Source organism: Bactrocera dorsalis, unplaced genomic scaffold (assembly GCF_023373825.1).
Source record: "Bactrocera dorsalis isolate Fly_Bdor unplaced genomic scaffold, ASM2337382v1 BdCtg045, whole genome shotgun sequence".
Lineage (NCBI taxonomy): Eukaryota > Metazoa > Arthropoda > Insecta > Diptera > Tephritidae > Bactrocera > Bactrocera dorsalis.
The window spans coordinates 25,748-97,836 of NW_026038096.1; the positions used below are offsets into that span (position 1 = coordinate 25,748).

Sequence of the window (72,089 nt, forward strand, 5' to 3'; positions counted from 1 at the left end):
TTATTTAACCGACCGTTTCTTCCAAGTGCGTCTAATATTATTCCATAATTGTCGATTCTATAAATTTTAAGTCCCTTCGGTACAGCTTACAGCTGATAAGTTTCATGAGACGCATTTGAATAATGCAATATCATGCTGGCGGTGATATCGGTACCATTGGCCCCCATAACCCCACTGTTAGCTCTGCTTTCTCCAGACTGGATAAGACGAAATATCTCCTGCCATCAAACCAACAGACGTCGCACTCGATTATGATAGTCATAACTTCAAAGTCGTAGATAAGTGTCTATCTTGGAACCAGCATTAATACCAACAACAAGGTCAGCCTCAAAATCCAACGCAGCATAACTCTTGCCCACAGATGCATAGGCAGTGATAAAATAATAATAATTCCATATGAATTTCTTTTCTAACGATTCCTAACTTTAACAACAAACAACAATATAAAAATTCTCCAGTCCAATGAGTTTTTATTTTTATTTTATTAGCACTATATTTTATAAATGATTTCGTAAATTTACGGTTAAGTTTAATTCTTGCAAATTGCAGTGAACTGAAAAATTCACGCACAAGCAGTCATCGTTACGAAATTAGACGACGATGACTGACCAACTCGGTCACGTGAATTCTCCATTTCCATAGACTAGAAACACTCGATTTTTTTTTTAAATTTACCATGCTAGAGTTTTAATAAAATACATTCTTCAATAAAGTTAGTATTTCATTTAAATATACGCAAATATTAAAAAGTTCACCGATTTTGAGTTTTTTGTTATTATTTTTATTTTAAATAATTTTGAATCGCCTAATACACTTATTACAGTTCTTTTTTATATATTTTTGTTTTTTAATTTTTTTAAACTTATTAATTTGTGCACAAATTTCGGTTTGTATAATTCGTATTATTTTTATTATATAAAACTTATATTTTGCAATTGTTGGAACCTTGCTATGTGCATTCCTGACGGTTTTGTTAATGTTAGATAATTTACTTGTATATGATTATAATGTTATAATATTAAATATACGAATATTCACTTATTTATTTTTGCTTGGATGTACTGAAAAACATTTTCGATATATTTGAATCATTTTACAATTTTTTTAAGTCTACCGTTATTTAAGTTGTTCTTTATTGTTTGTGTGTGTTGTTGTTTTGTTGTTTCGGATACATCGTTGGGCTAACTCGTATTTGAAACATTTTTTTAGACATTTATAGAACTTAGTACTCCGACGCACCCAATACACTGTACATCAAGCGATTGAAGGATGAACTCTGACGGATGGAGTCATCGTGTGAGTTTACCACCTGGAAATGAAGACATTTGAGGAAATAATTAAATAAAAATTTTGAAAAAATATACGTAAACAATATATCTAATATATGAATTTTTTATATAGATAATTTTGAAACTGTATGGTTAAAAATGATTTAAGGAATAAATGTTTCGTTGGTATGAAAATAAGTCTTTAAAATGATTCAAGGAGTTCCTGAATTCTCTACTGCAGATTGCATAACTCTGTAGGAAGGAAACTAGAACAATTCTTTTCAGATAACTAAAAATAAAAATATTTTCCATATTTCAAGTAAACTGACTTACAACTCAGTTGACAAAACCGTCATTGGAACTTTAATGGGTTCCAAAAAATTGTAAGTATATTATAAGTTCCTCATTTATCTACTACAAATTGAATATTTTATAGGAAAGAAGGATCACTGAAATTCAGCATATTTTTTAAACTTCAATTAATATCCCTTGCAGACAATAGGATCTCAAGAGTTTATAAGTGAATAAAGAAATCATCGTTTGAACTTTAATAGCAAAATGAGAGACTTTCGCTCGGTTTTTCATTTTTTCTATCAAAAGAAAGTGTTGGTTCCAAAAATTACCGCAAGGATGAGGTATAAAAGAGAATATAAGGTACTATAAGATTACTTACATTGTACGCCGTGGGGGGAACGAGCGTTGAGCTGGGTTTCTGAAATACCGTTAAAAATACTGATAGTTAATAAAAAGTTGCAGATTTTGAAATACTTATACTTAAGTTGAAGTGATCTCGTGATAAAACATTAATATGCTTTTTAAGACAATCGATACAAGAGGTGTGTTCGTTATAGCATATGCAGTGAGATAAAAGAAATTGAGAGCGCAATTAGACAGGTACTGATGCCAGCTGCTGAGAGTAGTTGACAATTGGCTATTGGTAATGTTGGGAGAGCCATTTGACAGCTACTACCAATTGACTACACTGATCATCCTATAACAAACAGACCCGATAAAGCTAACGAATTGTTATTTATAAATGTTATTTGTTAAGCTAGAATAATTTGTAATTTATTGTAAAACGAAATAATTTGATGATTTTATGTACACAGATGAAGACTAATACGCTTAAATGGATAATTTGTTTGACAGCTGCATTGGTTACTTTCAGATTAAAGTTTGTTTAAATTTAGATTAAAGTTAGAACTACTATAGTTTCGAAAAAAGAGTTTTCAAAAATTTCTTCACCCAAAAATTTCGAGTAAAAACTCGGCAAAGATAATAATTTTCACAAAATATTTTATGACTACACATACGATGACAAAATAAAAAAAACGAAAGTGGGATAGTTGGTGATTGACAAATGATGCGATGCAGCGATTTGAGCCTGCGAGCGAGAGAGCTGTCAAAAATGCTGTACACAACGACGCATGCGTTAAACGCTAATGTAATGAAGAGTACTTAAAATAACATATTAAACATTTACATAAGAAAATAATTAATGATAATTAATGCGATGAAAACAAGATTTTTATTTTTCAATTTGCTGACCACTCGCCAAGTCAGTAATGCAACACGCATATAGAGCCATTTAGATATTATTCATAGCGTGCGTGAGTCTCACATGTAAACGAAGCTTTTCTCATTAAATTTTTGAGTACTTTCTTTTTGAGATTTTTTTGTGAGTTTTTTAAGTTTTCTTTTTTTTTGAGTATTTTTTTGATATTTTTTAGTTTTCTTTTCTTCTTTTTTTGTAAACTTTTTTTTAGACGACCACGTGCATGCGTATGTGCGTATGATAACTGTGCATATCAATGATCGATGATTGATCAGTGATCGATATTCGATGAACGATGATCGATGAACGCAAGCAGCAAGTCATTACGACCTTACCTTTCCTGGAACCAATCGGTTTGGTTGGAAGACCTTTGGCTGTACCGGCACTGTCACTTCCTGTGGTGGGGCATAACCATTGCCATAACCCTCCTCCTGTATGGCTCTATAAGTTTCGCTCTTCGATGGATCAAAATGAAGAGTCTTCTTATAACTGTACAACGTTGTGGTGCATAAATATATAGTTTGTTGATATTTTTTAACATTTTTGTTAATTTTTTTTAATTATTTCAATTTTTTTAATTATTTAAATTTTTTTTGTGTTTCCATTTTGACGTTTTCCATTATGCCATTACATTGTGGTAATTATGTAATCGATATGCAATTTGTTTTTGATTCAATTGCGCATATTGCAAGTATACCATGCCACAGTATCGATGGCGTCCGTGGTTGATAGGTGTCACATGCGGACGAACAATGGCACAGTTCAACGATTTTTTTGAAAGTTTTTTTTTTCAACGTTTTTTTCGGTGTATCGTAGCGGTTTTTAATTGTCACAGTTTATGGCGGATTTCGAAATAGTTAGTTTGTTTGTTGTTGTTGATGTCGTTTTTTACAGTTTTTAGTTTCAAATATGTTTTGTATAACAATAATAACAATATCGTTTTTTTTTTTTGGTTTTTGTTGTGGATTTAAGTTCAGCCCCAATCAAATCGTTTCGAATTCATTTCGCATTTAGTTTTTGAATATTCAATATACATCGATTTTATATAATATATATATACATATATTTATGTATATGTATGTATTTTTTTAGTTTTTGACATTGCAGTTGCGTTGAGAATTTGTGTATGTGTTTGTGTGAGAGAGAGAAAGAAAAAAACAGGATGTGCACAATACGTTAGAATTAATAGTCATTAAAATTTTGCAAACAAATTAATATTTTGTGTCTATTATAATTTGTTTAAAAAATGAATTTAGTATGTATGTATGTAAGAATGTTGCTAATTTGTATGCGTGGGCGTGCGCAGTGTGCAAATGCTTGAATATGCAACTACATATGTATGTATGTTACTATACGTATGCCTGTAAAACTGATTATGTAATGTCAGCGACATGAGCAGATATATATTTATAAATGAACTGTATATATGTATTTATGTATTTACATATGCAGCAGCAAATCTTAAGTACTAAATTGTAACTCAGTTCAGGCAAAGCATGGCAAAAATCGGTTAGTAGAACTATTCTAATAGCATTACCGTTATTTCATTTCAGTTCTTCTAGCTTAAAAATTTTAAAATAGACACTAGCTATTTCATAACTGTATGATGTTGGTTGCAGGTATGTACGTATGTAATTGTTTTTGTTGTAAGTAAGTGCTCAAGCTTTGCTCTCTGCTCTGCAAAGCAGTTAACCAATGGGAAAGCACCGGATTATTAATATTTAATAATTTGGGTAATCAAAAGTAGTGCAGGATTTTTGAACAGGAAGATTTTGGTAGGAGTTAAGAGTAAAAAGCAGGGTTGCAAATATTGCGTAATTTAATTAACATTTGAAATTTTTTTTATAACGAAAATCTTAACTAAGAATAATTTTGAATTTTCTAATCGCAAATACCGGTTCGAAAAATACATTAAAATATATATTTTTTAAAACCAAAAATTTTATTAAAATTTTAATTTTTATTTCCAAATGATTGAAAAATAAATAAAAAAATATTCTCAAATAATTGAAAAAAAGAAACAAAAATTGTAATCCCATATTTTTAATTAATAATTGAAATAAGAAGTTATTCTAGAATTTAAATTTTTTCGCAAAAATCTTAATTGAAAATAATTTTCAAATTTCGAATCGCAAATACCGAAATGAAAAATAAAAAAATATATATTTTTAAGCCTAAAATTACATTAAAATTTAAAATTGTTATCCCATATTTTTAATTAATATATATTTAAAAAAGAAATTGTTCTAGAATTTTAATTTTCTGCGATTGCGAACATCGAGTTCTTTCATCATGCTTGTCTTTTGAAAGAGTAAAACTTATTTAAAAAAATATTAACTTAGTTTTTTGTCTTATTTACTTTTAATAACCTTTAATTATTTTTTATTACTTAATACATTTCTCTTTTTTTCATCTCTCTCATTACAGCTTTTAAATTGAGAAATTTTTTTTTAATTTGTTACACCAATTTTTCGTAACTTTTTTTTACCCAAGATTTTTTTTTTGTTATTTATTAGTCCCAGAAGTTAAAAAAAATATACATATGTATATATTTTTTTCCTCAATTTTTTTTTTTGATTCAAGATGTTTATTTCTTTATCCAAAAATTGCAAAAAAGTATATATGTATGTATGTACATATATGTATGTATATATATTCTCAATTTTTCAAAATTTAATCTATCATTAAAAATTTAAAATCTCACACATTTTAAAATAAAAATTAGATTTATAAAATTTTTAATTTCGAAATTGAAAATTTTATTTTTTTAACGCCAAATCGGAACTAAATATTAAAAAATATTTGATTTTCAATTTATAGTCACAAAAAATTTTAAGTTTTTAATCTCAAAATTTCTGATTCCAAAATTGAAAATTTAATGTTTTAACGCCAAATCGAAACTTAAAATTGAAAATTTAATTGTTAATGCCAACATCTTAGCAAATTACAATTTTTAAGTCTGTTTTGGGAATAAAAAATTAATATCTTAGTTTTTATACAATTTTTTTTAATTAAACAATTTGCAACCCTGGTTAAAAATGAACGGTAGGAATGTAAATTTTGAAAAAAATATAACAATAATTAGCACTAGAATAAATTTTTGGTGTAATGAAAAATGTGAAATTTAATAAAAGAAAAAAAGTTAAATCAAATAATTAATTATTAGAATTTGCTATAAACGTACATACATATGCCATTCAATGTACGTAATTCATGATCTATGTGCCACAATAACCAATTAAAAAAAACTATGCAAGGTGCCATAACCTCACTTAAAATTTATTTTTAGGTTATTGTATTAAAAGTTGCTAAATATGGTGCTTATGAAGGTATGAATGAATATCACAGGCCAATTGAAAATTGCAAACACTCTTTTTACAACAAAAAAACATAAATTCAGTGTAGAAAGGAGTATCAATTGGTAGAAAAAAAATCAGTAATTACAACAATTAGGTTTATGCGCTAATTCTTTCAAGTATTGTGCTGAACTTTTTTAAAATATTTTTGATTTTCAAACATGAAAAGTCGAAATTTCGTTCATATCGAAGTTACAAAATCATTTTGTGCTTATGTGTTATGTCTAGTCTTTCTTCTTTTGTAGGGGGTTTACGTATATTCTTTCTTTTCGCTATACAATTCTCTTTCATTTTTTGTTTTATTTTTTTTGGTTTCAAAATTTTTGTATATTTTGTAGTTGTTGCTGTTGTTGTTGGCGTTGCTGTTGTTCTTGCTGTTCTTTCAGTTCTCTAAGTTTTTGTTGCTCCAGTATTTTTCGTTTATGTTCCAGGAAAGATAGATCGATGAAAATTCTAATATTAATTGTGCAGCTTTGTCCTTTTTTCACAAAATATTAATACATTTTGTTTTTAATTAATATTATAAATGCTACTTAACACAATTAGTTGTGTAATAGTAGTAATGCCTTCAGTGAAAGGTACTTACTATTTCAATATTTCTTTATATGATTAATTAAAATTCTGTAAGTGTGGTGTTTAAGTTTATATTATTATTTTTTGATACCTAATCTCCTCTAAGAAAGTGAACTAACCTCAATTCATCAATTACATTATTTGTTAAAAGTGCGTTAAATGAAAAAATCTAGTTCATTCGAAATATTTTTTGTATAAATTATAAATGTATAAAAAGTGTCTTCAGAAAATTGTTTCCACACAAGCACAGTTAAGGTTTAAGGACCACTAGCACAAAGTAATAATAAACTAACGGCATGCTATAAATGATTTTAATGGTAAAATTTTCATCTTTTAACTTTATCAAATAATTAATTTCCAAAAAATTTCGAAACTTTCCAGTTTTAACGCATAAATTTTGAAATACCATAGTCTAGCTGTTTTGCTTATAGATTGTGAGTCATCGCTTTGTCGTCGTATTCGCCAGATTTGGCTTACTGTGACTTTTTTCTATCTTCGAAACTAAAAAATCTGCTTTGAGGAACGCACCATGAATTCATTGGCTCAATATTTAAAAATCGCCACAAAAAAAAAAAATTATCGATTCGGTTTGCGCGTATATAAATAGGTATGCTAATGATCCCATCTTTATGCGAAACAACCGATCTTCAAATGTGTTATCATAGTTTACGACTGGTAAGTCAAAGAAATTTCAAATCTTTTAAAAGTTAGAGAAGATAAATTTTGTGAAAAAAATGCTTTTATCGAATATAATCTTTTGTATATAATTTAGAAAAAAAAGTCATGAAGTAATAAATGAATAAATAAAATTGCACAAATACGAGTACGTACTCACAACAACAGAATCAATAACATTAAAAATACTGGGAATAAAGCAAACATAACACACACTCGAAAACTTCTACTACTAGAAGCTAAACTTCTGAAAGAAAATAATAAAATAACCATCAAAAGCACTACCAAACAACTTTTCAAAAGCTTTAAGTTTTGAATGAAGAATTTCAAATCAACTAATGAATCACCAAAAATGGATATTATGGCAATGACTAGTTGAAATAATGCAGTGACTTTTGTGATCTACTGTTTGATTGATTGTTTGGGTCGATCGAACTGATTGACTGGCTGACTGACTGTCGATTTCATTTGTAAAATTTACTTTTACCGGTCAAGTTTGGTCGGCATTGGGCGATGCAAAGGACTACTCCTTATGCGCGGACTTTCAGTACTGGCACTACAACAATAATAATTATAATTTTTTTTATAACATAGTCTTTGAAATGCAATAATCTACACACAAACAGACATACATACGTACAAGTTAGATTCATAAAAATATTATTTATACAAACTAATACTTGATATTGATGTTAAAGTGTTTTTGTGTATTCCCTAGTTTGTAAAAAAAAATTGTTGTAATCTTTCATAGTAAAAACTAATAAGAGAAGCACACTGTAACACATACATTTAAGCTTTTTAATACTGATCTAACAAAGCTGCTTATTTGCTATAAATAAATAATATAGGGATAAACTGAAGCAATATTCAATGCAAAAAATTTGCAAATATCTAATTCAGATATTGGGTTTTTGGAAATAATAATTTGAACAAACGATGGCCATATGCATGTGTTTTATATAGCCATCCATTTAACCGCTAAGGTTCCAAAAATTTTGTTTTTTTAATATTGCATTTTACGCAATACATTATTATAAAGCAAAATACTGCACATATTTGTATATATTTTCAAAAAGTAATAACATTCTGCACAGAAAGTGTATTTAAAATACAATAATGAAAGCATAAGCAGAACAATATTCCTTTTGCTAAGCGTGTAATGCTTGGAAAATGCTCGGGCGTATCCAAATTTCAAATTACAGACATCTACTATTACATTACTTATTTACATATATATTTATAAAATAAAGGCAAATGTATTCCGTAAAGCAAGTATTCGAAACTTAAATAATCATTTTGTTGCATATTTATGAACCAAATCCATTTCCACTACTTGTAACTTTTGTATGCAAGTATTTGTGTAATAGAATAATAATTTAATGGTCACTTATAATCACATATATATTATAGTCACTTTTCTAAACTACCACTCATTTATATCGGATGTTTATTTTAAATTAAACGTAAGCAAACGAATTATCCAAAAATTAATTTGTTGCAGTTATCAAAAAACCCATCTGACATCGGATGTCATAAAATAATGAGAGATGCCAATTTACCGGATGTCAAAGGTTTGCATAAATATTTTATTATGATTTAAGTTCCGATTACTCTTTTTTATAAAATTTATGTTTAGTTACCTTTTTTGCATACACTTTTATAATGTATGTATGCAGCACTAAATTACATGTAATTGGTTATATACAACTACTTAATTCGTTATTTTGACTTCAGCTCGTTATTTAAAAAAAAAGCAATATGTGTAGCAATTTGTTCTTGTTTCTAAAAAGCTAGTTTTTTCGTTACTCTAAATACATATGTATATTCTAGTATGAATGCTAACATTCTTTTGTGTAATATATAATATGTATAAGGAGAAAATAATTGATACTTACGGAACTGTTTGTCTGATGGTACTCTCAATGTTGCTGTCTGAGTACAGGCCAATAGGAGAGTTGAATTGTTTGTGGAATACCTGTAATGTAGGTGGTTAAAGAATTAGTAAAGCAAATAACTGAAAGAACTTAAACGCAAATGACACAATCTCTATATATTGTCAGATATAGCATATTTGTAGACATACCCTGCCAGAATCGGCATCCTGACCAACGACCTTGTGCAACATGGTGTCAGCGACGCGTTGCTTCATCACACTGTCATGAAAATCGTGGCCGCGGTTAGCGCGCACAGCCGGATTTGGGTGATACCTCAAGTAAGATTCTGTGGTTGGGGCATCCTTCTTGACCTTGGCACCGGGAAGTACCAATGGAGTTGTTCGATAGGGCTATGAAAAATAAGAAATATAAAAATATAATATAAAATTAATTTATGACAGGTTTGTTTTATTCGATATATTCTAATTAATATCTATTAAAGTTTTAGTGCTAAGAAGTAATGAATTTTATTTAATTGCCAAAAGTAGTTCTCATCCAATTTAGTGTAATTTTATATCGTTGGATAAGAATATATGACACCGTAGATTAGAAAACTTGTAAAAAATAATATTTTTTTCTTTCGAAAAAAATATTAATATTGCAGATTAATAAAAAATTCACATTAAACAATTCACATTGAAGGTACATAAGTTAATTGTGAAAATATTTAGAGAGTTCAGAGCAAACTGTAAAGGCACTGCAAATAAGCATTCTGGATTGTATATAATACGCAGGCATATACGTGCATATGTATTTGCATATTTATATGCACATAGCTTAAAAGAACGAATTTCAAAATACTCATATTGGAAGACTTATATAAATGCTCACAGAATATTTTCAATAATTCTAGAAATATTATTCTCAGAACATTTTTATACATATATACATCCGTACACATTCATATATACTTCCTTTATATATACATATGTGTATGTATAGTATTATTCGGCTCTCATATCTCAGTTTGCCTCCTACAACCATTAATACTCTCTCCACATTCCTTTATATTTAAACATTAGCTTCTCATTTTATATTTATAATATCTTACGTAATGCTAACAGACTACAGATTTCAGTTTAGTTTTGGAAGAACACTAGAAAATTTATATTGTACATGGTATTGGTTCAAATATCATTAAGCCAAAGAGGTAAGACACTATAATACATATTTATTTATGTAGGGTATAACCTTTTTTGCAAAACATGATACACCCTGTGCGCAGTGAAATGGCAACCACAGTGGCAGCTGTATTATATGACAGCTGTCATTAAGTTTCGTCTTTGGCGCCCAACAATTACTGCTTGATTACTTGTTTGGCATTTTTATTATAATTATTGAGAGAAAAGAATAAAAGTCGTTGTTTTTAATATAATATTGTTTTGTAAAATTATTTTTCAAATATGACCACAGTTCGTCGATCGACAAGACTGAGCAGTGTTGGTAGATCAACACCTACAACGTCAGCTGCTGGCATACAAACACCATCACGGCGATCAGAAGTTTGGCGTAGACGCCAAACAAAGCATTGTACAACAAGTGACGAGGAAGAAGAAAGCACTTTAAGCAAATCCCCAACGTTAGCAGAAATAGATAAAGAAAATACTAAAACTACCAACATTATGAGTAAAGCGAAAGGTAAAGCACAGGCAAAAGTAAAAGAATTAAACGATGTTCAGGAACCTAAAACACCACGTCGGGTGAAGGCAGCACGTACTTCAACTTCTAGCAAAACAACGCCACAAGCAAAAAAACGTAGTAATCAAGAGGAAAATAATCAAAGTGAAGACGAACATGATATCCCAGACTCTGGAAAAAATGTATCTCCACCAAAGTTAGCACGTTGGAAGCACAAAACTGAGTTGATCAGCCCTTCCAGGTTAATTGATAGATTAAGTATTGACGAACGTAAGGAAATAGACAGCGATGAAGAAGATCATCACACGCCCACAAAAAGAGAAAAAGAAGAAACACAGGTAACACCTACACGTAACAAATACCAAAGTGCACGACGTGTGCTAAATAGTGCAGAAACGCAACATTTACCTGGACGCGAACAACAGCTTCTAGAGTTAAGAGAATTTTTTCAAGTGCATTTACAGGAACAACGTTCTGGTAGTTTGTATGTTTCAGGTCAACCAGGTACTGGCAAAACTGCTTGTCTTTCACTGCTTTTGAGATCGTCTGAGTTGTCAAAACAATTACAATGTGTTTACATAAATTGTACGTCAATTGCTAGTATAAATGGTGTCTATAAGAAGCTATGTACCGAACTCAAGTTACATCCTACTGGACGAACTGAACGTGATTATCAAGCAGCTGTGCAGCAACACTTACGTACAGCGCGTCGCATGCTACTTATTGTTTTAGATGAAATCGATCAACTCTGCAGTACAAAACAATCGGTGCTTTACACTATTTTCGAGTGGCCTTCATTGCCAGGAGCGCGGCTCCTTTTGGTGGGCATAGCTAATAGTCTTGATCTCACCGAACGTACTTTGATGCGTCTAAATGCCCGTTGTGAACTAAAGCCACAGCACATGCATTTTCCACCATACACTAAGCAACAAATTGTGGAAATATTTCGTGCACGCCTAGAAGAAGCCGGTGTGCTGGAAGTTTTTCCAACTGTTACTCTACAACTCTTGGCAGCTAAGGTCAGTGCTGTGAGTGGAGATGTACGACGTGCATTAGATATTGGCAGAAGAGTGGTCGAAATAGCGGAACAACAGATGAAGTTAGGACAGAAAAAAATTAATCTTGATAGTTTAGCTTTGGGAGAGAATGATGCTGAAAAGACTGAAGAAGGTAAACTCAAATCAACTAAACTATTTATGTAAGCTTACTAATTGCTGTTTTCTTTGCAGTTGCTTTAAAACCTGTACAAGTGACACAAGTCGCTGAGGTGTTAAATAAAGTCTATGGTGTTTCACAGAATTTACAAGAAGACATAGAAGACTCGTTTCCACTGCAGCAAAAGATTGTGTTATGCAGCCTAATGTTGATGCTACGAAAAGAACGTAATAAAGACATAACTATAGGACGATTACACGAGGTCTACCGGCGTGTATGTGTTAAACGTAATATACACGCTTTGGATCAAGCCGAATTTGCCGGACTAGTTGACTTAATTGAGACACGTGGCATACTACGAATCATGCGAAAGAAAGAACCACGCTTATGTAAAGTAGTGCTACAATGGGACGAAGAAGAAGTGAATGGCGCTTTGAGGGACAAACAGTTGATTGCTTCAATATTGGACGACACCGCTTGTCTAGGAAATAAATAGCAACTTATTCTAAATGGTGGTGTATAAACAAATCAAAAATAAGACCATCCTATTTATTGAAAACTAGTTTATATCAAATTAATTTTAATGTGAGCCTTGTTACGCAATGTTTTATTCATTAAAATAAAAAAATCATATTGATCATACAGTTCACAGTGCATACATTTTGTAGGTTAAGTTTTTTCAAAAAACGCCGACGAAAGAAATGGATGCGAAATGTTGTGTGACTAATTAAAGTTAATTCAGCTCAAAATTATCTAAAGCTTACAATTTTTGTTTATATGCGCGTACAATATTATATACATAGGTACAATATCTTTTTTTTGAATTGGCAACAAACTAAATAGTTTTTTTTTTTGTTAGTTTTCAAAACGAAAAATGTACAGTGCACCTATAAACCATGGCACTTGTTTGTGTTTGTGCTTGTTGCATTTGTGTGCATTTGGCGACATTCGTTTGTTCTTGACAATTTAAAGGTGTACATTGTTTTAAAATATCGTCGCAATTTCTCTGTGTATTAAGGGGGAAGAGTGCAGTAAAATGTGCAAGCATAAATAGTATATATTTGGATTCTTTCGAAAATATACGTTGACCATGAAAATGTACGTTTACAAATATGTATGCTTTTATTCGTTGTTGATGTAATTAATTTTAGATTTTACACAATATATTTAAAAATTGCGAAATAAAAATAGATTCGATCGAAAAATAAAAACGCTTCAGCGTTAGTTTTTAGTGGTGATTTTTCAAACCACCGAAAAACAATGAACAATAAGAGCTTAAATGCATATATTTAGAAATATATGCGCATATGTTGACATTTAAACATATTTCAATAACAAAAAAGCGAGAGCAATCAAATAATCTTGAAAAATAATTTGCACACGATATTTGTGAAAAAGTGAAAATGGACGTGACGAAGCAGGTGTGGTCTAATTAAATTTGTTTACTGCAAATGGCGTAGATATATTGTATATTAGATATGTACACATGTTTGTAAATACATGAAATAGTTTGAATGTAAAGCAATATCTATTATTTATATTAATAAGTGATTATTCACAACTGCAGAAACTTTCTTTATTTTCGAGAATACTGTCGTCTTTTATATGTCCTCCAAGCAGCGTTTACAAAATTATATTATCGAATTTGTCTCGTACTTGTTGAAAGTAAAATTGAAATGTGTGTAAATACATTATATAAAAATTTTCCGCTCCCATAAATATACGTCTATTTACTCAATTCGTCTAAATCTAAGATTAATCACTTTAATTTAGAGAGAAAATATATTTTGTGCCTGAAAAGTCTGCTACTTTGTTTATGGCTTTGTAAAAGCAAATATTTGAAACACACACATAAGTACATACATACATTGCTTTATACAAAATACTATACAGGATGTGCACACATACATTTGCATAGTACGGCTTTAGTGAGTCCTAAAAGTCAAAATGATAATGCGAGAATAAATTTATTTTACAACAAATGTTTATAGGCGTGGTGTTCCAAATACAAGCATGTACTATGTCTATATGTACGACTGTGTGTTTGTCTGTTGCTGCTACCCAACCACAGCGAAAGTATAAATTGTAGCAGTAATGATGAATCCGACAGACTTTAATGTTAATTTTCATTTTCGTACAGCTATTTTTTTCATTTTTTACTTCAAATAATTTTTCTTTTTCTTTTTGATTTTGGTTTTGTCAGTTCGCTAACGAGTTGCCTGCGCTTCCTCAGCTTTCTAAAAATAATTCAGATATATATTTCAAAGGCGTACTTTTGCGCTACTATTGATCCGATACATTGGCAAAATTGTTGAATTTTCAAAATATCACAAATTTTCATCTCATTTAACTACGTGTTGTTTGCATGTATTTGTTTTTTTCTTTTTTTTTTGCTTTTGCTGATTTTTTTCTTTTCACGATGGAGAACGTACGGACGTACAAATGTTGGGCATATATTTCATGTGGGAATTTGAGTTAGAATATTCTAGAGACCACCAGTACGCGCATGTGGGAGCTTTGTTTACAAAGTGTATTTAATTTTGCTGTTTTTGTGTTTTTGAAATGCGCAAAAATGTATTTATAATAAATAAACATATGAAAGTCGGGAGATCTTTGGCATGCTAGCGATTGGAAAACGTCCATAATATATAGTTATGTAGCTTGATATGATATAAGTGGAAGACTGTGTTGGTACATTGCTTGCGTATGTGTAGGTGTATGTAAAAAATATAATATATAAAAAATATAGTACTAGTATATGCATACATACATATGTATTTGTGCGTTTGCATATTCTAGCACATATGAAAGACATTATTGAGCTTTAAATATTGAAAAATAATGTTATTTAATAAGTTGTATTTAAAATTTTGAAATTCTTAAGAAAATATCTAAAATTAGCGTTATATTTTTTTAAGTTTGTTTAAATATGATATGAATTGTTAACTATGAAATATGTTTATCACCAAATTTTTGAATTTGAAATATACAAAGAGATGTTTGGAAAGTTTCACGTATTAACTTGCATAGCTGTACTTGAATTCATATTAACTACTATGCATGGGGTTCAATGATATATTAATTCTTGCTTATTGTAGTAATGTTAAAGTTTCACTATTTGTTATCAAATTTTTTAATTTTAAAATAATCACATTTTGAAAAAAAAAATATTTTCAACAGCAAAATTAACTGTTATTGTTAAATTAATTCTTGATTATTGTAGTAATGTTAAAATCTCACTATTTGTTACCAAATTTTTTTAAGAAAATAATTATATTTTGAAAAAAAAAATTTCAACTGCAAAATTAACTGTTATTGTTCAGTCTATTTATAACGCTATGTAATACCTTATAATAATTTTTAAATTTCACTAACTCGTAACCAATTTTTTTTAAGCGGAATAATCATATTTTGAAAAAAGAAATAATTTTTTTAGTTAACCGTTATTTCAGCCCCCTTACTATGTATGCATGTACGTAAGCATGTACATATGTAAGTTAGAAAAATTTATAATTTCCTTAGTTGCGTTGGCTTACTTGGTATTGAATGCATTCATTCAGGTCCGGTTGTGCCCTATAGTAGTGTGGGGTTCCGTTTTTGAATTGGACGTATTCCATTTTTCTCTGTGGTTTTGTGTGTTTTGTATGTGTGCAACTTTAAATTTAATTTGTCAACGCCCTTATTTTGCGTGGAAAAAGTAGAAAAACAAAAAACAAAACGAATAATATAGAAACAATTGTGACAATTATATAACAAAATTAACACTATTCAACGTCACTAGTATTTGTAGTTCTATTTAGAGTTCTTTTTGTTGGTCTACGAAATTAAGTTTTAAATACAAATTTAAAAAATATTAAACTATTGAACTATTAATTAAAAGAAATCGACCAACTTTTCCGTTGAATTCTGTTAAATTTTGAAGAAAATGTCGTTTTCACTTGCTCGTCAATTCGTACTCGTAGTTTAGAGATCGTTTGGAATTTTGTTAATTTCTTTTTTTTCTTTGCTTGTATTCACTACTTAAACTTCTAAGGATTTGATCTGAATTTTTCAATATTCCGAAAGCAACTGAATTTTAATTTTTCACAAATTGGCGATGTTTTCCACATCTGTCTGAATTTTCAAATATTTAATCCACATATTGTATATACAAATATGTATTTGTGTATGTATATGTTATAGATATGTGTGGCTGAATTCACATAGGCTAGCAACAACAATAACAATGCCAGCAAGTATTCTGAAAAATTTGAATTTTAATATTGGCGCGCCATATAATGAGGCTTCCTAAAGGAGAAGAGAGCCTATATGTACGTATATATGTATATGTATGTGTATGTGGCCTTTAACGGCCGAAGAATTGTGTACAGCCACACAAATTAGCTCATCTCGTACATTCCATTGGCCGCAGCCAGACGGTCATTTGAATGAATCTCTTATATATCACACATTTGCATATATATTTACTTATATCATACATATGTACATACATACATACGTATAAATAAGTGCTATAGAGAACAAACACAAATGGTTTGCTCCGCCAGAGAGCACTTTCCTATGAATATAGTAAGCCGCGAGCATTTATTTCATTTCAAAATTATTTTCTATAATACCGTTATGTGCTATTTGGCGCAAAAAAAATTAATGAAAAGCAATAAACTTGGACTTGTGTACGGCATATTTAGCAACACCCACATGCTTTTTTGCCAAGGCAGCCATTGCGCGGGAGGCGGCAGGCAGCTGTGGCCAACTGTGTGGCACTGAACAATTTCGAAAATTTGGAAAATAAAAATATATTTCACGCCTTCGAGACGTTTATACTCGTACCCAATGCGAAAGTTTTCGAGATATGTACATGAAAATTGTTGGACATGAGATTTTAACGCATTTGTGTGCGTGTATAAGTGCGTAAATACGCTTTTTGTTGGTGGCTAGAATTTCAGAATTTTCGAGATCTTAAAATAGAGTGAGGCGAATTTTCAGCATTACGACAGTACGACTGCGTTCGCCTAGCTGACGCCCACACAAATTTGGTTGTACGAAAGATGGCAGCACACGCAAGTTTTCGAGATCTCAATCGCGCGAGTGCTGAAATTTTTTGGCCACATAACATGTTACTACTATGTGTATACATATATGTATGTACAAATGCACAGGTGTACATATGTATATTAAGTGTTTTTGAGTCACTAGCGGCCACTCTGTTTTTGTGTGCAAATTTATTATATTACACAAAGACAACCTGGTTTTCGAGATCTTAAGTATTTGATGGTGAAATTTTGTATGATTCTATAAATAGTTTTTGAGTCACCTTCCACGATGCTATTTTTGACTCCGAAAAGCAACGAGTGTGTTAGAACTGAGCAGCATGCTTTGTCGAATTAGATCATTTTTTTAATTGATTTCTTAATTAAATGCTTGTATGTATTTTAACCACGTTTGCGATCAAAGATGATTTTTATCTGAGTGCAGCTTAGATACTGAATCCCGTCGGCCTCTTTTTAAGGTATTTTAATCTGAACAGGATATATTAAATATGCCACGAAGTTTGTAACACCTATAATGAAAAGCTGGAGACCCTATCATTTATCTATAATAAATGACCAGCGTGCGAACTAGTCGCTCAGTCTTTGAAATATCGATCTGAAATTTTGTTCACTCCCTTTTCTTCTCAAGAAGTTGCTCATTTGTTGGAACTGTCGATTTGGAACTACTTTAGTATGTAGCTGGCATACAAACTGACCGATCAAAGTCATGTTCTTGTATGGAAAACTTTTATGTTTAACGAGTTATCTTCACAAAACTTCACATAGATTATTATCGAACACAACCCTATAATATTCGAACAAATTGATTAGATCGAACGACTGTAGTATATAGCTGCTATACAAAGTGATCGAGATAGGCATCATTTTATAACGGGTTTTTCAATAAGGCCGCAACAAAAGGAGGCCGATTGGGACAATAAAAGGCGGTGTATTTTTTGCCGCTCTTTTGACATTTCTCTTTAGTAACATTTGCCATTTCATTATGAAAAGATATACGATCCAACAATGAGTCGAAATTACTACTACCGGAATTCAAAGTCAGTGGCCTCAACTTTAAGAGCGCTACGTCCAATTTATGTCCGTCATAATCGTCCTAACAGATCAACAATTGAGCGACTAGTGGAAAAATTTGAATCCACAGGCACAGTAGAAAATGTTCCCGTGTCAGTGAGATAAAGAAGTGCCCGTAGTGTCGAGGATATTGCTGCCGTTACCGCATCAATTGAGGAGGACCCAAATCAGTCTCTCACACGTCGTTCTCAAGCGTTGAGCATCCCTATGTCGTTGCTTGTGGCAAATTTTGCGAAAAGATCTTGGACCTACATCCTTACAAACCAAATTGACGCAAGAACTGAAGCCGCTTGACCACCAGAATCGCCGTACGATCGTGAATTGGGCAGAGCAACAACTTGAAAATGATCCGGATTTTCATCAAAAACTCATCTTCAGCGATAAGGCTCATTTCTGGCCGAATAGCTTCGTCAATAAGCAAAATATGCGTTACGGTTATGTCGGACTTATGGGCCGGCGGTGTCACTAGGCCGTACTTCTTCCGTGATAATCAACACTGGCGCGTTTCTGTGAATGGGAATCGCTACCGCTCAATGATAACCTGATATTTTTGGCCTGAATCGAATGATATGGACTTGGGCAACATGTGGTTTCAACAGGTCGGCGCCACAAGTTACATAGCGAATGTCGCAATCGATTTTTAGAAAACCAAGTTTGGTTAAAATGTCATATCACGTAGTCAACCGGTCAATTCGCCGTCTCGATCGCGCGATATGACGCTGTTAGACTGTTTCCTGTGAGGCTACGTCAAGTCTATTGTCGTTGCCAACAAGCCAGCGACGATTGATGAACTTCGTACGAATATCCAACGTAAAATTGCAGCAGTATCGGACGATTCATGCTTGAAAATCGTCGAAAAAATGGGTTCAGCGTCTGAACTTCTGCTAGCGTGGCCGTGGTGGCCAGGCAAAAGAAATCAAGTTCGATAGTTTCATACATAATGGTATCGATTTTACTTTCACAGAAATAAAGAATGCATTTATATCCCAAACCGTTTTTGTTTTATTCAAATATATTATATATGTAAATGTATATGAAAAGCGCCTTTGAAGAGTTTATAGCTTCGGTGCAGTTGAAGTTAACGTTTCTTTTTGTTTTAATTTCTATCATTGAAAATATCGCTAAGAAAAGTTTTTCAAAAACATTTTTGAAAATGTGTTCTAATGTTTTCAGAATCTGTCCAGGAATAAAATCACTAGCCTCTGAAAATACAACTTGTTTAACTGCTTCTTTGAACTAAATTCCCCGGTTTAATACTCTAAAAGGGAGTTGACCAAAAATGTGGGCATTGTCCTTTCATTTATGCGATGACATTAGTGTCGAAATATTATTGTTGATCTTAATCTTATTTACTCGTATCTATAGATTTTATTTTTTTTTTATTGGAAATTCATATATTTTTTATATATTAATATCCTTCGCATTGTAGTATTTAATATAATATAAAAGCTCAGAAAATATACAACTGAAAAATATATATTTTTTAATCATGTTAATATTCTGATATTTCTACACAAAATTATTTTTTTTCTGTTAAACATAAAATTAATGTTTTATTAAATATTTTTCTTTATTTATGTTATAAAAAATTGCTTTTGAGTATCAGCGCTCTTAAATCTTAAGTTGAATAAACCAATTAATTGTAAAAATGCAAACCTGCGTGCATGAATATGTTTATATTTGCTTTTAATGCATATCTATATAATGTATATATGTTTAGATATCAGTTCAAACGGTGTCAACATTAATTAAATGTCCAATTTCCATTTGGTTCGGTTGCGCTTTGTTTTCCACAGAAGATTTAACTTGTTTTCAATGACCAATTCTAACCTCATTTAAGTAAATATGTGCAAAAGCTGCCTTTATATACAAGGCTTATGCATAAATAAATATTATATGTATGTACAAACAAAATGTAGACACATACAAATCAATATATGAATATATATACTTATGATTTTATATAAGCCAAATATTTATGTCAAAATAATACATATGTAAATATATATATATGTACATATCTACATTTTATAAATGTATATATGCATAACTGATTTTTATATGTACATATACATATATGTAAATCGCAATCACGTATGTATCTGCTCTTATTATGATTGAGCGCACCCCACCTACAATCTCTTAAATAAATAAACAAACAAAATAATAAAAAAGCACACACATACACACACCAACCAAATTGCTAACAGCAAAAAGCATGAGCAATGAACGTTCAACATGTGTGCTGTAAACACCTTGAAGTGCTAAAATTACACCGTCACATGAATTGTCCTTGAAAATTTTCTTGAATCATCATCAAGACGCGAGCATCATCATTAGCTACATCATCACTGTCGTTGAGGGAACTTGTACATGTTGTTATTTTCAAAGTTGTGAAAGTTGCTGCAATGGCCGAAAGTAAGAAAGGGGTCTGTCAGAGCTCAGCAAGTTGCAGATCACTCATACGCCGTGTCGCACACAACTGCAGTATCAAATATGCAATCATAAACACAAGCATACACACATATGTAAGCATATCGTATATATAAATATTTATAAGATCATTAATTTGACCCACTGTCCGCCCCATTCGCACACTCTTATAAATCGAACACTCTGCTAATGATCATTATCATTGCCTTCATAATTATCATAAGCAGCTGCGCGTTATTACGGATGTTAATGTCAGAAAGGTATTTCGAATGGACAGGCAGGCAAATATACGCACATACATACGTCCGTATGGCTTGCATATGCACTACAAAGTTTTGTTTGTTGTTTTTGTTGGCTGCCACTTCTGCAGTTGGCTTTCGTTTGGCCTGTGTACGTCATAGCCTCTTCTCAACGATATTTGCTTTATTTTCGTTGTGCATATGCTTTTAGTTTGTACTATTAATAAATACTGAAAGTAAATATTCGAAAACCAACAACAAAAAACATAATTCTAAAAGACGCCCTTCAGCGCAGGCGACCTTTTCTTCAAAGTTCATGCTCTCACTTAGGGATTAAATGTACAAGATGACGACTAGCCTTCACGAAAACACAAGGCACAATAACTTATTGAAAATACATACATAAACACATAAAAACATACACTAATATTACAACATGTTGTGGCTGGCTCGGCACTAACAATTGTTACATTTGATCATAAATATTTTTGTGGAAAGTGTTGGCCCTTAAAGCTTTGCCAGATGTTTGGTTATACTTTTCCTTCCATTCATTTTTTATTTATAGCATTCGACCTAATGCTGTCGGACTAATGCAGCGTTCTCCATGTAAGAAACCGTTTTCGCATAGCTATTGGATTTTAGAAAAATAATATTATGTTTTTTGTTAGAAGCTGGACCTGATTTGGTTTGCTGTACGGCATTTCTCATCGCAGCTGTTTAACATTAGATTTAAATGTGGACTCAATTTTATGAACTAATCTCTGTTGTTAAGCCAAAATAAGAATTCGTTCCTTTGTTTCTTAACCAAGTGATCGATAATTAAAATATCAAAAGTTCTGAAGAAAACTTCTGAACCAAACTATCTCAGCTATGCATGAGATACCTCATATAGCTTGATATCTCTTCTGTTCTATCCTGAGGCATTTTGTATGTACTATTTACGTATAAAATTTACCAAGTTCCTTTCCTTAGCTTGAGTCTGAAGTATATTTGGCTTATCTTGGCTAATATTATAAAGAGGTAAGATTTGATTGTTTGTTTATTCGAATTGAATAGACACAATGTACAAGTAAGGAAGGGCGAAGTTCGGGTGTCACCGAACATTTTATACTCTCGCATGATAAAGTGATAATCGAGATTTCATTATCCGTCATTTACATATTTTTTTAAACGTGATACCTCAGCTCAATACCGTATTTGTGTAAAGTTTTATTCCGCTATCATCATTGGTTCCTAATGTATATATTACACAGAGAAGACATCAGATGGAATTCAAAATAGCGTTATATTGGAAGAAGGCGTAGTTGTGAACCGATTTCACCCATATTTCGTATATGTCATCAGGGTGCTAAGAAAATATTATATACCGAATTTCATTGAAATCGGTCGAGTAGTTCCTGAGATATGGTTTTTGGTCCATAAGTGGGCGACGCCACGCCCATTTTCAATTTTTATTAAAAGCCTGAGTGCAGTTTCCTTCTGCCATTTCTTCCGTAAAATTTTGTGTTTCTGACGTTTTTTTGTTAGTCGGTTAACGCGCTTTTAGTGATTTTTAACATAACCTTTGTATGGGAGGTGGGCGTGGTTATTATCCGATTTCTTCCATTTTTGAACTGCATATGGGAATGTCTGAAGGAAACGACTCTATAGAGTTTGGTTGACATAGCTATAGTAGTTTCCGAGATATGTACAAAAAACTTAGTAGGGGGCGGGGCCACGCCCACTTTTCCAAAAAAATTACGTCCAAATATGCCCCTCCCTAATGCAATCCTTTGTGCCAAATTTCACTTTAATATCTTTATTTATGGCTTAGTTATGACACTTTATAGGATTTCGGTTTCCGCCATTTTGTGGGCGTGGCAGTGGGCCGATTTTGCCCATCTTCGAACTTAACCTTCTTATGGAGCCAAGAAATACGTGTACCAAGTTTCATCATGATATCTCAATTTTTACTCAAGTTACAGCTTGCACGGACGGACAGACGGACGGACGGACGGACAGACAGACATCCGGATTTCAACTCTACTCGTCACCCTGATCACTTTGGTATATATAACCCTATATCTGACTCTTTTAGTTTTAGGACTTACAAACAACCGTTATGTGAACAAAACTATAATACTCTCTTTAGCAACTTTGTTGCGAGAGTATAAAAATGCCAAAAAAATCCTTACATGGCATGCGCCGCGAATGCTATTGACTATAAAACAAAATAATGTACTACGACTTTACAAAATATACTAACGGGTGATCCAAGTAGAGGTCGTTTTTTCAAAAGCTATTTTGAAAGATCACGCGTCAGTCGTGTCAAGTTGTCATGTAATTTCGTTCAGTATTGTTTGGCATATTATCTTGGAAAGACTTGATTACGATAATTCACTTTCTCTAAAGAAGGATTTTAGCGCGCTTTGCTCAAATTAATTTCTTCAAAAATAATGCCGATGAGAACATAACCGTCAATGGTGACCGTTATCACGCCATAATAACAATTTGATGATGCCTGAAATTGAAGCTCGTGATCTCGGCGGCATTTGGTTGTAACAACGGTGCCACTTCCTACAAATTGCATCAAACAATGGATTTATTGAGAAACCACTTCGATGAGTAGATAATTTCACGATTTGGGCCTGTCAATTGACCACCAAGATCGTGTGATATCACATCCTTAGACTTAGAATATGGGGATATGTAGAGTCTAAAGTCTATGCGAACAATCCCGCTTCGACTCAGTTCTCAGACCAGTTACTAGGTGAAATGCTCGAACGAGTCATCGAAAATTGGACTCAACGGATGGACCATCTGAGACGTAGCCGCGAACAACATTTGAAAGAGATAATCTTCAAAAAATAAATGCCAAAGAATGTTATTTCGTGTTTCCCATTCAATTTGAAGTTTCTGTGTTTTTTTTTTGTTTCTTAAAGAAAAGTAGGGAACCTTTATAACTTTTTGAATTATTCGATCCGAATTATCCATTCCAAATCTATTGCGAATTTAGAAATATAAATTTTAGAAAAAATTCGTGCGGTGATTGGCTAAGCCGTAACTTAATATGTGATGTAGGCGTCTTTGCCTTTTTCAATTTTTGTTAATATTTTTCTTTTTACAGTAATAAATTAACCGTTTTTCGGAAAAAATAGAGTTTTTTCCTGCAAACTGTCCGTAAAAGTAAAAATTTTTAATTTTGAAAAATTCTCTCTTGTGTCATTGGATATTTGCTTTGTCAAGATAACGCCGAGATAATTTTTCAAAATTAAATTTTTTTTGATAAATAAAATTTAACAACCATATTACTTTCCTGAAATCCGAAAAAATATTAAAGGAAAATGTACACAATAAATAAATATTATCAATTCAAATGTGTTAAGATTCAAAACAAAAATATTTGTAATCAGCTTGAACATGCTGTACTTCAGACATAGCAGAAAGTGTAGTTTTCGAAGATTTATTGCATACTTTTAGGCGCAGTAATAGTGATATTTACTTTCGTAAGTATGAAAAATGTTTTACTTATTTAAGTAAAAACTACACTTTTTTATATTTTTCGAAATGATAATATCGCTCAGTTTCATATTTGAATGGCTTTAAACCAAAAACAATTTATTTTCGCATTCGTCTTTACTAAGCACTTAGCAAATTTACTTCATTTGTTAGCAAATTTCAAATAAATGTAACAACAACAATATTACTAATGCAGCGAAAGCAGTGTTAGAAGCGTTTGGCAGCTTAGCGGTTTTTATTGACTCACTTGATTCACAATGGCCGCTTGTTCCTCGGCGACGTCTTGCTGGTGATCGCGTGTTGGCATCGGGCTGAAGCAGCCGCCCTGTGGCTGTGGCAACGGTGGTACATAGCCGCCCGAGGCGTTCAGTTTCGGAAATACTGTTTGCGGCAATGAATCAACAGGCAGTTGTAGAGCGCGCTCATATTGGCCGGGTCCTGGCAAGAATGGTGAGGGTCCTCTGCGCGAATGAGAGAAAAATTAAAACTGAAACTTTATATACGAATATGTGCATGAAGATGTGTACTTGCCTATGTGGCACATTGGCATTGGTTAAATCTGGACTAATGCTGTTCACTGGTGAGGGGCCTAGCCCGGCTTTGTACGGATCGCTGCCAAGTCCTTGTGTGTATGCGATTTTACTGTCACGATGTACGACGATTTTAATTTCATTGCCGGCATTACGGAATAACGTCTCGGCGTCAGCGTGACTTACGTCACGTGCGTCATAGTCACGTATCTTGGCGATAATGTCGCCGCGCAGCACTTCTCCGTAGGCGGGACTGCCGACTTGAACCTGTTGGTAAAAAAAACATTAATTTTCATTCGACTTTTGACTTATTGGCTGGACAGGATATAGAAATATTTATTCTCGACAGAATTGCAATTCTCAAGTATTTTCGAGAACGTACGATAATAACTATATACATATATCCATACATACATATATTGCAAGATGGCTGTAAATAATTGAGAAGTGTAGCTTACAATTTTGCTATCAAATGTATACGTTCGTACTTTTGCTAGATCGCCAACAAATTGGTATTATCTCAATACAAAAAATCTTCTCTCAAAACTTTAAACATGTTTTTCTCGAAACTTCAGCGTGGGTTCTCCGAACCAGGTAAATCGAAGAAATTGAATTTTTTACACCACCTTTTTAGATGCATATGCATATTTGTCACGTAATGATCGAAGAAATGGTTTTTGATGACAATTATGATTTCATATCATTTCGGGCGAAGTCACACGCCAATATGAAAGAGCATTTCAGAGTGTTTGGAAATACAAGATCAAGCTTTAAACTCGTTTTTTCTCAAAATAGTGTTTTCAAAGTCAGTGATCAACATTACTCGAAAACAGCTAAACCGATTAGTAATCAATCGAAGATCTCACCAATAAATATTTTTTATAAACAATTTAAGACCGAAATTTTGGTTAAATATCGATTTTCATTTGAAAAATTGTCATTTTCAAAAAAAAATTACTTTGCTCATTTCTTCGATTAATTACTAGATTTAGCAATACTTTAACGAAATCTGTTAATTTTTCAATTTCAGAGGATCCTGTTCAGAGATATAGTGCTCACTGTAAAACGTCTTTTTTGAGAGGAGCTCCCAGAGATCAGCTCTAGCTCCTTTCCAAATAAATATTTTTACTAATACTAAGTCTTAAAATATAGTTAAAAGATACCATAATATGTGTACAAATTTTACAATTAAACAATAAATTTAAAAGTTTTTTCGGTCTTCTACCTGTACATAGGCCTCTTAAACCACTCTGCAGGGTATTTGCTTTTGAATTTTGTTAAAAATAAAGATTTGGCTAGTCCTTCGATCATTACCTGCATTCGTGTTGCAATACGTTTTTTTTTTGATTTTGGATAAAATGTAATTTTAAGCAGAAAAATCTTCTTCACCGCCAGACACCTCTTTTCGGCGATTATCTTGGTGACGGTCACGGGTTTGAGAGAATCTAAACTTTTTCAAAATTAACTGCTATTTATTCAAAAACATTAAATTTTTTATATGTATTTTTTTATGTATTTAATCAATATCCTATTCAAAATAATGCAGTGAAAACGTATTTTTTCTGAGTTGTATGTGGATATAACCTCTGTCATAACTGACCAACCTCAACAAGTTAAAATCTTCGTAAATATCAATAATATTATCAAGCTTTTTATACGAAAAAAACACTTTCAGTTTCGGACCCAGATAAAAATTTTCAAGAAAACCAAATCTGGCGATTTTCAATGAAATATGCTCGAACGGTATATAATATGTATAAATAATTAAGTATCGTTAAATGTGATACAAAAATAAAATTTTCCATTAGCCCGATATACATATCGTCACCTAAAATGCAAAATAACGTATCATCAAAAAATTCGAAATTGAGTATCTTATATTACGCTTTACTACTACAAATTACGTTCATAATATGACATTTGTCCAACATTTTCAGGTTCTGCGCTCAGATATGAACCAGTTTTAACCAATAATACATTTTTTTTTTCACTCATGTTCCATTTTATTTCGTGTTTCATTCATGCCACTGTGAATTTCCGAAAATGTTGTTACGTTATTTTACATTTCAGTTGACGATATGTACATATGTATCTAAAATAATTACTTTTTTCTCTTTTGTTGGTTGTCTTTATGGTTTAATGTTGTTGGACATTTATGATTTAATGTTGGTCATTTCTCGAGTTATCTTAGTGGAATTGGATGAGAGTTTTCCTTGAGTATTATTTAGTTTTATGCCACAAATAGATGAATGCGGTAAAAAGTTCCCTAATAACTTCAATAAATGATTATCGCTTTTCTGGTTGACTTCACCATATACCGGTTTTTCCAAGAGGGATGATATGAAGTTTAAGTGTTCAGGTCGGGTCAGGTCAGGTCAGGTGTTCGGTCATTTTTAGTATATCATGATTTGTAATTTTTTTCATTATGTTCAGAGAAGTTTACAATTTCATCATGGAAAGATATACGCAATAACAACGTTTACAAATTATTCTCTTTTATTATCAAAATAATCGTTCTCCAATTGCAACTTCTCGTGCGCTTTTGCCATTTCTTGGTCGTAATAAGCGTCCATCTGTGCTCGCTATTCGTCGAATTGTTTAAAATTTCGAGCGTACATTTTCATGCTCATAATGTTCAGGTGCCAATTAGACAAAGAACCGCTCGAAGTAATGAAAATATTTCTGCCGTTCAGCTAAAGTTGCTGAAGACCTCAATTTATCGATTCCAAGGCGTTCTCCAGAATTGCATCCGTATAAAATTGTTCTCACTCAAGAACCGAAGCCATTGGATCACCGTAAACGTCATTAGTTTGCCTTGGAACAACTTGAAAACGATAACGATTTTTTTTTAAGAAAATCATCTTCTCCGGCTTACTTCCATCTAAGTGGTGCGGTAAATAAACAAAACTGACGATACTAGTGCGGAGAAAATCCACAAATTATGCATGAACAACCATTACATTCACCAATATTGACAGTTTGGTTTGGTTTTTGGTCTGATGGAATCATTGTTCCGTACTTCTTTTGAAATGAAGCTGGTGACACCATCACTGTCATTGGAGAGTGGTATAGATAGATGATAACCAACTTTCTATGGCCGCAATTAGAAGAAGGACAGAAGAAGAACTGTCCTGACAACATTTGGCTCCAACAAGATGGGGTTACGTGCCACACAGCAGTGCAACAACCGAATTATTGCGAGAAAAGTTTGAAGATTCGATTCTTTTAAGAAATTGTGACATTGATTGGCCTCCAAGAAGTTATGATTTAAGTCCATTAGACTACTTCTTGTAGGGTTTTTTGAAGTCACTGGTCTTTAGCAATAAACCAGACACTCTTCAAGCTTTAGAAGTCAATGCTGAACGTGCTATTCATGACATATATGTAACTTGATTTAGTGGAAAAAATACTCGAAAATTGGGTTCATCGAATTCATTCCTTCAAAGAATTTTGGGGGGCAATTTGAATGAAGTTATTGTATAGATTATACTTCATACTAAATAAAAAAATATTTGAATTTCCTTAACAGTTAGTATATCCCTCCTCTGTCAGTTTGAGAGCAAGATCATTTCAAACTCGCTTAAGATAATTTTACGAGTATCGCTACAAAACCTGAGTGTTATTGGTTCATACATTCACCTAGTAGGAAGTATATTCATTAAAAGCCTTTGATAGTAGGCTCTGTAGAGTAGATTGATTTAGGAAAATATATTTTTCTGACAGATATGCAGATGTAAGGTAATACAAGATACCACTAGTGCAGCCGTGAATCTGACCGAGTTAAGGCAACTAAAATAAATCACAGCCAATTCAAGAAAGTTCGCCTAAGGTAGAAAGGAGGAGAAGGTCCCTATATAATTTCATATCGTCTTCCTCCATACAACAATTAGCATCTGGCAAGATATTTACACTCATCGAAAGTAAGCTATTGAGATTAGAGAGCGTTTAGTCACTGCGGCGAGATGAAACTTGCTCACAGTCAATCGTTCACAGGAAGGCAAAATGTTCATAATATCGCTCAATAAAAAAAATTTTTGCAAAGTCTGGAAATATGTATTTCAAAGCCTTTTAATTCTTCTAAACATAATGTTCTGTTGCACCAGAAGTTATCGCTGCCTTACTTATTTTCCCTCAAATTACTTAATTGTACACATTTTATTGCATTTTGGCACATAATTATCCAATGCATTTTCGACGCTTTTTTGGTGTGAAATATACATCCTCTTGTTTAGACACACATACATGCATAATTATTATTATTACGTTGTATAAACTATTTTCGCAAAAACGTCTGCTTTCGTCACATAAATTACATTTAATGTTGACCGAAATTCGCTCATAAATGTTTCTGTCTTGTCAAATTTGAAATATTATTGTGTTTTTTGGGGCTCATTAAGCAGAGCGAGGACGCAGCCTTCGATATTGCGATCTTTTTTCGATTGATTGAGATTGCGAAACGCGCAAACTTGTGTAATTGACTTTGATTTATGCAAATATTTTCCGAAAACTGATTTTATTAATTTTCCACTGGCACACAAAGCTTTAAAATGTTTGCCGAAAGTGCTACTTACGGCTAAAGTAAAAATGTATTGTTGATATTAAATTTAAAATTAGTACAATATCTATGATCGAAAAGGTTTTGGCAAATATTCTCTTGAAATATTAAATTAAATAAATTTCTTTCCACATACATTTTAATACAAACGATTTCATAAATAAATGGGAAAACCTGAGTTCGAGTGAAACGAACATTATCAACTTTCGAAATTTGCAAGAAAATGTATATATCGAGATACCTGCTTAATTTCAATTAATTCGCTCACTTATGACTAAAATTTAAACAACAAAACTATTCACTTAATTTCTCGTGTTGAGTATAAGGCTGATAATATATGTAGGTATTTGGGATGTAACGAATCATATTTCTATTAAAGTGGATAATGCAGATAGGAACAGAGATTCTATCATTTCAACCATTTTAGTTACTAACTAACATTAAGTTGAATCTTCTAAAAACCGTAATTTTTTTATTTTATTTTAAAAATACTGGCACGACTTTGAAACCTCATAGAATCTGCCATATAAGCTTCACAGAAAAATGTTATACACCATAAGAGAAAAATTAAGATATGGACATTATATTTGACTATCTTCGGAAATGTGAGGGCAAATATTTCGATTTTGAAGCCAAAAAGAAAACAACTTATAAAAGAGTAAGGAAAATGCGTATGCGAAATTGTTACAGATGTTGGAAAAGGCTTACGATGATTCAGTTTTATCAAAACCAAAAGCCTATGAGTGGTACAAAGCCTTCAAAGGCAGTCGAGAGATCGTTAAAGCCATGGACGACCTTCGACCTCTTCAACTGATTGAAATATTAAAAAAAATTACGGTTATGGTGCTTGAAATCGTCAGGCAAGTTTTGGAGAGATGGCAACAGAACCTGACATCTCACGCGAATCGAGATAAAGCTGATTTTTCTTTAAAAAAGTCAACAATCGGAATGGAGGAAAAAAACGAGCTGAAACCAAAAAAAAACACACCAAAGCCACTCAGAAATCAAGGTGTTTTTTTCGATGTTCGTGATTTGGTGCATCATGAATTTGTTCCGGAGGGACAGTTGGTCCATATGGAGTTCTATTTGGCCATATTGAAATGTTTGCGTCAGAACATTCGTCGGAAGCGGCTGGAATTGTGAAAAAAAAAACATTTCATGGATTTTCAATTTCCGGGTACTTTTTTGTCACAATGCATTTGATATACTATTTATTAGAGCACTACTCAAATATTATGATCTTAAGATAAATATATGCTGATGTCAAAAGTTCTCTAGACTGTAATTATTTTCCAAGATTTTTTAAAAGTTTTTGCCTTTTATTAATAGCTTTTCATTTAATAAATCGATAAACTTTTTATGGCTTAATGTAGACTTTACAGTAAGCGTTCTCTTAGTTGAATAATGTAAAAAATATTTTTCTGACCAATACGACGTAGACTCGAAGCTTTTGGAGAGGTCAGTTTGGCACTTAAAACTTTCAACGAGTTTGTATCGCAACTGTATTTTTCACCTCGGGAGACCATGCTCTCTGAAACTATCACCTTATTCACCTGACTGTAACTGTTTAACTGTAGTTTCACGGTAATATTATATGTATATGAAACTATTTATGATTTTTAGTTATTATTTTAACTTTTTATATCCTGAATGAAGTCTGTACGTCTGTCTGTCTTCCCGTTTGTTTATATGCGAACTAGTTCCTTAGTCTTTGAGATATCAGTCTAAAATTTTGCACTTGTGCTTCTCTCCCAAAGTAGTTGCTCGTTTGTCGGTACCGTCGAAATCGGACCACTATAGCATAAAGCTGCCATGCAAACTGATTAATCAAAATCAAATCCTTACACGGAAAGCATTTTGATGTGACAAAATATCTTCACGAAATTTGGCATAGAATATTTTCCAAGGCAACGCCAAAAGCTTCGTACATATAGTTCACATGGGACGACTTTAGCCTATAGCTTTCATTCAAACTGACCGAACAAAATCAAGTTCTTGTATGGAACTTTTTTTTGTAAAGGATAATAACAATTTTTTTACAATGTAGGGCCTACACTACCTTAGCTAGTTTTTCATTTCCAAGCATATGAGTTAAAGAAGTTGCAACTTCGCTGCTTTTTCTAATACTCCCTATCGGATCTGCCTGTGCACCCAAGACTAGTCAATGTAAGGTTTTTTTTAGCGATTTGCACTAGCTTAACTTCTTCTGTCGGTTCTATGTAGCCTCCAAGTTGTGAGAGGCACCATTTGTAAATTTGTTGAAGGAAAAAAACCAAACAATTTTTTCTACTGAAACATCATAATCGAACTGTTCTATGAAGTGCTTATTTACTTTATCAAAAATTTTTGAATTTCCCCGAACAAAATCAAAATTAATGAAATTTTTGTTATTAAAAAACTCACTGCATTAACGATGCGCGCAATTTACTTCGGAATTGAATAATGGTGCCAATTAATATGTATGTATGTATGTAAATTCAGACACATAAGATCATTTATATATTTTATGTGTGCACTTAAGACAGAAAATTAAATGAAATAAAGTGGGAAATCGCAAACATATTTATTTTGAACTTGCGAACGTTTTCCCACAATGCTCCTCCTTCACACCCCTTACGCTGCATACACACACACACATACATATGTATGTAAATTCTTGCTGTTTACAAAAATATTATTGCTTGTTGTTGTTTACTGTTTGCAACTTGTTTTGATTTCACATTTCTTTGTTTGTTTGCCACGAAACACACACATCGCTGCCGTCTGCAGAATGCAATGGCAATGATAAAGGCAGCCAAAGCCGCAAGCCACAATTTGGCAATCGGCAGCCAAAACATTCGAGGTTCTTCATTTTATATATACTTTTGCCTCTTTTATTTTATTTTCTTGATATATTTATTTTCAATGAATCGCGTAGCAAGCACATGAACGTCCTTTTTGGTTGCAACGACACACTAAACAAAATCGTGATCTTAAGATCATATTACATAATTATCGCATGAGAGAAAAAATTCCACGGGATTTTTATTTGCGATATTTTCATTTGCGTGCTAAGTATGTCTTATGATTACCCTGGTTATGATGAGCGGTGTATCCAGATCATTGCCACCGACGAGACGTATACCCCAGGGCGTGTCGGGGCCATCACGTCGCAGCACAACAGTGAATTCATGCAATTTCGGGCTCATTGCCTGCCACGAAAAGCACACGACAAATATTTACGATTAAAAAATAACAATGAACACTCGATGGACTCGCGCACAAAGGACACTTTTTGAAGACTTTTTCTCTGAACAGCGGTCAAGACCTCAAAAAAAAAACGTACAAAAAATCACAGCGCGTTGGTGAACTCGCGAACACAATGCAGCCCAGTGATCTGTAAATGGCAACGTCTTATCGCTGCACAATTTTTCGAAAAGCTATGATGACGACGAAGACGACAAATGGACGATATGCGATCTATTGTCGCGCGGGACAAGACAACGACAACGTTCTGCTTCGGTACGATCGGTGGCACTGTGACTACGTTGCAACAAAACGTTTATACACTGAAAATTCGCAGACGATTTGATCGCGCTGAAAGTTGCTCAAGCACTAAATTTAAAAGCGGCAAACAAACATCGCATCGAATTTGCGGCGGAAGCCGAAATGCTTTTCTTATTTTCTTCGACGTTTTTGTGATCATACATCAAACCCCTGCTTGATTAACCCCGCTCCTGCCGGTAGCGCAGTAGCTGTGGAGGGGGTCGGCGCGCTAGCGTTTCCTCTTTGAGGAAAATCTGTGCTTTCTTTGACTTTTGTTTACATTTTTTGCCTTCGATGGACTTGGTGGATTTTTATTGTATACACAGTTACAGATTTTACTCGCTAATTTTTGTGTGTTTTTTTTGGCGATAAAATCATAAAAAATGGGAACTCAAATAAATTCGTAAAATAAAAAAAAGGAAAGGCGAAGCAAAAAATAAAACGAATATGAATAACAGCACATAAACGAATTTATAAGATTTGTATATTTAGTATATTTACTTACTCATATGTTTTTACAACATACAGGGTGTTCCATATGTGTAAATGTGTCATTTCCTAACCCGTTAGGTTGTTTAGATACGTGTTTCTATACCTTAAATCGATACAGTTATAATCACTTTGATTCTAATCATGAATTCGGGCGATGAAATCAAGGGATGTTAGGACTAGGTCGTTCAGGTTTCCAGAAAATGTCTACTAAGGAAGATGTCGAAGACTGCGAATGTGAAAAAGGCGACCGCACGACTTCTTTTCATTTACAAACATAAGGGTTAAAGAAATTGAAGCTTCACTGGTTTTCGTATTGCTAAATACCTATCTCATCTGCCCGTACCCAAAGCTAGTGAAGGACTCCATATCCCTGTCATGAAGTTACTACGTGGTTAGACTAATCTGTGTGCCTGGTTACAGTGGTATTGTAGGAAACTACAAGACTGACGAGCTTGCTATGTCTGGCACTTCAGTCTCAATGGGAACGGATAGGAACTAAGTGTTAAAATAGGAATAGAGCACCTAAGCATGTTGTTGATAGGTTCAAGCCGCTTTGTCGATGGCTGATATTCAATTGCAGGAGTTTTGAATCAGACTTCGTAAAGAACTATACAAAGCAGTCTAAGTGCTATCCCACTTTATCTTAAGGGATCAGCCATCTAACCTAACCCAACCTATCGGATCGTTCTCATAAATGATAGCTCTTCATAGATATTTAGGATTTATACGATGCCAAAATATGTTGGCGCACCCTGTATAACCTTGTACAATTGTGTATATGTACATATGTGTTTACACAGGTAAGTGCAAATTAATTTCCTGGTCCGCCCGCAGCTACTTATTCGACATGATCTTTAGTAAGTTAAAGCTGTGTGCACACCGTGCAGCCGTTACACCCCATGAGAGGGTACAAAATGTCTGGCGCACGCCAAAATTTGCAATGTTTTGGGAAAAATATCAAACTAAGAACAATAGAGCTCGATGCAACAACAATACACATCATCAGTGTGGGCCTGCAACGCTCTACAAATATAAACACACACATACACTTTTACATACACAAGTCACGTTGGGTAATTTCACTTCGGCAGAAGCAATATGCGCAAAATATTTATATGGAAAGTCGTTAAATTTTATTTGTGGACTTATAAAATGTCCAACAACTATATTACGAAGTTCAGAAATAAATGTTTCGAAATGAAAAGTGTTTGCTATAATTTGGCCGCAATGTCTGTGCTAAAGCAGTTTTTATGTTGAAATACATACAGATAAATTTATGCGTAATTTAGGTATAATTCAAGGTTGTTTTTAAAAAGCCTAAATAAACAAACGTGTACTACACGCAGCAGGATAATTAAATCTGCTCATACATTTGATCACGAGCGACTTGCTGCAAGGCGGTGTTCACATGTATGCGCCACGCACTGTACTTGAAGGCGTCTTACTTAATGAAATATTGGTAATTACATAAATTTTCAGCGAGATTAATATTTAAACGTTTTTTATATACTTTTTGTTTTGGTTGTTGCTTTTGCAGTGCACCAATTTTTGGTAGCAGTCCACACTTGTTCAATATTTTAATAACTTACAAGTGGGTCAAACAAATAATTTAATTCTGCAGAAAAAGCCAAAAATTAAATTGATAGAATGCGCACAAGTGGGTGGATTGATGAAAAAGTAAAAACAATGTATATTTTTAAATGGCATAAAGAATCAGATTGCAAATGGGTGGTGCGAAGAGTCCTTAAGAAGCGAAAAAGCAATATGCTCATTATTTATTTATAAAAATATATGCGATTTTGAGAACTAGCCTTACCTTTTAACACAATTTTTTCATAGTTTTAATTAACTGTTACACTCCTATTAAAAATTGTCTACTTAAACCTAATTTTAATTACTTCATACGTCTTAAAAAATAGTGTTGATCATAAATGACGATCAACATGCGAGCCAATCAAAATCCGTGATCACCGGAAATTCCTTCGAAACTGTGCGTGTATTCATCAAAAATCAGCTGAATCATTATTGAAATTCTTGGAAATGGAATTGAACATCTCCAAAACATCGATTTATCGCATTTTGACCAAACATTTAGGCTTACGAAAGGCACAAATTGACTGACGACCAAAAATTGCTCAGAATCCAACATTAGAAGGACGATTATTCGACCAAAAATCACATTTTAACCATTAACCACTCCCCGTATTCACCTAATATGGCACCGTGCGACTTCTTCCTCTTCGGAAAAATGCATTTGCCCATGAAAGGAAAGCATTATGTAGACGTAGATACCATTCAAAAGGCTTGCAACGGCATACTGGCGGCCACAACGAGCTAAAACACTCGTTCGACATGCTTTTGGACTGTGCAAAAAGCTGTATTGAAGCAGACGGAGACTATTTTGAATAAAATAAATTGATTTTGTCGAAAAAACCATTTGTTTTATTTTTTTTTAAGTCCTGTCTACTTTGGAACGCACCTCGTATATTACAAGTTAAATAAAATGTCCAACAGGGCGTATACTTAACGTACGCATTACGCTTATCAACGCCAACACACATGTATGTATACTTACATACATACACATAAGGAACCACCTAGTAAAAATTTGGTCCAATTAGAAAATAATATAGACCTATGTAGTTCCAAACCGAGTTAAGTATTACGCTGCACTGGACCATCTCGAAAATTACAAATCGACATTTTCCTGATTGTTCGACAATTTGGTTCGAAGTTGTCAGAATATGCATGTATGCACGCACAAGTACAGTTATGTGCAATACAATATCTAAACGCTAAAGACTTTCAACGAATTTTATTGCAATTAAATATAGTTGTGCTTATTTTTATTTCTGTGGCACTGGACCAACAACAATGCAATAAGTGGCTGAGAAGCCGTCTACGTAAAGCAACTATAAATACTGTAAATGAAAAACAAATTACACAAAGAAAAACTAAATCAAGTGCGAAACGACACGATAAAACTGCCAATCGGCAAAAAGACGAATTCGATTGCAAATCCCAAATGCAAACTTCTGCAAGCAATGCAGTGGTTTATGCAAATACATATAAGTATGCATACATGTATGTACATGCAAATACATGTATGTATGTATGCACAAATATGCCGCTTGCATTCCGATGCATTCGCGGCGACCTAAATCTTCTCGAATTCAACTCAGCTGACTAATAACCCATTTTATATTTACTTTTGGCCAATTGTTTATCTCACGTTTATTGGCACACACACTTACATACAACTGTGGGTATTTATTTTTATGCGTCTACAAATAAACACAGGTGTGTGTATAGTCACTGCTTTTATTTTTATTTAAAGTACTCGCTAATTTGCCATTTTTTATTTGCCAAACGAACATGTCACTCGCAAAGTCGCAAAATCCGCCGAGCTGAATGGCTTTACTTTTTGTGTAAAAAAATAGAAAAGAAAATACATATTTATTTTTGGACTAAAACTGAGGGGAATTGTATGTTGTCGCAGGATTAAAAATAAAAACAAATGTGTTAAAAAATACGATTTAAAATTAATTGCTGTTAATCAGCCAGAAAATATACACAGCTAACATAGGCATACACATATGTACATATACCATATTGTTATACTAAGCAACGAAGTAAACATACATACATACATATATTGCTATACTAAGCGACTGACTACGAAGTAATGCAAATACGATTACCATATACATATATACGAGCAGTTTGAGTGCCAAATATATTTTTTATTTAATACTAGAATATTTGCAATCCTTAATAGAATAATGAAATAGACTAAGTTTCTGACTAAATCAGACACTAGGCTGTTAGCAAATTACTTGCTGACGAGAGATCACTGTTAAAAACAAGAAAGGTTAACTTCGGCTACACAGGTAAAACTAGAATACCCTTCACACCTGCGTTAATTTGTAATAAAAGAGTATAAAAGAGTCTTTATCTTGATTTTACTCTGTCAGTTTGTTTTGGTATAGTGGGTTAGAAAAATTTACTCGAATATTATAGCACTGTGGACAATACTTACGGCTAAATTTCGGGAATTTAATCCGTCAAATAAGACATTAACAGTTTACTATACAAGAACTTGATTTGGCTCGGTCAATTTTTATTGCAGATATATCCATTATTGGTAGAATCACAACGGTTCCGACAAATTAGTAGTTTTTTGGGGAGGAAACGACGAATACGAAATTTCAGATCGGTATTTCAAAACCTGAGGGACTGGTTCAAGTATTTATAGACGGAAAGACAGACAGATACCATCTATATAAATTCTATGAACCCTTACTTAAAAAGCTGATTATCTCGAGAAGTATTAATGATAGCTTTTTGTATAGTTCCTATCATTTATGAGATATATACAAAAAAATGTGAAATTCTTGGAAAAATCGGGTTTAGAGCCCCGTACTACCTTGTCGGTGTGAGTGACGACTTTGTTGCACTGAGCACATTTGTAGAGTGAACAATTCTGAGAAATATGCATCTAAAGTCAAGCGATGCCATAAAATACCTCTGATTTGTGGGAATTTAAAGATAAAAACTCATGATTGTAGTGTATTTTCTATGGAGAATTTTTACAGGCCTTGGTCCAGTTCTTAAAGTTGATATTAAGGGCTAAAATTTTCAGGGATTTTTTTAACGCATTTCCAAGGAAATTTCGTGACCCATCTGTATAGATTTCACTTCGATGATGGGGTCTAAGTAGCACAAATGAGCCTAATAAGCAAGAACTGACATATATTTATGAATGCTCCATGATACCACAACAACAAAAAAATTTACCTGGCTAATGACAGACACACAGAAGCTGTAATATATACAATATATATATATATATATATATACCCAACTGACCTCTTCTCCACCATTTTGAACTGTTTAGCTCATCTAAACTAGCAATCTTAGAGAGATTTTTTGAAATAAGTATTTTAACTCTAAACAACTCTAGTCTAGCTAGAGAGGTTAACTAACATATTTCCGTAAATTTCGGAAAGTAAAGAAATCCTAGTCAAATCCTATGATAAAAAAATGAGGCAATAATTGAACAATAGTTTTCAGATTTCTTGTAGATTCTATAGTGAAATAAGGAACACATTTTTTAACCAAAAGTATAAAATAGATCTGCTGATACTTGGAACTTAGTAACTGATTAACATCATAGCGCATAGAGTTAGTATACGAAAATACTGTGGTATTGTCAGCCCCTGACAGTATGAATCCGGAAGTGTAGTGATTATATAGATCCTACATATTTCTGATTACAGAAAAACACAGGATCAAGGCAGCTAATAAGGATAGTCAAGGCTCTGTTTAAGAACACTAATACAAAACACAAAAATATGAAGATTATATTAAAACGATCTTAACAACCTCGTTACAATAGATTTTGAATGACCGTTAAATGAGATTGCTCGCGATTGTTGACACTGTAAAGATGTAAGAGAAATTTTTTGGACATATAATATCATTCCTTGAAATTTGGATATGCGAAAGTTCTCTACAAAGTGGATACCGTACGAGCTGATAATCTATCGAATCATAGTGTTACAAATAAACCATAGGGATGAAAAAATTACATAAATTAGGCTTCGAGTTGCTGCCATACTCTCCATATGTTGCGAATGTTGGAAAATCTCAAGTCTACCAGCGGTACAAAGCCTTGAAAGATGGTGCAGTGATCATTGAAGACATGCCTCGTTCTGGACGACCTTCAACTGATGAAAATATTAAAAAAAATTAATGATATAGTGTTGAAAATCGTCAGACAGATGTTAAAGAGATGTCAAGAGAGCTTGACATCTCTCGCGAGTCCATTCGAATGATTTTGGTGGTTATTTTGGGTATGAGATGCGTTCTTGCACGACTCACGCCGATAAAGCAATTTTTTTTTAACAAAAAAAGGTCCGATGACACATGAGTTTTTAGTTTGACATGCAAACAAGTCAACAATGATCCGAATGGAGAGAAAAAACGAGTCAAACCAAAAAACCCACACCAAAGCCACTCAAAAATCAAGGAAATGTTCATTGTTTTTTCGATATTAGTGGTTTGGTGCATAACAAATTTGTTCCGGAGGGACCGACAGTCAGTAAGGAGGTCGTATTGAGGCGTCCATCGAAAACGGCAGGAATTGTGAAAGAACAATTCATGGATTTTACCCGATGATAATGCATCGCATCGAGCCACGATTTAGACCGAATTTAAAGCCAAAAACGCAATGAAAACCAACGGTCAGCCACCGTATTCACCAGATTTGGCTCCATGTGATTTTTTCTTGTTCCCCAAACTGAAACTGCCGCTCCGTAGGACCCGTTTTCAATCGATAGAAGTGATAAAACAAAATTCGCCGAAAAAGCTGAAGGCAATCCCAAAATGTGCTTACGCAAAATGTTTGGAGAACTGGAAAATCGTTGGCATAAGTGTATTACATCTGGTAGGATTTAGTTTGAAGGCGACAAATTTGATAAATAATTAAATATTTTAGCGTTTTATTAACCATTTCCCCGTTTTTTGTAACATTTCTTCGGTTATTTACGAAGTCAATAAAAGATGTAGATTGCCAATTTAACCCAAACCAATGTTATTGTTATCACGTTTAATGATATCCTTGACACCAAAGAGCGAGTGGAGCCGCGTGCTTAGGCTAGTAATTCAATAAATATCAACTTTGTTACTAACGGACCACTGGAAACTATCAATAAACTGAAAGCAATAGCTCTCCTCTTCTGGACTATTTTAAGACTTTTCGTTTTAATTTTATATACATACATACATATATGGATGAATAACTTATTTATTTATAAAGTGTGTGTATAAATGTCCAGTTGTCTATTGTTTGAAATTGTTAAGGTCTTTGCACTTTTTAAATTTAAATATTTCGTAAGAAGGATTACTAACCGAAATTTTCATAGAAGAACAAAACAAACAACAACAAAAGCACAAGACAACTTAGCACATATAAGTATACATATATGTGTAAACATACATATGTACATATATAAAACAGAAATATACACATTAATAGACGGATGTAGGGTCTTTGGCTTGCTGATAAACTGACCCTGATGATTTGTTATGAAATTGGTGCGGCTGACGCGGCTATTGGACGCCCAATAGGTAAACACACGAATTTGGGTTACAGCAGAGCAAACCCAGTACACAGTTATATGTATATATAGTAGTAAATATGCGCCACAGTTAACTCACCTTGGACGCCCGAACTGGAACTGTTGCTGATAACGTGGAATTCACCGTGGGCGGATCATCTTTGAAATGCACATGCTTTTTAACACTATTCCGACGACTGGTACTGGAGATGAGTGAACTTTTCCTACGACCACCGGCACCGGCGTAACGTTCGAAGATCTCCTCGTCGTGTATATAATCCGGCACGCGCCAAAATGCAGGACGTCTATATGTTGTGCTCATTTCACTAGTGACTGGCCAAAAAACAAAACGCTGACCAGACGCCTGCCTCACCTTCAGCACCAACCGACACAATGGCAACGAAATGAGATTTTGTAAACAAAATTTCAGCAATTCTACTCATTGCGAGCGAATTTTAGGAAAAAAATAACTTAATTTGAGAAATTGGAAAAGATCGCGCAAAAGCAGTACAATATTATGAGTAAATATGTGGCGTATGATCTCTGTTGGTTTGTATGTGCGTATGTTTGCAATGAAAGAGCAAAATCAAACAAATTTATATTATTTCGTATTCGCTACAGTAATGAATGTTAAAATGTGTGTGTGGCTATGTTTGTGGGGGCGCACATATTTATGAATATTGGTATTATATTAAGGCTAATATGGCTGCTTTGATTTCGCACGCATGTATGTATGTACTTATATACATATGTATGCATGTATGTGTGAGCAAATCCACACGCAACTTATATTAATTTATTTCACTGATTCAACAAAATGAGTAAAACGGGGAATAATGATCCAGCAGCTGTTTGCTCATTACCAACAAACACGTTGATATGTGCGTCGATGGAGCTACTTTCGAGTTGTTGTTCTTGTAGCGAGGCTACTTTCAAGTGAAATATACTGCCAGTACTGCCATCATCGCGGCCGTCATCGGCACTTATGCCTTCATTCCTCACATGCCAATTTTATATAAAATTCTTCATAAGTTGTCAGTGACCTTTGTTGAAGGTACACTTGTGGCATGTGTCTCGATATTTTGTCGTTGTTGTTGTGACGACTTGATATTTTGCTGCACAGTGCTTGTGTAATGTTTAAGGTAATCAAAATTACATGAAAGTAATGCATACAAACATATATACATATACACAAATGTACATATTTACCGTTAACAATCTTTTATTCAGCAATAAATAAGTTCAGTTGTATTTGTATATGTATGTATTTTCTTGTAAACCAGCACATCAATAGCATATAATACTATTTAATTAAATCAACAAACATTAAATATCATGGAAATTATTTTAATTGCTTTTATTGTGCAGCAAGCCACTGAAGTTACCTAAGCATAACATTATGTACAAGCAACTGCTAGCCTTCACCTGCCCGTTACTTTTTGAATTTTTGCAATTGTGGTGCCGATAATTTGACTTTGCCCGGTATATTTCGCGCCAAAGCTTCTTCTTTGATGCTTTTTAGCAAATCCTTTTCACGTGTGCCGCAATTTTTATCCTTGGAGAACATTGTTAAGGCAGTTTTAGCAGCACGTCCACGTTTACCTGTGCCTGGTGTAAGCTTGACGCGAAACCTGCAAGTATTGAATAAATTTAGTATAAATTAGGTTAGGTTAAGGGGTTAAAGTTTATATAATTGATCATAAAGATCATCATAAACTGATTATAAAAACCCGCAAAAATCGACAAAGCACTTTAAGCCTATCACAAATTTGTTCAGGCGACTAATGCCAATTTCAGCTATATCACTTGGGAGGGCGGAGGTAATTGGCCGAGTGTTTCAACCTAAGTCTTAGAAAGACTGGAAAGTGGAGCAGCCAGTGCCTTAATGCTACTATCTCACCATACAAATTTGACAACTGGCGTCTGACAATAATTTTAGCCTTACCCCAAGAATAGCTATTAGACAATGCTCAGTAAGATCTCCTATGATTGCGACAATATCAACTTTACTAAGTGGTTCAGTCGATCATTCTACTCTAAGCCTAAAGGATCTCGCAGTTCAGCGCTATTTTTGCCACTCTGTTGCGTAGTGAATGCTTTCCTCCATGAAAGAGGCTGAACTTCGGAGCAAAATGTCTAACAGCAGCCACCCCTGCCTGAAAAATATTAGAGTGTTCCGGTAGGCCAAAACTATGCTCGACGGAGAGCTCCGTACAGAAACTGCTCCTGCAACCTTCCCTCCTAGATACGACCACCTCGTGATAAAGCTCATTACGCCTCTTCCCTACGCCCCCGTCGGTATATGAGCAGATAAAAAGCCACCACGAAATATGGTATTGACTAATAAAATAAGGCAAATTCTTACTTGTAATTTTGCAATGCTTGATATGGCGCCACCACTGGGATGACGAACAATAGCTCGTCGCCTTCAAGCGGCTGTCCGGTAAGCGCATCTAACATGGCCACATCGGCACCTGCAGGCATATCATCGTCATCCACCTCGGCTAAACCTTGGGACGGTTCTTCTTTGCGCGCAAAATTTCGCCTTTCCTTTTGTGTGTTCTGCATGTTCAACTCTTCTTCGGCCTTCTTTTTAGCTAAATCAATTTTATCTTTACCAGCGGAATTCAATAACCTCATACGTAGTTCTCGTTCCTCATCATCTTGATCCTTATATTTGGCTTTCATCTTCTTTAGCTTACCACGCTGTCCACGCTTCATATTGGAATTCTTTGAGTCTTTTCCTTCGGCATTTTGTAGCTGCTGCCTTAATTCTTGTTGCGTTTTACGTTCTTTTTCCTCCTTCCGCTTTTTAGCGTTTTGTTGTTGTTTTTTACGTGGTGCCGCCGCTGGTATTATTGTTGCTTCTTCTTCCTCTTGCTTTACAACGGCTTTGCCGGTGGTTTTCGCATGTTCAGCGTTTTCAGTGGTCGATTCCACAACAGAATCGGTACGTACAGTTATGCGTCCAGTGTCGTGTTCAATTTTTACTTGAGTATCTGGAAAGTTGGTTGAGTCTTCTGATGAATCTGTAGCTTCATCATTTTCATCGACTGTCTCCAATTGTTTTGTTTTCAAATCTTCTTGAGATTTCTCACTCTGTTCAGGCTCGTCATCCAAATTTATTTCTACATCGTCATTTAGTCCCAAATCTTTTAAGCGCTGTTCTTGCTCCTCTAGTTCGTGTTGTTCCTCCTCGAAAGTACGCAATTTTCGCTCGCCACGATGTCGCTCCACAAAACTGTCCTCCAACTTAAAGAGCAGACTTAAGCCCATTATCAAGTGGCAGGATGGTAGAAAATTCTTCTTGCCACGTATCATGAAACTGCCAGTACCTAGATATTCACCAGATGGCGCCGTCTTAGTGACCTGATCACTACGCACCCAATACGCATTAGTCACTACCTTGGCATCCCAAGCTACACTGTATGATATAGCCATCGTGCCAGCTTCTAATAATGTCTTTGGCGGCACCTCAGCGCCGGTTGGATTCCGTATGACAACACTTGAGGCACCTTGAATTTCAGCGTGCACGTAAATGTCTGTGGGTCGCATGTAACTGCAAACAAGCGCAAGTTATACATAAGTATACAAAAAAAAATATATAAAAATAATTTACCGTTTCACAATCAGTTCGTTTTGTTGTGCGTCTCTGCCACCAATGACTAAATAATTTTCAGAGCTAATAAACCAATAAAACTTTTCAAACCAGTAGACTTTGCGCGCTTTCGAAATTGTGGATATTATGCGCACTTCTTTTAATGTTTGCTGTGTCTTGCGTTCGGCTGATTTCAAGGCTTTGTTTGAAGCATCGATTGTTTTCTGTTCTTTCTTCGCGGCGTAGCGTTTCAGATCGTAATACTTTCTTGCATTTGCCCAAGCTGATAGCGCCAAATCCACATCGACCACTAGCGTTGGTAAACCATCAGTGCTGTCCTCATTATTATCGGCATCATCGGAGTCGCCTTCTTCGTTTTTATAAGGATCTGAGAGTCGCAATGAAATATGATTAATTTCTAATTTTAGTTTTGTGATTGCACCAGCTATGGGATCATCATCAGCTTGCGCCTGTTTGACCACTTTTTCAATGTCCGGCCATGACATTTGTGATGCAATGAGCGATTGAACCGCAGCTATTGCATGTTCAACTAACTCTTGATTACAAGTTATAAGTTCGGCTTTTTGTTTATCAACTTCTTGAGATTTGGTTAAATTGTCAAGACGCTTTGCGTGATCATTCTTAACGTTGGACAACTTTTTCAAAGCTTCTCGTTCTTGTTGTAAAGTTTTCAGATCAATTTTTTGCGCTTCCTGTGTGGAATAAAACTCATCCACAGCCAACATGAATGTTGCAAATTCTGCTCGTGGTTGTCCTTCAAACTGTGCAAATGGATAGGGATGGTACTCGATATTTTGATAAAAATCCTCTTTGGCGGCATCGGCGGTAGTTGCAGGTTTCTCCTCCCGCTTTTGTATAACAAAACCTTTCGACACAGATGAGCGGCCTTCAGCAAATATCCGAGTAGCTTCCTAAAAAAAATTATATGTACAGAAAAATTTCAAACTGTATATATAATATAATATATTACCTGTATTGCTTGAACCAACGTGGGTAAATCGGTATTAATATCAAAATTCCGCATGTTCATTGATTTGCCTTCCCTTTTCTTTTGCTTACGCGATTTTTTACCACCACCACCACTTTCAGCTTGTTGTGTTGTAGTTTCTTCTTCTGCTGCCGTACTTGGATCTTCTTTCTTTTCAATTATACAATTATCTAGTTTATATTTATGTAGTACATGATCTATCACAGCCGGTCCAAAATCCACTTTCGGCATTAGCAAACGTCGCAAATTATCACCGGGTTTTGCGGTTTCTATCAAAGTGCGCACATCATTCTCCGTTAAGTCAACAGCTTGTTCTTTCGCACGATTTGAAGGATATTTTTCACGAACTGCAAATCGTACTTCTTCACCTTCATAATGTGGCCGCAGAATATACAAAATTGTAAGTTCATGGTCGGTGAGTATAATATTGCCCCTATCGTAAAGCTCAACTATAACGTGGTATGCAGCTTCGCTCGTACCAAATTGTAAATCAATTATACGATCCATGCCTAGTTGTTCCAATTTTTCCAAACGTTTGTTTTTTAGATGTTTTCTCAGTTTCATACTGAAGCCCGAAGGCGCGACGTTCTTTGGCCATTCAAAAGCTGTTGTGTGAAATCGTATGCCGGACTCAATTAATAGCACTGTTTTACTTTCGCCTCCTTGAAATCGTATCAAATATGTTTTGTTGTCGATGTCATAGATTTGATTTACGCGTTGTCCAACCAATCTTCAAGCAACGAAAATTAGTATATATGTATATGATTCATACAAGGTTATCTAAAACTTACTTCTGCAACTCGGTGACACCGCAAACTATATCATATGTATTAAAGCGTGTTTTCATTGCTTTAATTTCGTTTTTTGTGTTTCAGAATAATTTGAAAATATAAGTACTAATTAGAATAAAATAATAAATTCTGATAAATTCCTTGCAAATATCAACTGACACGTTTCCTGATGTTGCTCAGCTGATTCCTATCAATATGGTAATGCCAGGTGCTTAATTTTAAAAATAAAAGCTTAAAAATCTTTTAAAACTGTTATTATAAGAACTTATTCTTATTGTTGTAAATATAAGTATTTCCATTCAAAGGAATGTAGCGGGCGCAGTTTTATTACGGTTATATAAAAATATACACAAATTACGCTTAAAGTAGCCGCCTTCAAGATCTTGTAGGGTATTGTCTATGAATATTTCTCCACAGGGTGACCTGAAAGTTTATGTGGATTTTTGATATGGCCATATTTCCTATGTTTCTTTTAAGCGAAATTCGCGGATTATATGTTTTGGTTCCTAATTCGTCAGCTGTGCGGTATGACACCTGGAGCAAAATCTGTAAAGAATTATAACAAAACGTCTCATCAAAACAACGCCTCCCCCTATAGGAAATATAAGTGAAAGTTTGCAGGTTTTTAATAAACATAAAAACATAATTTATTGTCAATGTTTAAGGCACGGTAAGCAGCATAGATATAAATATGTTATCAAACCGATATAAAATTTACTAAATTTATTCTAAAAGTGTTAAAGAATTTGAGGAAGCACTAGAAGGTCCCGATATTGACATAAATGCACTGCGAAACCTTTGTTTTTATGGTAAGCTTAAAACTAAATACATATATAATTTAACAAACAAAATAATGAATTTCTTATATATAGGAATACCTGACATAGGTAGTTTCAGAACAACTTGTTGGAAAATACTTCTCGGCTACCTAGGACCTAAACGGAGCACATGGACTGAAACGCTTAGCAAAAAAAGAGCATTATATCGTCAATTCATAGAAGAATTAGTACTACCACCTGGTCTGAATGGAAACGACAATCAAGATAATGTAAATACTGGACTTAATGATCACCCTTTGAGTGAGGGGCCAGAAAGCGCTTGGAACACATTTTTCCAAGACAATGAATTCCTCTTGCAAATCGACAAAGATGTTCGACGTTTGTGTCCAGATATATCGTTTTTCCAACAAGCAACTGAATACCCTTGTGACATTGTGGTGCATAGCAAAGGAGAGCGAAGATTGCATCAACGTGTTGTCCCCACTATGTTGAGCTCCGCGAATGTAGAACGCAAGGGTTTAGGAATTACAAAGGTAAGTGATATTTTAATGATGGCACAAGTGAATGTAGGTGTTATGTGAAGAACACACAAAAAAACTAACGTAAAACATGTTTCATGCTTTCCTTTCTTACAATAAGTAGCAGGTAATTGCAAACTCAAATCATTTCATATTGTAGTTGTGACCACAGTACGTTTTGACTAATATTTTTCAAACTTATAGATAAATCTTATAACAAAGCGTTCTAATGAAAATTACGTGGCAATGGATGAAGGGCTGGAAGCACATTGGGAAGTAGTGCAGCGCATTCTCTTCCTTTATGCAAAACTAAATCCAGGGCAGGGCTATGTCCAAGGCATGAATGAGATTGTTGGTCCAATATATTATATTATGGCTTCTGATCCTGATCTGGAATACCGAAGTGAGTGTCATTTTATTATCTTTATTTTTTATATTTTGAATTTTTTTTTTGTTACTTAAAAAATGTGTTCGTTATTCTTTAGAATACGCTGAAGCCGATTGTTTTTTCTGCTTTACCGCTTTGATGAGTGAAATACGTGATTTTTTTATAAAAACCCTCGACGATTCTGAAGGCGGTATAAAGTTTATGATGGCCAAACTAGCTAATATGCTTAAAGAAAAAGATCCTGAAGTCTATAATAAATTAAAAGAACAAGAACTGCATCCACAATACTATAGTTTTAGGTAATTATTTTTCTAGTAACATTTTTAAATTAAACATTGCTTTCAGAAATTATCTGATTTTCCTCAAACACTACATTTTAGATGGATAACGCTGCTGTTGTCACAAGAATTTCCACTACCCGATGTGGTACGCATATGGGATTCTGTTTTCTCCGACGAACACCGTTTCGAATTCCTAATAAGAATATGTTGTTCAATGATTTTGTAAGTTTTTTTTTTTGATATTATATTTACATACTACACCAACTATTATCATAGCGGTTATGGCTTTATGCTGTTACATCCTTCATTTGCTCTCAATCATTTAACACTAAATTGCTGGTTTTAACCTTTGAGATAATTTTTTGTGACAAAAAAATTTGTTTTCCGAAATAATTTCAGAATACAACGAGAACTCATACTTCAAAATGATTTTGCATCAAATGTGAAATTGTTGCAAAATTATCCGCCTATTGATATCAACACAGTGTTGTCGCACGCCGTATCTTTAAATGGATAATACAGATTATAATTATTTTGTAAAAAAAAAAAACAAATATTATACACATCCCAAGCCAATTTTTACACGCCATTCTTATAAGGCAAACACTAGTTATAACCTAAAAAATACATTTTTCTAGCTCTTAAGAATCTTCATTTATAATTTATATACACGGACTTATAGTAGCTATGCTATACATATGTATATGAAATAACTCAAATCATTTTACTCGAAATGTTAATTTAATATAAATAAATATTTATCTTTTTAATATATTTTTTACCCAATGAACAACTTAATAGGAGACTTTTCTATCACAAATCCGAATACCAAAAGCCAAAAAAACCTACATACATATATATTAATACAGGTAATTATCGAAGGACTATTCAAATTTCGGATTTTTGACAAAATGGTGTGTTCTAAAAGTTATTTTTTATAAAATTTGCACTTACGAGTTGCTTAAAAAATCGAAATTACAATATTATCAAAAATTTTATTCTTTCGATTTTTATTTGCCAATAATATTTAGGTCGTGTGAAAATTTCCAGTCGATCGCCTTAATGAGTTCGGAGAAATTTCTCTCAAGGCCTCTGAGAACAGCGTTTCTCTGAAAATCAAATGATAGACCCTGAGTCCCAATATTATGAATATGATTTCGAATTTGAAAAATAATAATAATATTAAAAACATTCCATTATTCCATATCTTTTATACAAAATATATTCTGGGATCTTGCCCTATATTTATTCACTAAAAGTTAAGTTAGCAGACATATTTGAACAGTTAATTTGCATTTGCTATTTACGAATTACGGTACGAATACGCGTTACAATACACACATCAATTTTTGAAAAATAATATACATCACTCATCCGTTCTCAGTCCGCCTTCACCGCTTAGTCTTGTTGTCACCTACTTTTTGACGTTCAATTTGGGCGCTGTATCTTTGCATATGGTCTGTGCTATGAACTCTATCAAAGTGCGTGTTGGCCTGCCGGCCATACCTTTGCGTATATACTCGAAAGCTTTGCCATTGGTCACCATGACGTTAGTGGCATCCTGAAATTGTATAAGAAATGTGTATGGTGACTAAAAAATTAATTAGTACCCATAAGTTCTTACGATATGCATCCATTGACCACATGGCACAAACTCTCTCAGGAAAGCAGCCGCTTTACATGGGCGTCCGCCACGTCCCAATCCATAGTTCTGCACGTCGCTTGATCCACCTGATGTTACTTGCTTAGTATAGAAATTCCATAATGGGAAACGCCACACTCGGTCACCAGTATGCATGCTGGCATGTTTGATTTGTTGCCAGAGAATTTCCGAGTTAGTGAAGACGCCGCAAGCAGCTTCATCCAAAGCGTTACGCATCATACCCGAAGTAGTGCCTATATCCACAATAAACTTGGGGCAAAAATTTTGCGCGTACAAGAGCGCATCGGCTAACACTAGCACATCCTCATGATCTGTACCCTGAACTTTAATATGTTTGCCATTCATAGCTTTGGTAATATCACCGGGTCGGAACGAATTGCAGCCCATAACGTTTTCGCAAAGTGGAATCAAACCACGTATGTTTACCTTTTAACAATACAAACAAGAAACAAAATTCCTGGTTTAGTCAAAATCAGATAATTACAGCCTCTTACTCACCGGTAAACGTAAACCTGCAATGGCTCTACATGCAGCTACTACCACGGCCGCGCCCGTCATGTCGCCACGCATATGAAATAATTCCTGTAGCTTCTTCAAACAGAGGCCACCACAGTCATAAGTGATACCTTGTCCTACCAAAACTATTGGACGCTCCTCGGCCGAGGTACCGTAGTAGCTCAGCTCTAGAAAAATTGGTGGCTCACAGGAGGCCTTACCCACCGATAAGAAAGCGTGCATAGATTGAGATTCGGCCCAGCCCTCCACCTTCACCTCGACATTTACACCCGACTTACATAGGACCTCGACAACTGTTTGTGCAAATGCGGTGGGCGTGAGCAAGTTGGACGGCATTTCTTGTAACTGTCGGGTTAGATTTTGTGCAGCGGCCTTTTGTAAACCGATTCGCCAGCCTTCAATATCACAAAGCTCATCTTTGTGCGTGTATAAATCGATTGCCGGAACGACTATACGTCGCTTGATTTCTCTTAGTTCTTGATAGGCCCATATACCTAGAGCAGCACCCTCGGCAGCCGATTCGGCATGACCACAGTTCTCAACTTCAATCTTTTCGGTATCAAGATACGCTAACTCCATAGCCGCTTTAGCCACAGATCTACGTATCGCCTCCTTTTGTTCATCGAGCACTTCATACGAATTATAGCCTAAACACTCCTTACCTAAGCCCACAACGGCCACAGCTGAGTAGTAGGGTACTTTATCTGGTTCAACAGCGAATAAAATACGCGCTTCACCACGCTTCGGCATCGGTCCCGACATGCGCAATACCTCCAATAGACGGCCAGCTGTCTTTTGTACATTATACCGCCAGGCAGACGGCGTCAAGATACCCGCATCTGTCTTATCTTCCTCGTCGGCATAGACGCCCAATATTAAACCACGTGACGGTGGATCGGCACATATTTCGGTTTGTTGCAATTGCAACAATTGATTTATAGCCGGCGAGACGTACGTACGTAGCTGCGGCAGCATGCGGCTAACTGATTTAAATACATTGCCGAATGATTTGGGACGCAGTAGACCAAACATTGTGATCGGCTTGAGTATACAGATAAAAAAAAATCCTATTAAATATAATCGCGAATATTTTTATTAAATAGATTTACATATAATATATTTTTAAGCAAGAAAATTTTATTTAAAAAAAAATTCTACAAATAAATTTTCTCTATGTATAGTCGATTGGAAATATTTCGGGTTACTGGTTAGTAAAGTATAACATCGTTTCGAAAAGAAGTACATTTATATATAAAGGAAGCAGTTGTAAGCATAAAGTGTGCTGGATGGCATAGGCATGCGTATTACGACAGTGTCCAGATTATAAAATCTTAACCCTAACCTAACATTTTTTTTTTAAAGTTAGACGTTCCAAATTTGACATGATAAGCATGGAATCCTTGGAGAAAATACTGTTCACACAATTTTAGGCTTAAAAACGAAGCTTCAAAAGTGTCAAAGTTTGCCTTTATAGTCCATAAAACGAGCTACTTTGATATTGAACATATCCTTCATTTGTACTCGTCCAATCGATCGACAATTAAGTTGAAATTTTATTATTATTTAACTGCTTGAGGTCCTTTACTACAAAGGATGAGGTAAAATTAGCCTTCATGTACCAAATTCACTGAACCCCGTCTCAGTTATCGTAACCTTTTATAATCGAAAAGCTTAGTAAGAGTTACACAATTATTTGAGGACCTCACACTCATACAGAAGACAGCGGTCCATACCTTCCCCAAAGCCCATATATCCGATAATCCTACACCCAATATAGCGATCTGTGAGAGTTTTGACTGCTCAATTTCAACAAACAGTTGAGCCTTACTTCAGTTTCACTTCGTTGTTTTTGCAGCGGTCGAAAACATTCCTTAAGTAACTTCGAGGAATTTTGGCGAATTAACAGTCCTTGGCCGCTTAAATCTCCGGGTCCCTTACTATTACATTTTAGATTTAACATCTCACTATAAAGTTGTTCCATATTTCTTAGAGGGTTGTTAGCGCAACTCGATCGAGAAAACATCCCTTAAGTAATTTCGAGGAATGCTGACGAGTTAGCTCTCCTTAGCCGGACACAAATACAGGTCCCTTACTGTTACCTTGACCCAACTGTCGTGGAAGCAGATCTTCACTTCGTCCTTAACTCTCTTTTGCAATAGTGTACACTACTACTTCTTTCTTACTACTCAACCGATCTTTGTGAAATTTTACACTGGTCTTGGAGGTACAATTCTTAAATACTTAGACGAAGAATTTTTTTATTACAACTATTTGAAAAAAGAAGATGTTCCGAAATTTTTACTGAATTTCTCATTTTTTTGTAAAAATGTCTGCCAGAAATCCAATTTTTAGTTTTTTTTCTGCGTCCAAGTTCTAAATTAAAGTTTTAACTAAAACATGTATTTTTTCACTTTAGATAATTTTGTAGGGAGTTAACCTGCCAACGCTGCCGCATTTTTTTCCCGAGAGGTCACCGCAAATGGCGTCGCAATGGCCGAGTTTAAAATACTTTTTTCAAAAAATTTCAGAATTTTTTTTAATAGTGTATGTTTGTAACAATAAAAAAATCCTATAAAATATTTCCTTTTTTATATGAGAAAAAAATCTTGAAGAAAGGCTGTTTTTTACCCGAGGAAACCCATCTAATCCCTTAACCGAATAAAATCGTTTCGCCGATAGGTTTAAAGCATCAATCGCATCCGTGGTAACTGACAATGAATTTGGTCTAGTGAGCTTCTTAACATAACTGAAACGACTAGACCCATATGGCTAGAACGAACTATCGTTGGAGCGTTAAACGCAATAGTTTCAAGATATTTGTACTCTTAAGTGTAATATATTTTAGATTATTCTCTAGAATCCATATTAATAAAAAGACATTTTCTTATGTTTTAAAATACATATCGTATTACAATGTATGTTACCATTTCTATAACAAAATTGCGTTCTTTGAATATAAATTATATGATAATGGTATTAGAAGTCTCTGACAGAAGTAGCATTGTTTAACGAAACGATATAGCTCAAGAAGCTTGCCGCGCTTTCGTAGTTTCACGATCGCCTACTTCTTTTGCTTCAATTTTGGTTCCGTATCCTTACAGATTGTCTGGGCAATAAATTCAATCAATGTGCGTGTGGGCCGGCCAGCCATACCTTTGCGTATGTACTCAAAAGCTTTACCATTGGTTACCATGACGTTAGTGGCATCCTGAAATATATAGATATATACTAAAGTCTTATTTAATTATGCGATTTTCTTACGATATGTATCCATTGTCCACACGGTACAAATTCTCTCAAGAAAGCAGCTGCTTTGCATGGACGCCCACCACGAGCAATACCATAATTTTGCACATCGGTCGCTCCGCCCGCTCTTACACACTTCGAATAGTACTCCCACAAGGGAAAACGCCACACTCGGTCACCAGTATGCATGCTGGCATGTTTGATTTGTTGCCAAAGAATTTCCGAGTTAGTGAAGACGCCACAAGCGGCTTCATCCAAAGCGTTACGCATCATACCCGAAGTAGTGCCAATATCCACAATAAACTTGGGGCAAAAATTTTGCGCGTACAAGAGCGCATCGGCTAACACTAGCACATCCTCATGATTTGTACCCTGAATTTCGATATATTTTCCATTCATAGTTTTAGTGCAATCGCCGGGACGGAAGGAGTTGCAACCAATTACATTTTCACATAAAGGTATCAAACCTCGTATGTTCACCTGCCGTTACCAAAATTTCATAATATAGAAGTAAAATTAAAAGATTGAGCATTACTTACCGGTAAACGTAAACCCGCAATGGCTCTACAGGCAGCCACTACTACGGCCGCGCCTGTCATATCGCCACGCATATGCACTAATTCCTGTAACTCCTTTAAGCAAAGACCACCGCTGTCATAGGTGATGCCTTGTCCCACCAAAACTATCGGACGCTCCTCGGCCGATGTACCGTAGTAGCTCAGCTCTAGAAAAATTGGTGGCTCACAAGAGGCCTTACCCACCGACAAGAAAGCCTGCATTGACTGTGACACCGCCCAACCTTCCACTTTCACCTCAACATTTACACCCGACTTACAAAGCACTTCGACTACAGTCTGTGCAAAAGCGGTGGGCGTAAGCATATTGGAAGGCATTTCCTGCAGTTGCCTAGTGAGATTTTGCGCCGCCGCCTTTTGCAAACCAATTCGCCAACCTTCAATATCACAAATCTCATCCTTGTGCGTGTACAAATCTATGGTGGGTATGCTAATGCGTTTCTTAGGATCCTTTAACTCCTGATACGCCCATATGCCCAATGCAGCACCCTCGGCAGCCGATTCAGCATGGCCACAATTTTCAATTTCAATGCTGTAGGTGTCGAGATAAGCCAGCTCCATACAAGCATTTGCCACCGATCTTCGTATCGCTTCCTTTTGTTCGTCAACCACTTCATATGAATTATAGCCTAAACATTCCTTACCTAAACCCACAATGGCGACAGCCGAGTAGTAGGGTACCTTCTCCGGTTCGATTGCAAATAAAATACGCGTTTCGCCACGCTTCGGCATAGGGCCCGATTTGCGCAGCACATCCAACATACGACCGCCAGTTTTTTGCACATTGTAGCGCCAGGCAGACGGTGTCAAGATGCCAGTGTCGTATTTGTTCTCCTCATCGGCGTAGACACCCAAAATTAGGCCACGCGTAGGCGGGTCTGCACATATCTCTGTTTGTTGCAACTGGAGAGTCTGATTTACCATTGGCGAGGTGTACGTACGGAGCTGCGGCAGTATGCGGTTTATAGTTTTGGCAACATTGCCCGATTTGGAACGTAAAAGACTAAACATGTTGATTAACTTCTGTGTGTGCAGTTGGGATAAAATCGTATTAAATATAATCGCGAATTATTTTTATAATAATGGATTTCTGTTTTTTTATAAAGCAAGAAAATCGTACGTTAAAAATGCTACAAATAAATTTTCTCTATGTGTAGTCGATTGGAAATATTTCATTTTACTGTCTAGTAAAATATTATTTTAACTGAAAGGATTTTATATGAAGTATTTGAAGCTTTTTTTTTAGCTATAAAGTGTAGAAATTAGAAGGGGAGTAAGTTCAATAACTAACTAAAGTTTAAAATATTGTTTTTAAGTTACGGTGAATTACGGAAAAATTTCCACATACGTTCGCTAACTCAAGGTTCTTTCGGCTTTTTAATGAAAATTGAATAGGGACATATGGTACTATTCAAATTACTCTTCTATCGTACTATTCATGTTACTATTCAAGAATTATAACGAAGAACTAAAATATCTGTAGTAATTGCCAACTCATGCCGGACATTCTTTCAGAATAACAGCCCTGAGACTTAGTAGAAAGCTTGTTAGTTCTCACTTCCTTATTTTTAACAAGTCCAAAAAGTGCTTAGACTCGTGGACGACTTCTGTCAAAATTTCAGGCGAATCTTATTCATAGCGTTCTTTTATCCGCATATGGACCGAGTGTGATGGCAGTTAATAACAAAAATAAACAAGACAAAACTTTAACTTCGGTTGCATCGAAGATATAATAATCTTCACAAATACAAAAGATTTCTTACAAGAACAAGTTTCGATCGTTCAGTTTGCAAACAATATGTGGTATAGTAATTGGATCTGAACAATTTTTTCGAAGATTGCACCAATGATCCATCTAAAACTTCTTGCGGTTATCTCGCCAAATGAAAAAGTACTTCATAGAAGCAGTTGATTCCGATCGTTTAGTTTGTATAGGTATACTATATGTCCGATATGGGCGGTTCCGTCAAAGAAGTAGCTTATTTGTAATTGTCTTAGGTATATTGGAAGACTACGTTGAACATATACAGCATGAAATAATGACATATTGGACATGAGAAAGCTGTCGGCGCAGTCGGTAGTGCTCCAGAATGCTGTTTAATATTATACAGCGATACTTGCATCCATTGGGACGCACAAAAAGGAGAAACTGTCGAAACAGTGAACTATACTGGCCGAAAATACATCGAAGGTGGAGAAGTCTGCCGTATCATCGACTGCTAGGAGAAAGGCAAAACTATCATAGGACTCTACTATGCCGTGTTATGGGCTTATTCGTCGATGGCTTCTGAAAGAACCAAATTTAAGTTTATCTAGAACCGGCAACATAGATATACATTGTGTCAAAAAAGTACTCGAAAATTGTAAATAAATTTATACCAACGTTTTTTCCAGTCCTCGAAACACTTTTCATTAGCATGGGATGGCCTTTAGCTCCTTCAGCGAAAAAAACAATGAAGATCACCTTGATTTTTGGGCGGCTTTGGCGTTGTTTTTTCCCCCTCCATTCCGATAATTGTTAACTTGTTTATATATTAAACTCATAAACACATGTCTGTCCCATCGGCAGTTATAATGCTCTCCATGTGTGTGGGATCAGAATTCGCACGATCAAGCATGTCCAAAGAAACCTGTTTACGGTACTCTTTTTGAAAAAACTTTAGCTTTATCAGGATGAGTCGTTTATCAGGATCATTCGAACGGACTCGCGAGATATGTCGAACCTTCTTTGCTTAGGAATACCGTTGTAAACAAACTGCTTGACAGATCCCGCATATATATGGGTAAAATATAATCTAATTAAAGGAATAAAACTATTTTATTATATTTTCTCCTAGCATAAACAACCGATTTTTTCGGTTAGTTTTGATATATAACGTGATCAAATATAACCCGGACTGGATCGACACAAATTTTGTCTCAGATTTTTTATATTCGTATGCAGTTTTCTCTCCATATATTAATTAGTGAGTGTTTGTCTGCTGTTTGTAAACCGAAAAAACCTAAATTCCTTGAAGACACTGAAGATCACTGCCGAGGCTTATCAGAAATGTGCGGAAAATTTAATAAAACGTTGGCATGTGTTTTTTAAGCGAAAATTCGCGATTTGTATTTAATACACAATTTGTATTAAATAAAATTATTTTCAATGCGAATAACTTTTGATCCTTTGATGGTATGTAAACATTTCGTATCGTTCATGATGTAAAAGCTATCAAACACGAACAAAACTTCGCGCTCTCTGCTCCTCCCCCTTTACTGCCAAGTACAAATGACGACATTAAAGATATATTGGCCATTGCGAGAACCATTCACAGTTGACCTCTAATCCCCTTCCAACACAAAATAAAGTGAACGCATAAAATGTTTGGAAATAATTGTTGTCTATATATGTATTTATCATTTATCTTTTTGTTTACTAAAAATACAGAGAATGTTAGATATTTTTTGAATATACAGATTTAATTTATTATAGAGTTGTTGTTGTTGCCTTTTATGACTTTTTAATATTTTCTTTTATAATATTGTAAATATTCAATGATTTCTCAAAAAGATTTGCACGAAAAACACTTTCCTCGCCGCTACATATTACTAGAATTATTTCTTTGTATTTTTTATTTTTTTCAGTTATTTGTTTTTATTAAAAAAGCATTTATGGCAAAACTTGCCCATTGTTCGCATCCACCAAATATTTTATTAGTAACCACAGCATATGCAATTTTGAGTATTTGTTTATATGTATGTTTGTTTCTTATACAACTTCGTTTTAAATATTTTTTTTAAGGTAAATTTATTTATTTATTATTATTTTTTATTTCTGCAGTTATGTTTTTATACATTATTTTTGCAGTTTTTGCATTTCTCAAGTACAAATACGAGTACATATGTATGTATGTATGTAGTTAGTTAGTATTATGTATGTAAATATAATAATTATTTATGTAGTTGCCATATTTGACTAATTTTCTAATAAATACTGTACGAGTAAATGGCAATTTTATATAAGTATTAGTAATTCAGTTATTGAAATAAAACAATATTTTTCTTTAAACTTATGCTACAACTATTTTTTTCTGTTTTCGGTTTCTTTTTTCACACACTAACAATCTTTAATAAATATTAATTATGCAATAAATCGTTTATTGTTCTTATAAAGATTTCACAGTTATTCATGTTCAAATTACACTCGTGTATGCACGTCTACACACCATGTATATTTGTTGTTTCTGGGCTACTTATACATATTTACAGGGTCTTGCTAATAAATATTAGTCTATAATTGATATTTATTATGAATATGTGTATAGGTATGTGTGTGTAAACTTGCATACAAAAATGTCAAATTTGTTTCAAAGTCTAGAACAGTATTTAAGCTAAAAAAAGAGAATTTCTTCCATAGACAGCACGTAAGCAAGCTTCTTTATTTTAAGTATTAAAATCTCATTTCTTTTTCCTTTCTTAAAAATTAGTTAGTTTTGTAAATTTATTAGAATAGTAAGTCTTTTAATTTTGAAAAAAAATATAGTATATAATGTTACAATAACACTAGAGCGTAAGTACAAAATCCGTTAGAGCTCATTCATGAAACGTACGTGAGCGTATGAGCAAATTACTACACGAGTGTTTTGTGTGTTGAGCAACAGTAGCGCTCATGAGTGAGCAAAATTGAGCAGTTGCGAATTTTGTAGAAAAATTTTTTTAATTGCAAAAACAAAATTAATTAATAGTAGAATCTATAATAATATAGACGATGAGGAAACAAAAGCGTAGTCATATAACAAATTTTAGTTTTAAGTGGTTAGGCCAGTCTAAGATTTTCAAAAAATATATTTTTGTTTTGGCTTAAGTTACTCTTTAGGGTTCTAAAATTATCATTCAACTCTTAGAATATTATCGAAGGGTTCAGGTAAGTCAACCCCAGCACGTAAAATAATATATGTTTATTTAATTTTTTTGTAATATATTTTATATATAATGGGCTTTTCAATAGGAACGGTACAAATTAGACCGCTGGGGACAGCAAACGACGTCATATCTTTTCCACTCTTTTGACATTTCTCTTCAATAAGGTTTGCCATTCAGCATGAAAAAATATACGATCAAACAACGGGTCAAAATTATTAAAATTTGCTATCGAAATTCGGAGTCAGTGGCCTCAACTTTAAAAGCACAACGTCCAATTTATGGTCGTCATAATCGTTCTGTCAGATCAACAATTAAGCGACTAGTGGAAAATTTGAATCCACGGATACAGTGCAAAATGTTCCCGTGCCAGTAAGGCAAAGAAGTGCCCGCAATGTCGAGAATATTGTTGCCGCAAGCTCATCAATTGAGGAAAAGCCAAATCAGTCTCTTACACATCGTTCTCAAGCGTTGGGCATCTCTGTGACGTCGTTGTGCCGAATTTTGCGAAAAGATCTTGGTCTACATCCTTACAAGATCAAACTGACGCATGAACTGAAGCCACTTGAACACCAGAATCGTTGTATTTTCGTTAATTTGGGCTGAGCAACAACTTTAAAATGATCCGGATTTTCAACGAAAAATTCTCTTCAGCTCATTGCTGGCTGAATGGCTTCGTCAATAGGCAAAATATGTGTTATTGGTCAGGCAGCAATCCACGCGTACTTCATGAGCCACCATTGCATTCCAAAAAATTATGGTTTGATACGGTTTAGGCGTCGGTGCCGTATTTCTTTCGGGATTTTCAAGACCGGCACGTTACTGAAACGGGAAATCGCTACCGCTTGGTTGATATGGTTTTGGACAATATGTGATTCCAATATGACGGCACCACAGTGAATGTCACAATCGAGTTATTGAAAACCAAGTTTGGTGAACGTGTTGACTTACGAAATGGCCCAGTCAATTGGCCGCCTCGGTCGTGCGATTTGACGCAGTCAGACTATTACCTGGGGAGCTACATACGTTAAGTCTACTGTCTATGCCATCAAGCCAGTGACGATTGATGAACTTCGTACGAATATCGAACGTGAAATTGCAGCAGTATGGGCCGATTTATGCTTGAAAACCGTCGAAAATTGAGTTCAGCGTCTGGACTTCTCACGCTTGTCCGTGGTGGTCATGCAAAAGAAAACGAGTTCCATACATAATGGCATCAAAATACTTTCACAGAAATCTTTTATAAAGATTTCGTTGATATCCCAAACCGTTTTTTTCTATTGTAGCGCTCTTATTGAAAATACCGTTATAATATGTATACTGAGTATATTATTAATGAAGCCTGAAAAAGAGACATTCGACGCTTTTCCAGAACCCTGAATAAATTGTTAACTTCTCTTTAGACTGGCCTAAGCCCTTGAAGCACATTGAAGAGTTAGCAGCAACAGTCTTGTAATATCAATTTTAGTTTTCATTTATATTGATGCATAATATACCGTAATAATTGCTTGTTATAAAGTTTTGACGCTTTAGAGATCCTAAGCAAAAAAATATGTTTTTCTTATTTTTGTAGTTTTTGTTCCTCTGCTGTCACATCTTCAATGTGCCTTTTACTTTTTAATACATTACCCTTTCCACATACTATTTAACTTGCAGTAACAAATTTCCTGTTAAAAAGGGGTTAAAGGGTGTGTGTGTAGAAAATATTTAAAATATTTGTTAATTTTTTACATGTAATTTTGATTTTGTTGCAACAAATACATGTCTTTAACATGCTAAGTAGTTCTAGGTTGCCTTCGTTATATATAGTACATACAGACATACGAGTTTGGATATGTTAAAGTTCTTGAACTACTTTATAAAGGAATCTGCAATGGGTACAAATTAGTGTGGTAGTTCATTTTAATTTTTGTTTTTGTTTTCTAATTTAAAACTTTTATGGTTAGTTGTACTTCGAGTTCAAAGTTAAAACTTTTGTTGGGCTTGCTATTGGATATGTTTGATGCGACATCTGCTACGATGGTGGGTCTCTTGTGTGTGGTATAGTACCGCAGTTAACTATGTGCAGCAAGTAGTAACTACTTCTGTTGAGTATGTTTGCTATTAGATATATATGTATGTATATGTATAGGTATGTACCAATGTACCATATATTTATAAAGTAACTGGAAGGACAGCTAAAGTAGTAGGAATTAAAAAATGCAACACCATCACCAATCTTGAGAGACAGCATTCATTCTATTCGAGCGAATAGAGCACGTCAGTCCGCAATGAAGAAAATAAAGTAGAGATTTTAAATAGAAAGCGTATAAAATATGGCTTGTGCAAGAACTGAAACCGCTCGACGTTCTCAAGCGACATCGCTTTGCTCTATTCCTTTAAAAATTCCAAGAAGATCCGAGATTTTCGAGCCAAATTTTGTTCAGCGATGTGGCCCATTTCTGGCTCAATGGGCATGTAAATAAGCAAAATTACCGCATTTAGTACGAAAAGCAACTTTAGAGCTCAATAGCTACCAGTTCAACGATTTGATGCGGTTTGTGGGCCGGTGGAATCATCGATTCATATTTCTTCAAAAATGATGCCGGTGAGAAACCTTAAATGGCGACCGTTGTCACGACTATTTGATGCCTAAAACTGAAGCGCGTGATTTCGACGTCATTTGGTTTCAACAAGACTGTGCGTCACTTCCCACATATGGCATCAATCAATGGATTTATTTTGAGAACCCTTCAGTGAGTAGATAATTTCACGTTTTGGGCAAGTGAATTGGTCACCAAGATCGTGTGATAATACATCGTTAGATTTTTTCCTATGGGGATATGCAAAGTCTTAAGCCTATGCAAAACAGCACTTGTGACGTGACCTGTTACCAATCGAAAAGCTCGAACGAGTCATCGAAAATTGGATTTAATGGCTGAGCCATCTGTGAAGTATCCGCGACCAACATTTGAATGAGGTAATTTTCAAAAAATAAATGCTAAGGAATGTTCTTTCGAATGATCGTAAATAGTTCCCATTAAATTTGAAGTATCTGTGGAAGTAGGGAGACTCGAAATGGATCATCCTTTATATATATAGATATATATTTATTTATCAAAATTATTTGAGTATAAATAAGTGAACCCTTACTGCTTTCTATCCAAAAAATCCTGTTACTTTTTGAATATATGAAAGTTTAATTACATACTCGTACATATGTACATATCTACAAGCCTGCAATAAAAACTGCACTATTTTGCAACTGAGTCGTAAAATAAAACAGCACAAATACATCTTAGTCAAGAGAATTCTATAAAAAGTTAAGCCATCGTAGTGCTGGTGAATAAAAAACACAGCTCGTTTGCAAAATAATACATTTTTATCTTCGTTATTTTGCATGAGTACAATCTGTCAAAGGTCTATCCGGAAATTAATTATGAAATATTTTTACGTTTAAAATCGGGCCCAAAAGACTAAGTTCTAAAAATTATGATATTTTTTTAAACCTATATTTGCACTTTAAAATATATCAGATATTCATTGAAATGAAATCAAATCACATTTCCCTCTAAAGTAATTATCCCGAGTGAATTTTGGTTAGTTTCGCGCGATGAGCATGAGTCGTTTTAGACATGTCCGCCTGCCTGCCCATATCTACATATATATACGCGAACTAGACCCTAAGTCCCTTTTCTCTACAAGAAAGTTCTCATCTGTCGGAATCGACCATATTTTTTATTTGATAAGATATCTCCATAAAATTCGACATATATAGTAATATTACCTTATGCAGCGCCATAATCTCCAAATAAATTTCATATCGAACGACTTTAGGATATAGCTGCCATTCCAATTGGCCGATCAAAATCAAAATAAAGGGGGTTTATGCTCTTTTATGCTTTAAAAAATGAAACTGTGCTAACGTTTAACGTTATTCGACAATTGTTCTAAAATAGGCTCTAGAGTGCTCTTGGGTTTATGTGAAACTTTTTTCAGACAGAAGTAGTACATTGGGTAGTAGAATATTGGGTAGTCGAAAAAGTCTTTTCGTATTTTGTCAATAGATGTCGTTGCAGTCGTATATCTCCGGTGCTACCAATCACATTGTGTCATACTATATAGTGTTAGAAAGGTGAGATTCTAAGCTTCATTTGAAAATTAAAATCGGTAAAGTTGAAAAAAAGTTACAGCTGTTCAAAAATGAGTGAAAATAATGAAGAAATTCGCTATATTTTGAAATTTTTGTATAAAAAAGGAAAGAATGCCACGCAAGCCACCAATGAAATTTGTGAAGTTTACGGAGACGATGCTGTATCAGTTCGTGTAGCACAACAATGGTTCGCTCGCTTCCGTTCTGGAAATTTCGAAATTTCGATTTACACTGATGAAAGTTTTACACTGATGGAATAATGTCTCTAGCGGAAAATGGCAAAAAGTGGTCGATCAAAATGGTACATATTCATTTTGTATTTATTGTTATAAAAAAAAATATGATAAAATTTTATTAGAAATACGAAAATAATTTTTCGACTACCCAAGATATATACTCCAACGTTTCAAAATGTTAGATTCGGTATGGAGCTAAAGAGCCATCAAGAGGTACTGAGATTAAATTAAGTTTCAATACAGTTAATACTATTTTATTTAATATTTCCCCAGAACAATGATATTTATTATAAGTTTAAACCATCGCAAGGCTACTTTGGAATGTATTTATATTTAAAGTATTTTAAGAACAGATTGAAATATAAAATTTATAACCTAAATATTAAAGCAGTATTTTCAAGGCATCGAAATAAATAGTAATAATTAACTAAAACTTATTTACTCACATTACTTCCTGATAGAGTGTTCGACAACTCTCTCTCTCTAGTTACTCTCATTACTTCCGGATAAAATATTCGACAAATGTACTCGAGGTTTCAATTAGGGATTCGAAATAGGTTTACTGTACAATACAACAACAAATATATTTATAAAGAACTATTTACAAGCAATTTTAGAAACAAGTTGTCCTAGAGTTTTTTTAGAGTTATATACATTTCAACATATACCTATGTACCTTAGGGTGGTCCTTAAAAGCTGAAAACTAGAATATTTTCAGTCTCACCGCCTCAAACAGTAACTCAACATAAATGTAACAAATAAGTTTCCCTACTGCTTGTGGCGGTTAAGGAATGCCACACAGGGGTCAAGTGTTATAGTTTTAGATGGAGACAGAGAAATTGAGTTTTTCTCTAAACGGAACAAAAAGTATATGTGAATTCTTCAGCATAGGTATGTACTTATATAGTAGTTTATAGCTGAGGTATGGGAAATTATAAATTATCTACTGAGTGTTAAACACCACCCTCATGTACATAACTATATCTCTTAATATATCGTAGTATTTTCACTTTTTTGTTATTTTTTTCCTTTAGGTATTTTGGTTGCGTAATTTCATAACAATTTTATAGACTTTGAATAAGTGCAACAAATGACAGGCACATTTTTAGAGTATATTGTAATTGTTTTTGTTGCTTTGGACTGTAGTTTTGTTACAGTACACATACAAATGTACAGATTTATTGAGTTATAAGACAGTTATTTTCTTTTTTTTTCTTGTTAAAAATTGCACTTTACACACATACTACTGCATAGAGATCAGAGAATAAGCGGTCTGCTATTGACTTTCTTTATTATTTTTCTTTGGTACTAGGCATTCCTTTGCTTACTTAAAGAGCTTATAAGCGAACATTCATACAAATTTGCTAGCTACTTAAATAAAATGTTAGCCTTTGGCACATTATTGCACACAACAACGCAAATAATTTCGAATAGCACAATTAAATTTAATACTTTCTCGGTTTTTAAACGCCACTAAATGGCATGGATCGCCGCTTGCTACCTCTTCCTCTCTCTCGCACTATCTCTCTCTCTTTTTATGTTCTTCTAAATACTGGCAAGTACATTCGTTGTTGGTATGTGTGCAACAAATTAAATTCTATACTCACTCAAGTAATTGCATTTCGAACTAAGGAAATACACATACGATATCTGTTTCGGCCTCCCACGCAGTGCAGGTACATCCCCTGATGCATATACTTGTACATAGGTATGTATATGTAATTTTAATATGACTGCAACTCCCCGTTGTTCGATCACAGTATTGTAGTTACCGTAAATGACGCACCGTCCGCATTGACACCCTTCTCGGTTTGCACTTTCGTCGTGAAACTTTCTACGCTCGGCGCTTTACTCAAATCAATTGGCGGTATATCCTCATCATAGTCCTCCTCGAGTTCCTGCTCCACCTGCTCCTCACCATCCGATTGTTCGACAGTCTGTTTCTTCTCCGCCGTCGTCGCATTCACCATGGGTGCATGAAAGTAGTGTGGCTGTTTTTTGGACGATGACGGCCCCGGCATATAGATAATACCATCATCGGTGTCATCATCATCATCGGTGGTGTTGTGTACGGCATTGAGATTGGCATGCCGTTGCTGTGACGTGCTACCGTTAATGTTGTAACCGGTGTAGCCACCATAGCCCGACTCGCTCTGATATGGATTCGATTTGATGTGTGCATTGCGACAGCTGCCACCACAATTATGATGACTCTCCGCATCGCCACCGTTAGCACCGTAGCATTGGCCGCGATGTACGGAGCCCACGTCGGTGCCGTGTCGCTGTAATGAATGTCCCACAGCGCCGTGTTGCCCACTACCCGAGTGGGCAACTGATTGCTATATGTGTGAGTGTGAACGTGCTATGGACAAGGAGTAGGGACTGATGTCCTTCTGGATGCGCATGGTGTCGTAAATGGGAAACTCACAGCACAGGATGAATTTCAATGCGCTCGGCACTTCCACATACACTGACGGCGGTATGGGTATTAACGGTGATGTGGACGCTTTGTATTTACGATATTCCAGTTGGCTATTTTTCAAAGGCGCACGTGTTCGTGTGTTTGAAAAGAAAAAGCGGTAAACATGTAAGCAATGAATTAATTGGCTCATAAACTATCAGTATTTGCTCTTCAATTATTTACTTACTCTTTATATTTCTCATCGGCCGAACGCTCACGCAACGGTATGCCGGAGAGGAAGAGTATAATGAAAGTGGTGAAGATGGGTGAAGCGATAGCGACCCATTCGTGACCGGAGATAACATTTAATGAAATGGCAAAAATACCCCACCAGATCACAACCTCGCCGAAGTAATTGGGATGACGCGATAGACTCCACAGACCTGAAATATGTACATACATTACGGTTAATTTAATAAGATGAAGCGCAGCACGAGTGAAAACATATATACATACGTGTATGCATTCTTCCCTACAAATGTACTCGTATGTATGTATACACTTTGGCTCATAAGTATATTGTCCATATGTGGATTTAAGGAAATTAATACGGAATTGTGATGAAATCACGGACTCAATGTCAAGCCCACATACATACGTAAAAGCATAATGCATAATTGGAATGTCGCCCTTGGCATGAGCATATGAAAGGAAGTGGTCAGGGAATACAGAAATGAGTTGATTTCAGCGAACAGGCATAAAACAAGTATGCGAGATTTCAGAAAAATACAAATTAATTATGAACAATATGTGAATGCAGTGTATTGGAAAGACTTCGGGGAAATGCAACTATGCTATTGAGGAAAAAAAAATAATTCAGATTTTTTTTTTGAAAACAAGGTCAATTAGTTGCGACTTTTTCAGTACAACGAAGCATTTTTAGTAAGCTTTTTCTTTTTTTGTGAGTCGTTTAGAATCCTAACCCTCAATCTTGAACTATAGTAAAAGGCCTAGTAAAAGAAATGTATTATTTTTGCATTCAATTGACGTAAATACAACCGTCAATTGAATGCAAAAATAGTTAAAACTATCCGATTTCTATGGAATATGGACCACTTATTCGATAAATTGTTTCCATGTTGAAGGTAATTTTATAATGCCACTCTCACATAAACCATTAACCCTATTAGCAAAAAACTGAGACTGAGACTGAGATTCATAATAACACACAATCTTTTATAAGAGTGTACAGCTGCTAGCGTATGCCAATGATTATGAGATCATTGGCTTCAACATCCACGCCTTTAGCTCTGCTTTCTTCAGACTAGATAAGGAAGCGAAGCAAATGAGTCTGGAAGTGAACGAGGAAAATTAAACACACAGTCATCACACTCGCGACTTGGACCCCACGGCACTGTTGACTTCGAAGTCGTAGATAATTTCGTCCATCTTGGAACCAGTACTAACACCAACAACATTTTTCCAGAGAAAAAAATATTTATGGTCTTTTGCGCAATGGCCACGGCGAATATCGCATTCGAAGGAACGTTGAGCTGAACGAGATATTGTATATGACATAGTTCAGCGAATTAAGAAGGAGGACGAAAACACTACAGCTCTGAAAGTATTAGCCACAGTACCCGCCGGGAGAAGCAGAGGAAGACGAAGACCTCCACTCCGTTGGAAAGACCAGGTAGAGAAGTACCTGGCTACATTCAGAATCTCCAAGCGCCAAACAGCAAAAAGGAAGAACGACTGCCACGCTGTTGTAAATAACCACATAAGCGGTGTCTACGCCAATGAAGAAGAAGGTGAAGCCGAGCTATGAATTCTTCATTTGACTATACTTTTTACTCTTGATTATATTACTTTTTGTCGGGGTTTAGTTAATAAATGGTCTATAACGATAAACCAGCAAGCTTTGTTTGCCTCTAAATTGAAGAATGTTCAATTAGTTTGGAATTTATAAGAAATTGGTAATAATCCTATATGATTGAAGCTGTCACTATAACGAAATCTTCAAATCCTTTGGGTTCATTATAGAAATACTTAAAGAAAGGTGGACCTATACCTATGGTGATATATGATTCTACCGTTTAGCGATTAAACACATTGTGAAGTATATTAAGATCTACCACAATTTCTTTGTTGACTTTAGAGATAAATTCCATAACATTTTAAATTAGTTAAGCCACGACCTGGTGGTTTGCAGAGAAGCTAGTATGTATTTTCATTACTTAAATTTGAAAACAAATAAAAGAAATTACTTAGTGTACTAATGCCTTCTTGACTTTCTTGCTTTTTTGGTTTGAAAATTGTGCTTATACCACCATATGTAAATATTTACATATACAAATTAAAAACTTACCATCATTACAAAATTTTCCTTGATTTGCTGGATCTTGACGAAAAGAAAACTTCTGCAAATCCGCATAAGTTTCGGCCAGCAAACCAACAATGAACATTCCTGTGCCAGTGGAATCCAATGTGGTCATAGTCTTGGGAGCATTTGGCTGCGAATGCCGAGGCGAGTTAATGATTATCACTGGTAAGGAGACCACATAAACCCAAACGGCCTGTAAAGAGTGATAATAATAAAATATATAAAAAATCAGCTTTTGCATAATTCATCATTCAAGGATAATAAATCATAATAAATGGTATTTCCGCTAAATAAAATTATAAAGCATACAAAAAGAATACCTTCACTATCCTTTACCGCTTTATGTACAGCTGATTGAAGTTACACGCATAAATCATTAATAAATTACGAAGCCAACAAGGCTTTTTGTCATATGAAAGCAATAAGTCGAATTTTCCTAAAAACATTTTGTCCATGATTTTTGGATTATTTATAGACCCTTCATTATATTTACATGTGCATATGTTTGTTTGTGTGTAATGGCATTGCAAACTGTTTGCGTGCGTGGCCATTCGTTAAATTTCCCCTTGACAGCGGCGAGTGGACATATTCCCACATTGACAGGGAAATGGAAGGTTATGAATATTAATGGTAAACGCGGAAAATTATAAGCCAAACTACGCACGTCATAAGCAATAAAATCAATGACTATTTTCCATTAAAATCAGTATCCATTAGAGCCATTGAGTACTGAGTATAAAATAATTACACCGTTATAATTGTTTAAAAACAAATCAAAGTCGCGAGAATACAAGGTTGGTGTAATGGGAATGCATACAGTAAAGCGTATTAGTTTTAACATTTTTGATATTAAGTATTATTTAAGTAACGTTATACATACGCATAGCTTTAGCTCAAAGAAACTGATTTTCTAGAACTATTTCACTTATTGGTTGAATTTTACAAATTTCTCGTGCATACTTTTTTATACCCCAAACAGGGAAGTTTGTGACAAACAGAAGGAAATGTCGGATGCCATAAAAAATATATATATAAATTATCAGTTTGACGATCTGTGTTAATTTTGTCATGCCCGCCTGTCTGCGCGATCTAATTGTTCAGTTTTTGAGATCTGAAATTCTCTACTCTTCCTTTTTTCCAAAAGAAGCTGCTCATTTGTCAGAACCCCCATCTGCCAAACAAAATCAACTTCTTGTAAGAAAGCCTTTTTATTTCAATATACAGAGTTTGTTCGGAGGGAATAGGACTGAGTCGATTTAAAAAAATTTATTGAATCAATCGTTACAATTCTTTAGAAACTTTCAAAATAGGCTCCTTCTGCGTCGATGCAGCGCTGCCAGCACGATTTTCAAGCATTGAAGGCGTCACGGAAGGCATTCTCCGGACTAGCCTTCAGAACCGAGGTGCATGCTGCTTGCATCCGTTCTGACGTCTCAAGATGTTTTTCGGCCATTTCAGGCAAGGAAACAAAAAAATCCATGACTCATCCTGCGGTATGTTCAAATTTTCTTGGCACACTTCCACTCGCCGCAGTTTCTGGTCTTCAGTGAGCACTTTTGGGACCACCTTCGCGTACACCTTGCGCATGTTCAAGTGCTCCGTCACAATGTCATAAACAACAGATTTTGATAAATTTAGCACATGGGCAATTAAGCGAATACTTAGTCGGCGGTCTGAGTTCAAAACTTTGCGGACACGAGTCACATTGTCGGTGTTTGTCGAAGTCGCAAGTCTCCCAGCACGGTGTTCATTAGCAACCTCTTCCTGGTCCTCCAAAAGTCTCGTGCCAAACCAGACCAATTCTTGCTAAATCAACATCTGGGTAAGCCTGCTTAATCACATCAAACGTCTCTGTCGCTGATTTACCGAGTTTCACACAGATTTTAATAGCGTAAATGCTGCATTTTCGGCTTGCACCACTCACAGAAACACCTCGCGCGAAAATGTTTGTTCTGACTCTCCAGTTGCTCGAAGACAACTGACCAACCGCTCGTTCGTTAACTAGGAACGCCCTCTACCGAATTCAGTCGGTGCGCGTACGCTCCGAATCACAGTAGCGGCGGAAGAAAATCAGTCCTGTTACTTCCACAGATCGGACCACTCAAAGTCAAGTTCTTGTTAGGAAACTTTTTATTTGTGAAGAGAATTCTAGAATCATTCAAATCGAGGTTTAGGTTTTAGGACTTATGAACCACACTTTCAAAATTAATGTCATGGACGAAATTTTATTAAATTTTTGGTAAGCGCCTTGGTGACAGGCAACAAGCAACGTTCTTGAATAAATTACGACTCCAAGTAACTTATTATTTTTTATAGTGGCGGGATTGATACTGACTTTCCTTATTAACTGTATAAAGGCCAATGAACTTGAACTTTAATTTGATGTAAGGAAATCCTCCATTTCGACTGCAATATAAAGATCTAGTAAAAAGAAATTATTTATTTACCCAATATATGCCTTTATTATTATATAATATATCTCGAGTTGTATAATAGCTAGTGGGTTACACAGTATGACGTTAGAAAAATAATTTATACTATGTACGAAGACAGTTTTTGATTACTTAGGTTTGCTTGAGCCCGCGTCAACAATGCCTACAAACAAAGAAAATTTACGATTTTTTACAAATTTTTATCGATAAAAGGAATCGTCGAATCTAATCATCATTTAAGCGCTGTTTCCATTGCCCAGGAGTTAAACTTTAACAAATAATCGTTAGGAAACTTGAATTTAAGGAAAACGGTCGTCATCGAATCGCTGTGAAGATGTGCACACGGTGACTTAGCCTAAATAGCATGCTTCGTATGGAGATTTGCCTTTTGGCAGAAGCAACCTGTTCCTCTCTATGACGAATGACTTTGCTGGTGAAAAATTCTCCTCAAGAGCAGTTTCTGAAAATTAAATGTTCCATTTTTTTCTAATATGGACGATGTTTTCTGAGAGAATGGCATTATGAACTTATCTTCAAAATATCAAAATGTTATCGAACAAAACGGTACTTATTTGACCTAAACAATATCTTCAATTTAATGCAAAAAGGAATACATTGTTTTTACTAGACATCTTATGTACCTTCTCGTCAATAAAACTACCCAAAAATCTTAAGAAAAAATTCACGAGCGATGTGATAAGAGGTCTGTGGAGTATTTGAGGTGTCCTGATAACGAATTTGAGTTCAAACATTTTCCAACACTCCTGCTATTTCTTTCATTTTAGTAAATGGTGGTGTTTTGACCCCTACACCATATGACCACAACAAAATATCGCGTTAAGACATCTAGACTAGCATTTTTGGTTTTAGCAACCCAAAATTAGCAAAAAACAGCTTCTACCATCACAGTCGCAAAATGGCCGTAAACTAATGTAATCAGTTTAAAAACTTCCTACCCACCCTAGCTTTTGAGTACTGACTTGGCTTCTGTATATATATATACATATACATGTAGATACGTTCAAATAATCGAATATAATTATCCACAGACATACATCTGTGCACATATAAATAAAACCGCATAATGGTACGTTTAATCGTAAATTGCTCTCCAATCAATCTCGTTGCTTTGTCCGCATTTTATTGGATTTCAAATCGTTTGTGGCTTGACGTGTTCCATTGGAGTAATCAATTTTTGTTCGTGAAGGTTAAAAATAAAAACAAATTGACATACATAAGTACTGCATATGTATATCATACGCTAACTATTTGCTTATTGTCAGCTATACATATTTATGTATTTGTCAATTATTGTTAGTAAGAAATAGTATGGAAATACTAAAGCTTCTTTCATGCAACTGTACTCACTTGAAACGTCCAGAAAACAGCGTATCTGATTATGTTGCGTCTTGTGTCCTCGAACTGTTTATCGCGACCCAATTTAATTATGCGATACAGCAGATATCCAGAAAGACGTGCACCCCAGAGACAAACGAATAGGGTAACCATAAGTTGTCGACTGTCGTACGCCTGAAAATAAAACAAATTTTTTGAAGAAAATTCATGATAA

The 72,089-nt window shown here is 34.6% G+C and overlaps 7 protein-coding genes across 24 annotated transcripts; 2 read left to right on the forward strand and 5 right to left on the reverse strand.

Moving 5' to 3' along the window:
• Positions 1 to 444: 444 nt before the first annotated feature.
• Positions 445 to 41,006, reverse strand: LOC105223940 (probable serine/threonine-protein kinase DDB_G0280133). Of its 18 annotated transcripts, none has more exons than XM_011201836.4 (9): positions 40,770 to 41,006; positions 24,978 to 25,243; positions 24,694 to 24,907; positions 9,511 to 9,711; positions 9,323 to 9,402; positions 7,915 to 7,983; positions 3,159 to 3,312; positions 1,942 to 1,980; positions 445 to 1,309 (listed from the first exon to the last, which is right to left on the reverse strand). In XM_011201836.4, exons 1-9 carry the CDS (start codon positions 40,989 to 40,991, stop codon positions 1,223 to 1,225), a joined length of 1,332 nt encoding a protein of 443 aa, XP_011200138.2. In that variant the 5' UTR covers positions 40,992 to 41,006; the 3' UTR covers positions 445 to 1,222. The 18 variants fall into 18 exon arrangements, with proteins under 18 accessions (XP_011200138.2, XP_011200140.1, XP_011200139.2 ...); XM_011201838.4 differs by lacking the exon at positions 40,770 to 41,006 and adding an exon at positions 32,603 to 33,131; XM_011201837.4 differs by lacking the exon at positions 7,915 to 7,983.
• On the forward strand, positions 10,555 to 12,801 carry LOC105223939 (cell division control protein 6 homolog). The gene is made up of 2 exons (XM_011201835.4): positions 10,555 to 12,169; positions 12,229 to 12,801. Exons 1-2 carry the CDS (start codon positions 10,765 to 10,767, stop codon positions 12,648 to 12,650), a joined length of 1,827 nt encoding a protein of 608 aa, XP_011200137.2. The 5' UTR covers positions 10,555 to 10,764; the 3' UTR covers positions 12,651 to 12,801.
• Positions 41,007 to 41,919: 913 nt separating the features above from the next.
• On the reverse strand, positions 41,920 to 46,265 carry LOC105223938 (ribosome quality control complex subunit NEMF homolog). Its single transcript, XM_049461499.1, has 5 exons — positions 46,068 to 46,265; positions 45,259 to 46,006; positions 44,289 to 45,199; positions 43,035 to 44,228; positions 41,920 to 42,300 (listed from the first exon to the last, which is right to left on the reverse strand). Exons 1-5 carry the CDS (start codon positions 46,121 to 46,123, stop codon positions 42,102 to 42,104), a joined length of 3,108 nt encoding a protein of 1,035 aa, XP_049317456.1. The 5' UTR covers positions 46,124 to 46,265; the 3' UTR covers positions 41,920 to 42,101.
• Positions 46,266 to 46,577: 312 nt separating this feature from the next.
• Positions 46,578 to 48,831, forward strand: LOC105223937 (TBC1 domain family member 13). Its single transcript, XM_011201832.4, has 7 exons — positions 46,578 to 46,737; positions 46,803 to 46,876; positions 46,940 to 47,379; positions 47,569 to 47,767; positions 47,850 to 48,051; positions 48,133 to 48,255; positions 48,433 to 48,831. Exons 1-7 carry the CDS (start codon positions 46,724 to 46,726, stop codon positions 48,548 to 48,550), a joined length of 1,170 nt encoding a protein of 389 aa, XP_011200134.1. The 5' UTR covers positions 46,578 to 46,723; the 3' UTR covers positions 48,551 to 48,831.
• Positions 48,832 to 49,241: 410 nt separating this feature from the next.
• Positions 49,242 to 51,419, reverse strand: LOC105223936 (cytosol aminopeptidase). The gene is made up of 3 exons (XM_011201830.3): positions 50,195 to 51,419; positions 49,658 to 50,122; positions 49,242 to 49,594 (listed from the first exon to the last, which is right to left on the reverse strand). The coding sequence occupies exons 1-3, from the start codon at positions 51,242 to 51,244 to the stop codon at positions 49,448 to 49,450; spliced, it is 1,662 nt and encodes a 553-aa protein (XP_011200132.1). The 5' UTR covers positions 51,245 to 51,419; the 3' UTR covers positions 49,242 to 49,447.
• Positions 51,420 to 53,084: 1,665 nt separating this feature from the next.
• LOC105223934 (cytosol aminopeptidase) lies at positions 53,085 to 55,229 on the reverse strand. The gene is made up of 3 exons (XM_011201829.4): positions 53,998 to 55,229; positions 53,474 to 53,938; positions 53,085 to 53,420 (listed from the first exon to the last, which is right to left on the reverse strand). The coding sequence occupies exons 1-3, from the start codon at positions 55,042 to 55,044 to the stop codon at positions 53,274 to 53,276; spliced, it is 1,659 nt and encodes a 552-aa protein (XP_011200131.2). The 5' UTR covers positions 55,045 to 55,229; the 3' UTR covers positions 53,085 to 53,273.
• A 2,170-nt stretch (positions 55,230 to 57,399) lies between these two features.
• Positions 57,400 to 72,049, reverse strand: LOC105223933 (uncharacterized; the record flags this gene model as incomplete). Its single annotated transcript, XM_049461498.1, is given in 4 exon segments — positions 57,400 to 65,835; positions 65,952 to 66,147; positions 68,073 to 68,280; positions 71,888 to 72,049. Coding segments are annotated over 4 exon segments (759 nt in total), but the record flags the coding sequence as incomplete, so codon positions are not given.
• Between the last annotated feature and the right edge of the window lie 40 nt (positions 72,050 to 72,089).

Bases quoted from the DNA above. Each gene is read 5' to 3' on its own strand.
- LOC105223939 (XM_011201835.4), top strand. From the start codon at position 10,765: ATGACCACAGTTCGTCGATCGACAAGACTGAGCAGTGTTGGTAGATCA. The intron at 12,170-12,228 runs GTAAACTCAAAT...TTTTCTTTGCAG, and splicing joins TGCTGAAAAGACTGAAGAAG to TTGCTTTAAAACCTGTACAA.
- LOC105223940 (XM_011201836.4), bottom strand. From the start codon at position 40,991: ATGAGCACAACATATAGACGTCCTGCATTTTGGCGCGTGCCGGATTAT. The intron at 24,908-24,977 runs GCAAGTACACAT...TCATTCGCGCAG, and splicing joins AATGCCAATGTGCCACATAG to AGGACCCTCACCATTCTTGC. The intron at 9,403-9,510 runs GTATGTCTACAA...CCTACATTACAG, and splicing joins AGGATGCCGATTCTGGCAGG to GTATTCCACAAACAATTCAA.
- LOC105223938 (XM_049461499.1), bottom strand. From the start codon at position 46,123: ATGAAAACACGCTTTAATACATATGATATAGTTTGCGGTGTCACCGAG. The intron at 46,007-46,067 runs GTAAGTTTTAGA...CGTTGCTTGAAG, and splicing joins GGTGTCACCGAGTTGCAGAA to ATTGGTTGGACAACGCGTAA. The intron at 44,229-44,288 runs GTAAATTATTTT...GCTTGTTTGCAG, and splicing joins AACGAACTGATTGTGAAACG to TTACATGCGACCCACAGACA.
- LOC105223937 (XM_011201832.4), top strand. The intron at 46,877-46,939 runs GTAAGCTTAAAA...TCTTATATATAG, and splicing joins GCGAAACCTTTGTTTTTATG to GAATACCTGACATAGGTAGT. The intron at 48,052-48,132 runs GTAATTATTTTT...ACTACATTTTAG, and splicing joins CCACAATACTATAGTTTTAG to ATGGATAACGCTGCTGTTGT.
- LOC105223936 (XM_011201830.3), bottom strand. From the start codon at position 51,244: ATGTTTGGTCTACTGCGTCCCAAATCATTCGGCAATGTATTTAAATCA. The intron at 50,123-50,194 runs GTGAGTAAGAGG...TATTGTTAAAAG, and splicing joins TTGCAGGTTTACGTTTACCG to GTAAACATACGTGGTTTGAT. The intron at 49,595-49,657 runs GTAAGAACTTAT...ATACAATTTCAG, and splicing joins GTGGTCAATGGATGCATATC to GATGCCACTAACGTCATGGT.
- LOC105223934 (XM_011201829.4), bottom strand. From the start codon at position 55,044: ATGTTTAGTCTTTTACGTTCCAAATCGGGCAATGTTGCCAAAACTATA. The intron at 53,939-53,997 runs GTAAGTAATGCT...TGGTAACGGCAG, and splicing joins TTGCGGGTTTACGTTTACCG to GTGAACATACGAGGTTTGAT. The intron at 53,421-53,473 runs GTAAGAAAATCG...TATATATTTCAG, and splicing joins GTGGACAATGGATACATATC to GATGCCACTAACGTCATGGT.